At 35.8% G+C, this 72,089-nt stretch overlaps 2 protein-coding genes and 1 pseudogene across 3 annotated transcripts in view; all 3 read right to left on the reverse strand.

The window, feature by feature from the left end:
• LOC110659523 (mini zinc finger protein 2-like) overlaps positions 1 to 228 on the reverse strand; it is a 1,496-nt gene extending 1,268 nt beyond the window's left edge. The window contains exon 1 of one of the 2 annotated variants that reach the window (XM_021817487.2): positions 1 to 228. This exon is cut by the window's left edge and continues 237 nt beyond it. In XM_021817487.2, the coding sequence (XP_021673179.1) occupies positions 1 to 72 (72 nt within the window). In that variant the 5' untranslated portion in view covers positions 73 to 228. The other variant, XM_021817486.2, reaches the window with a different exon arrangement.
• A 29,751-nt stretch (positions 229 to 29,979) lies between these two features.
• On the reverse strand, positions 29,980 to 31,909 carry LOC110659522 (myb-related protein 306). Its single transcript, XM_021817485.2, has 3 exons — positions 31,498 to 31,909; positions 31,149 to 31,278; positions 29,980 to 30,933 (listed from the first exon to the last, which is right to left on the reverse strand). The coding sequence occupies exons 1-3, from the start codon at positions 31,628 to 31,630 to the stop codon at positions 30,195 to 30,197; spliced, it is 1,002 nt and encodes a 333-aa protein (XP_021673177.2). The 5' UTR covers positions 31,631 to 31,909; the 3' UTR covers positions 29,980 to 30,194.
• Positions 31,910 to 66,595: 34,686 nt separating this feature from the next.
• On the reverse strand, positions 66,596 to 71,801 carry LOC110659537 (polyadenylate-binding protein-interacting protein 12-like; annotated as a pseudogene).
• Between the last annotated feature and the right edge of the window lie 288 nt (positions 71,802 to 72,089).

Genomic DNA, 72,089 nt, shown 5'->3' on the forward strand with positions numbered 1-72,089 from the left:
CCGCTTCCTCATTTTGCGAGTCGCTATTCTTCTATACCCTCTTCTTTTTTCTTTGAATCCTTGAAAGGGCATGCAACAATTGCGGAATTTGTTGGCCGAGCTCAAACAAAACTTAGCAAAAAAGAGAAGAGGAGAGGAGAGGTTGAGGGCCGGGGAAGGCTGAGGGAGGGAGAGCTAGCTTTTAGGTTCTTATTGCAAGCCCTAACCCTAAAGGGTATATATATAGCTTGTAAAGTAGTGTAAAAATAACTCTCCTCTCCAATGAATGACTCAATTAGTCTTGGGCCACTGTTAAGGCATATAGGGCACTATTAGCTTTTAATTAGTGTATTACTGAGATAATAAATATGCTAATTTCTACCAGTAACCCTAGAATAGTAATTGCGAAGTGATGAACCAACTGCAATAACAACCATTAATAATATGGAATATAAAAGAAAAACGATTCTTTTTTACAATTAATAAGATTCAACCCAAAACCAAATTGATGAGAAAGCTTTACTTTTCATCTGAGACTGTGATTGGTTTGAAATGGAATAAACCGCTAATTAACCTCCTTTCAAACCTAATGTATATATACTCACTTTTCAACTTAAAATGAATAGTGGATGGATTAATTACTTTACAATTATTTGAGAAAATTGATGAATAATGACCGTCTAAATTATTTTAATCAATTGAATAATTAAGACTCTACTATGCTGCTGATGCTAAAGGCAGTTTGTGGGGTGCATTGATACGATGCCAACAACATTTGTCCAACTTGACCTAATTACATGAGTTGGTTCTGTCTTGTGTGCCAGAAATTCAGTAAGCGTTTCCTCATCTACGTTTCCTTGACATTGCATTTTGTTGGGTAAATTTTGGAGTTTTTGGCAAAATAATCAACCTAACAACCTATTAAATTACTTGCTTGCTAATTAATTAATTTCCCCTTCTTTTCCCCCCTTATTATATATGAGATTTACATCTTCCTCTTTAAGAATATGGGTATGACTGTTGAATGCAATTACTTGCAACTGTATCAATAAGGTTTAGTTACACCATGAAAACCTAAACATGAAAAAAGTTCAAAAATAATCATGATCAGTAAAATCTAATTTTGGCCAGGTTTATTATAATGGGAATAAGGTGAATCTCTAGAAACATTACATTTGATCCCTTTTGGAATAGGTGCAAATTATTTGATCTGAAGAGTGCATCAACAAGGTACACGTGTTTAGTTTGAGATTATCTCTACCAAAAAATTTTGAGCCAATTTAGCTTGACTCTCTCTTGCTATATGGTATCTTACAATTGTTTGTTAATTGTCAATGTGGAATTCCAACATCTTTTGCATGGCTTCTAATTATTTCAATATCTCAATATCATTTTAATAGAGCTCTCCATTATATTTGTTATAGGTTTTTGAGAGATCACGATTTTTTAGAAAAATTGATGTATTTAATAATCCAAAACCAACATATACCTTCTCAAAGAAATTATAAAAATAAAATTAAAATAACCACATGGGAAAATTAATTCCACTTAGAAGGAGAAAAGAAAAAAAAAACTCCATGAAATTGGAGAAATAAAAGAAAAATAGTAAATCTGTTATGAAAAACATATCTGAATTTATTAAATGAAAACTAAAAAAAAAAAAAATAGCGGCAGCCCTAAACTTAATTTCAAGTTAAAAATTTTTTGAGAGAAAATGAAAGGGAAGGAGAAATTGCGATAATGGAATCCTTATTTATCCTCAATTATTCAATTTAATTCAACACACTGTCATTCAAATTGAATTTAGGATAGATTTCCAAAAGCAAAAGGCAAATAAAAATTAATAAATAACCCTTAGAAATTAGTTTTGTTGGATTTAATTATTTATGTTAGAGATTAAAATTCCACATTTAAAAAATATAAAAGGGATTAAGACTTAATAAATTCTTAAGATCTTCAACTTTTAGCATTTAAATTTTAAGGTTAGATTTCAGTTTTTAATATGATATCACAATTAATCTTATGTTGCTCATTAATAAAATCTTGTGTGTGCTAGTAGTTAGTTCGAGAGGATGATCAAGGATAGACATGGCTCAAACTCCTATAAAAGGTAGCAGTAAGAAATTTTTCACAATAGACGAAAGCCTGATGAAGTAATTACGTGTGAAAGTAGAAGATCTACAGGTCATGAACGTGAACTTCTTTTCACGGAAAAGAAGTAATGATAGTATTTGGAAAATTAGTATCGGCGAACTCTATACTAACAATCTCGATAATACAAATGCAAGCCTTAAAGGTGATGTTATATTCATTATATACATTCATGTTAGAACCTGTGTATATTTTAATAAAAAATTGTGCCACATACCTGCGAGAGATTAAAATTTTACATTTGAAACATATAAAAGAGATTAAAACTTAATAATATATTAAGACCTCTAATCTTAGGAGGTTGGGTTTAACTTTCTAGTAGTTTCAAGGTGTGGCTTGTTGTTAAATGGGATTAGCGTTATGTTACTTGAATGGACTGCTACCATGAATTTCAAGCTTTAATTTGTGATTTCATTTATATAGAAAAAGTAATTTTAAAAAAATATATAATCCTTTGTAAATAAAATATTTCATTAATTAATAAATTTCATTTAAAACTTTGAGATTATACGCATTCAAATCTTCAGATTATAAGTATAAGTTCTCATTAATTAAGTTTAATTAAAAATGGTTAATATGCTGAAATCAGTAAGCATACAACAGCTCACATGTCAATGTGCTTTAAAATCTTCCCAACTATAATTAAGACATTCAACAACGAATATAATACTCAATCTTATCTATTAGATTTATCATTTAATATTTATTTTTAAATTGAGCAGGATAATTATGTATAAAAAAAGATAATATAGTAACATATTAAATACAATTAAACTTTGATTTTTTTTTTTCTGAGAACATATTGCTCTAAAGTTCAATATGAACTTGTTAAAAGGAAATTAGGAATTACGGCAATGAATGAATCATTGGATTCTGAGCTATCAATGAGGTTTTGAATAGATGTAAGATTTGACTGTGCAACTATATATAAACTAACAAGCACAACTAAACACATTCTGAAACCTTATGTTCCTTTGTATATTTTATATATATGTTTCGTTTTGTATCAATTCTCTTTTGGCTCATTTGTACCCAACATGTTTAGTCCCAATAAAATGCAATTATTTAGGGCTGTTTAGCAGCTGCTTTGCCCTTGTAAGACCAGGAGATGCTTTTGATGCCACACTTATCCAAAATGCCCCTCAATTTATTTATTTATTTCTTATACTTTATAGACATTTGATTAGGTAAATGCTGGTGGGCGACACTGATGGGAGACTACAACGGGTATGTGGGTCAACCCTTTTGCTGGTTTTTGGTGATCGAGTATAGGCCCATACTTTGCTGAAAATAACAACTAGCTAGCCTGGCTAACACAGCGTACAGCTGCTAATGTCCCAGAATCATCTGTAGAGCATCAAGATTCAAGATTGTGCCCAAAATCATCCTCTTTAGTGCCTATGGTATGAATGCTAAAGATTTTTAAATAATTGAACCCAATTCTTTTAACTTTTTGGCAATGTTGGCTAAAGCTTATATATAGCCAAAACATTTGTAATAATTCCTCTAAAATTTTCTGTGGATCGGAAGGATTCTAGTCCTACGAAGGATCGATCGAGTTCTGTTGGAGATACTACTCTTTGGCAGTGGGTATTGAATTTGGTGCCAATTAAAAAGGCTAACACAGCTAAAGTAGTAGACAATTAGGTATAATCTGATTCAGCAGAAACCCACTTAGTGACCTTTTCATGTTGTGCACATCCATATTTGTATCAGATTTTTGAAAACAACATTAATTGCTTGTCAAATCATGTTTAATTATGATCAATTACAAATAATAATGCTGGTCAATGCATGCAAAATGGGATTTTTTTTCTCCTTGAATGAGCAATGAAGATCATTGTATATATCATAGCTTTTGAGTTGATGAGATTCCTTACCAAAAAATGGGTTTTGTGAAATGTAACTCTAGAAATATACATGTATGATAGAGAGAGATTCTTAAAAAGATAGAAAGAAGGAAAGAAAGACTGTTATGATGGTGTTTTTTAGAAGACAGTGAATGATAAAGCCATTTGCAACTCACCAACCCAACCCATCCAGTGATGTCCACAGTAAAAAGGCTAGTGGCTTTGGCTTTTGAGTCATTGGATAAAGCATCTTAGCTTAGGCTCGTAAATCACACATTTTTCCTTTTCAAAAATTGTGAATTAATTGACATAAAAAAAATATAATGAACCAAAACAAGTCACAAATCAAGATGAACAATGATTTAGATTACATAGATATGCTAATTTATAAAAGGAAAGTTGGTGTTGATTGATGCAACAAGACCTAAAGAAGGACTCTCATCCCACCAATTACACTCTTATTAATTGCAAGGTTTTGCTGGAAAATTATTGCAAGATTCCGATGTACTATGTTTCAAGAATGATCTATGCACGTAACTAATAAAATCACAACGCGTTAATCTATAAATAAGAAAATAGAAAAAACAGTCCGCAATTCTACGAGTTGCAATAAATTCTCATATCATGCCAACTCCATATGCCAAATTGTAAACCCTTTTTCAAAATTCTGCTACATCATGTCCTTCTCAGTTAATTTGCACCACAAAATGTGTACATATTTGTAGACACCATATTTTGGCCGACCTTCGAAGGCAAGGTTCTTTTAAAATTGAAACTTTATTATTCGTTCTCGACCGATGTCCCGATCACAGGTAGCTTTTCCGAACTTACTGATGGCTCGTCCCTGGAACAAATCGATCTTACGCTCAAGTTAGATTGCTTTCCGATCCCTTGGTCTTTATTAGATGAGTTTGAGTCAATATTGGATCTCCAGACCATCCAATCTTGCCTGCTGTTGTACTCTGATCTCTCTATGTACAAATATCACAAAATTTCATTTGACTAATGTTATGATCGGGCTTCTCGCTTGAATTGCCCAGATATTCCTCAAAATGAAGTTAAGGTTTTTATCCGGTCTAATAATGGTTCCGACCTTGACAGTTCAAGTCAGTGTCAAATCTTTGCAATTCTGATATTCTAAAGTTTCATTCGGTATTTGGTCATGGCTCCATCCGATCTCATGTTTGCATGGAGTAATTTGATATCTTTTGATTAATAGTCGCTCTCAGGTTTAATGTTCAACTGCATTCGATCAATTAAGTACTCAGACAATTTGATTTGGATGCTTTCCGATCTTATCAAGAAATTAAACATAAAACACTTCAATTCATTTCAAAATAAAAATGTACAAGTCATTCAACAGGAGGGTTTCCCCTAACCTGCTCTCTGGGTACAGTATTAGTTCTATCATCCTCTCTCTCTCTCTCAGGCTCCTCCTGGCTCTCCTCTTCACCTCTAGGGATAAGATCCACCATCCAAGAGAAGTCTTTCTCAGGATAGCGCCTTACAAGCTCGGCCCGAAGATTGCTATGAGCATTCACATAAGCACCAACTTCCCTTGCCACGGCCTTTTCTTCTTTCACTTTGAACTCCTCGGTAAGGCGAGTGACATTGGCAGTTCGGCAGGTCCGAGCTTCTTTGAGTTCCCGCTCTAGTTCAGCTATCCTATCCTCATAAGATTTCGTCCGACCCTTAATCTCGGAGATGTAATCCTGAGCAAACGAAAGTTGGGTTTTGGCAGAAGCAGCATCTTGGACCGCCTTCAAAATTTCTTGTCTTAAGAGATGAGCATTTTCTCTGATTATATATTGATTCACAAGGCTCTTTATGCTCAAGCTCATCGTTTGAGCCGAGAGGTCATCAATGCTATCCAGAGTCAGCCTATTCCGGTCGTCCTGAAAGCAAATAGTGGCACCCAAAACCTTAGCTAGGCCAGGATTCCCCTGAACCGAGCGATTCTTCTCTAGCGAGTGGATGAGGACCTGGGCACCACGAGAAAGGGTCCTCACAGCAGGTTGGGAAGACCCCCCTTCCTCACTTGAAGAAACCGGCGAAGGTGGCAGTTCATCTTGTGGAGGAGGGGAAGGAGCGATCTCTATCTCTAGAGTCGGTTGTCCCGAAGGACGGGACAAAGAGCCCGGTACTTCTACCGAGTCTCGCCCTGGCGTCTGAGATACAACAACAATCTTCATTTCTCGCACTTTCCGGGCGACCTCCCTTTTTCACTTATGGCTCTCCATCGCGCCCTCGCCTCTAGCCATACCTGCACAGAAAATATGTTAGTGAGATCACCTAAGTCAGGAGGCTAAAGATTTAGGTTATACCGATCCTGGATCCAAGGTCAGAGAGCTGCAGCTCATAATCCTCATGGGCGATCATCTGCATTAGCCACCACTTCAGCTCAGCTATAACTACATCTAAACATGAATACTTATGAGTAGCCACCTGACCTTTCAGTTCCTTTACCATGACGTCCTCATCTCTATTTAGGGTGATCTTCTTTGGAACTGAAGGGACCAGGTACTGCCAACTGTGCGGGATACCCTCAAAGCCATTCGGGATCTTACTCCTCAATGTGAAGAACCGATTCTTCCAATTCTTCAACGAAGAAGGGAGATCGGTAAAAAGCCCACAGTGCGACTTGGCTTGGAAAAGTCAATACTCATCATCCTTTCGCCGAGCGAGCCTGTGCAACTCAGCTAAAACCTTTAATGTAGGCTCGAGCTTCTTAGCTCGGCATAAGCCTCTGAAAGCCGCCAGAGTTCGCTAAGAGTTCGGGTGCACTTGGGCTACACAGACATGATGGAACTTCAGAACGGCTCTAAAGAATTCGTCCAGGGGGAACCGAAGCCCGGCCTTCAATTGTTCTTCATATACGATGATCATATCATTTTCTTCAAAGAAATGGTCAGCTCAGAGATCGCCATGACATCTAATGAGCTCAAAGGAGTTAGTCCGAAGGTTGTATTCTTGACTAATGGACTACAGATCGATTTCCTTGAGGATCGACGGCTACTCATCCATGGGTAAGTTTTCTTTCCCTGAAGAAGATGCTTGTTTTGACTTAGCTGCCCGACCGTGGGCTGAGACAGAGGTTGTAGAAGGTTCGGGTCTCTAGCTCAGCTTGACCACCTCAACTTTGTTTGATGTCCATGAGATATGAACGGAGGGAGGACTAATAGCTCTCTGACCATCGGTACCACTCATTTTCAGAAAACAAAAGTGAGAACCAACCAAGAAAAGATCAAAACCCTTACCGGAGTATGAATTAGTGCCTGAAAACTTTAGAAAGTGAGAGGGAGTGTTGAAATCGCTAGGGGAAGGTTTGAAAATGACATAAGGAAACAAATGACTAACCTTTCCCCTATTTATACCCATCTGAGCATTAAATGCTTACGAAGTCCCAAGTGACACATCGGTTAGCGGGACTGGGCCGCTTCCATGACACGTCACAAGAAGATTCCAAAAGCATAGTAAAAAGGTTGGATAAATGAGATTGGTCAACAAAGGTCATTGGATTGAATAAATTTCCAAACCCATGGATCGACAAATGGTGATTCATCTAGGGATCAAATCGGGTACATTTATCAGATATCGAAAAATAAATAATGCAATAATAAAATAAAAACATTCAAGTAAAATTTCATTTCATCATTTGGGTGATCTTAAAATATCAGATTACATCATTTGGATGATCTCAAAAGATCGGATTACATCATTTGGGCGATCTCTCAAAATCAGCACTACATTCTACCTAGCTTAAGACTACTCCAAAGCCCAGAATGCTGGCCTATGTCAAAGCCTTGTCTTGTGGCTGAATCAAAAGATGTGTTTGATCAGAAAGCCAATAATAAATACTGGGCAGATGTACAACTCAAGTGGGGTGACTATGACTCTCATGATATTGAGTGGCGTCATTGTTGATGTCATCGACTAGAACCGAGTTGCAATCAGGACCCTCAAGATAGTAAGGAACCAAGTGAACTTCAAGAGGCGGTCACCGATATTAAGATTGAAATTAGTGGTCCTCTTGTCAGAGATCGGTCTATGAGCCATGCCGATGGGCCAACCCGAGATCGGTGCGGTAGTTAGTTTTGACCTTGATCGGTTAATTAGTCCAGTTCCCTCACCATCATCGATTGACACCCTCATGAACATCTAATCACTGGAGTTGCTCATTTTTAGGAAATGAACAAAGAAGCATTCAAAAAAATATTAAAGTGGCTGTCATGCGAAAGATTCTTACCGGAGAAGCCAAGAACTGAAGAATGAAACATTGAAGATTCACGAGAGAAAGTTGTGAATATGCAAAGGAAAATCCTTCTACATATATATAGGGCCCCGACATTTATTGCATACAGAACTTGTAACATCCTCCCTGTACGTATTCTATATGTTCTGTTGCTCCAGTGGCCTAATATCAGTCCAGGCAAGTCAAGATGTCTGGAACTACACTTCGGTGATAATGAACAGACATATAATGATGAAATAAATAAAAAGAAAATACAAGAAAAATCAAAGAAAAAAAAATGAAAGAGAAAAAATGAAACAAAGTTAAACAAGCTGGCACCGTAGCGATGGGTAACTGCACCGGGAAGGCCATTGCCGACCTTAGGACCGCAGGAAACCCTCGGAATTAAATTTCAGGACATAAGAAAAGGTTTATTGAAATGTAATTGACACTAGAAATATCAAAGAAAAATTAATAAATTAGTACAAAGGAAAACGAAAAATTGAGAAACAGACAAAAATTAGTGTTACTGAAAAATAGGGAATACAATCCGAAGAGGGGTATTTTGGTCATTTGACACATAGGATTGCCTTTTGACCTCAATGTTCATTAAAAATAAATGATATTACACTTTAGAAATATCATGAAAAATTAAAATGAAATACATTATGTAAATAGTGAAAGAATTGAGATAAGTGAGCAAATAAGGAAACTTGGAATAATTAAACATTAAAAATAGGATTAGTGCTCCACTAACTCCTAACTTGGGAGACATGTTGGACCTTGGGACAGCAGATTCCATTCATTGTCATCTTCATCTTCAACCTCACTCTCACTTGCCAAAATGGAACCTCCATGAAAGCTCCATTGCCGCCCCACATGCAAAGCACTATTGGTGCATGATCAAGCCATCATTTCCACTTGGATCCTTTATTAAAACTTGCCTACTCACCTTGGGGAAGATATTGGCAATAAGAAAAATAAGATTTGGTGAAGTTTAAAGGAAGCTCTCAAGAGGTAAGTGTCCAAATCCTAAATTAGGTCATAAGTGCAAAACTGTGAACCAAATTGGTATGAGGCCAATGGGGGGTGAAACTAAACACCAAATAGGCCAACTTTCATGTAGAAATGTTATCAAAATTCTGCTTAGAAACTGACCTTAAAAATGACCAAATCCGGAATGGCAACCTTACAAACCCAGATTTTTGACCATATGAACAGTAGTCATTAGGATGACCATAACTCACTCAAAACAGGTCCAATTGACCTGAAAGTTTTACCATGGATAGCTTAGACATAGAGCTACAATTCTTATGAAGACACCAAAGCTCAGAAATGGCCAGAACTAAGTCAAATAGCTTGCACAAGTTCGGATACCAAAACTACCAGAACTAAAAGTGACCTAAAATTGATCAAATTTTGCACTAAAGGTGCAATCTGTCCAGCTTTAATAAATTGACCATATCTTGGTTTATACAACTCAGAATGACATGAAATTTTGCCAAGAGTTTAATAAAACATAGAGCTGCAATTTTTTTTCTTTGACCAGAAGCTAAAAACCAAGAGAAATAGGACTTTAAGCTAGACCAATCTAGCACACTAAAACTGAAAAATTTGACATTTACATACAATGATGCTTGAAGTAATTTGGCAATGAATGCCAACTTATGAAAAGAGTAAATTGCACTATATTGGCAGTATATTGAATTACAATTTGTGACATGTTAATGCTAGAATCAACTTATCCATATTACCTAAAAAGGTCAACATATGCATTGACTTATGAATTACATAATAGCTAGTAAACTCTAAAAATTAAAGAATTAAATAATTAATTTATAATGTGCCCTGGTTTGCCTAGTTGACTAGTTTGGATAGGTTGGCATGCCAATAGGATTTTGACAGCTGTTCTATAAATGGCTTTATGTCATATTGTGTTTTTACGGCATATTATGTCACACTGTGACTTTAATAGCCTACGGCTATACGTATTGTGTTATTATACTTGGCTTATCTCCAGATTGACTATATCGCTTTTTAGCCACACTAGTTGCACACCGGGAGACACTTTGTGACCGATGGTATGATGGCCTGAGGTACTAGGTACCCAGTGCCAGTATATCCGTTCATCCAGTCTGGTCAGTGTATAGGCTACGGGCAGTTAATTTAAACACTATTAAATTCAAATAGCTAAATCCAGTCTTCTGACATACAGCACCACCAAAATTAGTAAAAATGAAAGGTTGGCAAATAAAAGTAGAATCAACAACTGTAAAGAATATTGATGTCATAAATACATAAATAATTCATTTACTTTATTTTAGTGTATATTTCTTTATATTTGGCACCACTAAGCAAAATTGCTTAGCGCGTTGCTTTTGTAACGCGTAGGTATTGGAGACACAGCTGGAGAGCCCAGCAGACCTACGACCGGGTGAGACATCAGATCTGCACAGGAGTCCAGAGTCATCTGCACTACACTGCATACATGGTAGGACTTAGGATCTTGTGTAATGACTATCAGATGTATTTTGACATTTTGTTATGTAATATGTATAGATATCATAAAACTTTAAAGTTTGCAATAAATTGTATATATTAAACTCTTATGGATAGTGTTTTGATGAATGTAAAATATGATGGACTGTATTTTGAAATTATGAAATTGTGAGACTGAAAAATTAGTTGAAATAGTTGAGATTTTGATATTATCATATTGAACTATTTTTAACAGGTTTGGAAGGACAGTTTGTCCGAAATACAGATGACACCTTGCTAAATTTTTATTACCATTTTTGGAAACACTGATTTTATTAAAGTATGAAAATAGTATCAGCATGATATGAATATTATATAAAAGACTTCTTAAAATCAAATTGAGTTCAAAAAATGAGTTAATTACAGACTAGGTGCTCCGGCATGCCGTGTAGCACGCCTTTCTCGGCTGTGCTGTAGACGGGTGTGGGGTTTTACAAAACTCGAAGCGGACGCATTGGTAATTGAAGAATTTATTGCTTTGACCAATACAAGTCAGATAGAGAGGAAAGATCAGGAAAATAGTGAGATCGGGAAATAAAAAGACTGGATGCAAAAGAAGATAGAGATCGGAATAACAATCTTAAGATGGGTCAGTCACAACAAGATCAGAAGAAACAGGGGATGACATATAGAGATTGGAGAACGTAGAGGGGTTAAATAACTTCCAGTCAGAATTTTCAATTAACTCCCTTCACCGCTAGATCCGAGTTAGTTAAAGCAGTGCAGGCATGATCATATCCTCACCACACATCTCATTTGCAAGGACGCCCTCCTAGCTGCCAGACGCCAAATGGTTAAAGCAGCCCTATGCATCTCGAGCTGAACCGTTGATTATAATTGTAAGGATGGATCTGGAGCCCTCAAATCAAAAGTAGATGATAGATTCGGCGCCTTTTGTTCCCAGCCTTTAGATCCATTTCGTAAGGCGAGACCCTTGACCGTTGGATTAAGGGATGAAAGGACAAATATTCTAAACAGAATCCCGATCCTCCATTTTGATTCTCTTTAATTTTCAGACATCAGATTATGTTCTTTTGAATCCAAGCCTTCCGTCTCTTCCTGATAAGATCCTAACCCTTCATTTTGAACACCCATTCCCTATAAATACCTGCATGCAATACTGTAGAAAGGAGAAGGTGGTGATTATCGTGGAAAGACTCTGGACTTTGATTCAGTCTTGTTGCTTGTCATTCGGAGCTTTCAAAGTATTGAGAAACTTTAGAAATTAGTTTTCTGAAGTATTTCATTTCAAAGAGCTCCAAATCCTGTGATTTTCATTTTCAATACCTGTGCACTACCCTGTGAACCCATCTTTACTCTGCCTCATTCCCATCACTTTAGTATTTGTGCATTGCCTTCTGAGCTCAACCTCATTCCGCCTTATTCTTATTGCCTTGGGCAAGCTCAAGCTCTTCAGCCGTTTACTCTCAGCTCTCCAAGATTTGTGGATACCGAAATTGGCTCGCCTGCCTCCCCAACTTTCTACAGGTAAGCGTCTAAACTGTCATTTTGTTGAATATTCTTAGTTTGTTTTCTCAAGTTTTCCTTTAAAGTTTTTTTATCCAGTCACACGAAATCTCAAAATAGGTTATCTTAGCCCATAGTTATTTCCTTTGTATTTTTTTTTATTCATTCATAAATTCCATTTATCGTCACCTCGTTTTCATTCCTTTTGAGAGTAGATGTTGGAGTCATTGGCGACTCGTAAATACTCTAAAAGAATATAGGTAGGAGTACTTTAACATGAGAGTTTTTGATTTAAATAAATGAAAAATGATAAAGGAAAATAGGTGTAGCAAAGGTCGAATAAGTCGAAAACAAGATTAGGTCAAATAAATAAGTTATGAGATCGAGCCTTGGAACGAGCCAGACTATAAGACAACAGCTCGGGAATCAAGATGAGTTTGGATCTCGGATGAGCGACTAAAAAGAGATTGGATGTCGCAAACCAAAGAGTTCTGACAAAGCGATCATGCAGAAGATCGGCAAGGAGTTCGGCCTATCGTCCGCCATCTAGTTATAAAGTCCCGTAGGCTAGGAAAAGCTTTACACAGGGGTTTCTTTTGTCTTCGGTATTTTATTCCCATATAAAAGGGATCAAGAAAGACCCTTTGCCTGAATCCCCGATTCGAAGTTCTTATAAAATGTCGTTCTTATCAATATATTAAGAGATCGGGGGAAAGTTTTTACCTGAACTCAACCTAATTTTTTAACACAATATATTAAGAGATCGGGGGAGAGTTCTTACCCGAACTCAGCATAATTTTCAACACAATATATTAAGAGATTGGGGGAGAGTTCTTACCTGAACTCAGCCTAATTTTTTTCAACGCAATATATTAAGAGATCGGGGAAGAGTTTTTACCCGAACTCAGCCTAATTTTTTAACGTAATATATTAAGGGATCAGGGGAGAGTTCTTAAACGAACTCAGCCTAATTTTTTTAACACAATGTATTAAGAGATCGGGAGAGAGTTCTTACCCGAACTCAGCCTAATTTTTAACGCAATATATTAAGAGATCGAGGGAGAGTCCTTACCCGAATTCTCAGCCAAAATCTTAATAAAATATATAGAGGTCGGAGGAGAGTTCTTACTCAAAATCCTCCGCTAAAATTTTAACGGAATACATTAAGAGATTGGGAGAGAGTTCTTACCCGAATTCTCTTAGCTTAAATTCAAATTAAAATATACTAAGAGATTGAGGGAGAGTTCTCACCCGAGCTCTCAAATTAAATGCTTAATACACCAAGAGATCGGCGGGAGAGTTCTTCCCTTAATACACCTAGAATTTCTGTTTTCAAAGTGGTTTTTTTAATTTTTACAAATAGTTTTCTTTAATTTTCCTCAAAATTAAAGTGACGACTCTTCACTTTTTCTACTTCGGTGAGAATCATCCAGCGACCGCAAAACCCTTGCAACAATATTATCTTTGCCTGTCCACTGTTATTTGCTTTTTTCATCTACATTTACTTTTATCATATCAACTTCGCCTTTGCAACTTCTTCATTTCACTTTTTAATTTTATTTAGCATTAATTAATTATTAATAGTGAAGTTTGAATATCACCAGGTACATATAAGAGGAATACCAAAATTAATTTTTTTTGGATAATTTTAAATAGTTCATTTTTTCATATTAATTTAATAAATTTAAAATTATTCAATAATTTTAACACAAACCAATCGATGCATCAAACTTTAATAATACACAAAGAGGGCCTAGACTTCTGATCTTGAGATTGGATCATCATATATAGAATACCTTTTATTAATTATTATTTCCTTACTTTACATGTATGATAAGGATGATTCCACGTAGCAAAATCCACAAATCGTTATGATGACTTGGTGCATGTGGCATTAAAAAAACATATTAACATTGTAAGAAAAATAAAATATTTTTTTAAAATTGATATATGTGGATTTTTTTTTTAAATATATTGCTAGATCATATATTGCTCAATTATTTTTTTAAATATATATTAAATATTTTTAAAATTAATAAGCTAAATTTGACTTATGATTTATTTCTTTTTTACATTCAGAATATTCGAAGAAACTATTCCATATATTTTATACCATCTCTTTGTCTTTGTTCATTTATGTGGCCGAAGGAAAGTATATAATATATGTGGAAATTATAAAAATGGCATATAAGAAGATTTTCTGCTCAATTGCAAGTATTCATAATGCTAATTTCAAATTAATTATGCATATATTCAACGAGACATAATTATTATTATGCTTTGTTGAAAATGGCCATGACTCAAATTACTCAAAAGAGACTAATTGACAAGATAATAAAATAAGGACATCGTCCCCTTTTCAAACCCATGCCGCGAAAAATTTTCTAATTCTCTGTTAGTCATAAATTTGTTGCTTTCCTACAAATTTTTTTAAAAGGACAGCTTTCTTGTTAGAAATCTTCGAAGGTGGAAGTTTTTTATCATTTTTTTTTAATTTCTTTATCATTTTCATTTGCTCATAACTCCAGACCTAATTAAAATAATAGATATAATATTTTAATATTTTACTCTTTTTCATTTTAATTAATTTTTTTTTTACTTCATGATGTTATATATTATTTAATGTATGTAATATTTTTGTAATGAAAAAAATATATAATTGAGAATGATAAATAGGAGAGGGGTGGGCCAAGCCATGCACCGATTCTCGTTCCCTCGAAAATAAGGAATAAATGTTTTAGTAAAAGATTTTATTATTTTTTTAAGCATTTTATCTCAAAACCCTATATGAAATAATAATTTGAAGAGACATTGCATCCAACCATTGAAATCAAAGGGGAGAAAAAAAAAATAGTGGAGTTGAATGAATTGGAAATGTGTAAAGAAACCCACATGGTGGTCTCAAATGCAAAATGAGGCGTGCTGCTGGGCTTAGAAGATCGACCTCAAGGTGGCACATGATTTTGTCTTTGTGACGTTTGTTGAATGCTGCGATTGACAAAGAATAAGAAATGCAAATTTTGAAATTATAAGAATTCCATTTATATATATATATATATATATATATATATATATACACAGCTCTCCAAATTAATATCTGCTTCACACATCTAAATCACATACCGATTTCAAATGGACCCTCTTTCTTAATTAAAGTCTGAACAATTTGTCAGCATGCATGCCTGTTCAATGCCCACTTTTCTCTCCTTTTCCCCCTCCATATTTATTACTACTCCACACGTCTCTCTCTCTCTCTCTCTCTCTCTCTCTCTCTCTCTTAAGTAGCTTTTCTTTTTAACTATCTTTCTAAAAAGAAAGACAGAGAAATGGATTACACTATATGATATTACATTGTGAAGTATTTTATAAATTCTATTATATTCTCTGAAATTTAAGATTTTATAAAGATTTAATTTAATTTTTTTATTAATTTTTATATTTAAAATAAAAAATTAATTTTTTAATTTAAAAAAATTATTTAAAAAATAAATATTATTAAAAAAAATAAAATATCAGCGACAGATTGACATATCTATTGTTAATCCATCGCAAAAATATACGTCAACGATAGATTTGTCATTGACCCATCATTGAAGCTTATTGGCAATAAGGTTTTCAGCGATGATATAATCCATCACTAGTACATAGCTAATTAAAAATTTGACTTTTAGTGATGGATTTTAGTTCATCGCTGAAACCCTCATCTCTAAAGTATCAACAATGAATTAGTGAGTATCAATGACGACTTTGTCACTAAATCTGTCTCTGATACTTATTTTCTTGTAGTGTATAATTATATGAGAATTTATTTTATCACGACCCAAATTCTGGGTGACACTAGAACTTGGATCAGCATAAGGTTCCTAAAATCCGTAGTAAGCCTAATTATTTATAGCCCAATTATAAGGCCCATAATTATAGTCCAATTTTAAGAAAATAAATGGACAGAGTCTGGCCATAAATTGAACTATTCAACAGAGAGTTTTTAGCTCACCCAACTTGTAAGCACGATATATCCAAATCTGAGGAGCTCAGCTCACCTTCACAATCCTCAAACAAATAAATATAATCCAATGGGAGCTTAGCTCCCCCATAAAAGCACAATCACATAATAAATCTTACAACTCCCAGCTAAATAAGTTATTACAATTTCATAAAAGTTTAATACATTAATGGTATATACGGAGTTCTAGAATATAAAATAAGGGAATAAAAACACAATGAAACTGCTTCTAATAAACCTTTGAGAAAGAAAGCAGGTTAATCTCAAAGAGCTCTCTTATCACTTGAGAAAAAAAAGTTAAACAAGAGTAAGCGTTCAACTCATAGAGTAAGATATTAATTTTACACATAATAAAATATTATAATTACACATAAAATAATTATTTAAAATTTCGGGAATGTTACATGCTTCCCCCCTTATAAAAAATTCGTCATCAAATTTTTACACAAGGCAGATTAATAAATCAGAATTACATATTAAATAGATAGAGGTACTTATTACATAGATCCTGCTTTAACTCCCAGGTGCACCACTTCACTGATTAACTCCTCCACAGAGCTTTAACCATAGGGATCTACTTTGACTGAAGCTATCTCATCTGATAGTCTAATATGGCTACTGGCTGCTCTTCAAAGGTCAAGTCCTCATTTAGCTCTACTGTATCTAGTTGCAGCACATGAGAAGGGTTGAGAACATACTTTCTAAGCATGAAAATGTGGAACACTGGGTGACATGAAAAAGGTTTGGTAGCAACTTCAATCGGTTGGCAACTGCTCCCACTCTATCCGTGATCTCAAAAGGCCCTATGTACCGGGGTGTCAACTTGCCTTTCTTCTCAAATCTCATAACCCTTTTCATGGGAGAAACCTTCAATAACACAAAATCATCCATTGCAAACTCTATATCCTTTCATCTAGGATCTGCATAACTCTTCTGCCTGCTGAAAGCTATCTTCAACCATTCCCTAATCAAAGGAATCATCTCTGAAGTATATTGCACCAGATCTATATCATGTACTCTTATCTCTCTAACTTTTATCCAACACAGAGTGGGACCCACACTTCTTACCGTATAGTGCCTCATAAAGTGCCATCCCAATACTGGAATAATAGCTGTTATTATAAGCAAACCCCACCAATGGCAGCTGCTCATCCTATTGACCTCCAAGATCTAGGATACATATGCGAAGCATATCCTCTAATGTCTAAATTATTCTTTTAGATTGCTCATTTGTCTAAGGGTGAAATATTGTACTAAAGTTCAACTATGTGCTAGTGCCTCTTGAAGTTTTCTCCAAAATCAAAAAGTGAACTAGGGTCCTCTATCAGATATTATGGAAGCAGAAACTCCATGCAATCTGATTTTCTCATGGATGTACACCCTTGTATACTAGACAACAAAATAGGTGGTCCGTATTAGCAAGAAGTGAGTCGACTTAGTTAGACAATTCACTATCACCCAAATAAAATCATACCCATGGGTAGTACGAGACAACCCAATCACGAAGTCCATGGTCATTATTTCCCACTTCCACTATGGGATGAGAATCTCCTGCAACTTTCCTGATGGCCTCTGATGTTCAAACTTTACCTTCTGATAGGTTAAGCACTTGGACACAAAATCTGTTATGTCTCTCTTCATGCCATTTTACCAGTACCTGTCCTTCATATCATGATACATATTTATAGATCCTAGGTGAATACTGTAAAGCATTTAGTGTTCCTCCTGGATAATCTCATTTCTTAGGTTGTCCACATCTGGCACAAACACCCTAGAGCCTTGCATAAGGGTGCCATCTCCATCAAACCCAAATTTACAATCTTTCCCCTACTGTACTATTTTCATAATTTGCATTAATTGCGGGTTTCTATGTTGAGAAACCTTAATCTTGTCCTGCAGATCTAGCTTCACTCTAAAATGTGCCAAAAGTGCACACAAATCTGTTATGTCCAATATCAAACCCTGATCCATTAACTCATGCAACTCTCGAAGCAATGGTCTCTTCTCCATTGATATATGTGCCAAGCTGCCAGATGATTTCTTGCTCAAGGTATCTGCCACCACATTTGCTTTACTTGGGTGGTACTGGATAGTACAATCATAGTCCTTTAGAAGCTCAATCCATCTCTTTTGCCTCAAATTTAGATCCTTCTATTGAAAAATGTACTTTAAACTTTTATGATTGGTGTAGATCTCGCACGCCTCACAATATAGATAATGCCTCCAAATTTTTACTGTAAAGACTACAACCGCCATTTCCAGATCATGAATGGGGTAATTCTACTTGTGCTTCTTGAATCGTCTTAAAGCATAAGCTACCACTTTACCATGCTACATCAAAATACATCCTAACCCAACTCTAAAAGAATCATAGTACATGGTATATCCTTTTCCACTCACAGGAAAAGTCAACACAAGGGACACAAGGGATATAGTTAGACATTACTTAAGCTTTTAAAAACTTTCCTCACACTCTTCTAACTAGAAGAATGGGACATTCTTTTTAGTTAACCATGTCACAGGAGCTGCTATTATGGATAAATTTTGCATAAAACGCCTGCAATAACCTGCTAGGCTTAGAAAACTTTGTACCTCAGTGACTGTGATAGGCTTAAGCCAATCAGTTACTGCTTTAATTTTCTTGGGATCTACCTAAATATCCTTACTAAAGATCACATATCCCAAAAATGAAATACTCTCCAGCCAGAACTTACATTTTGGGAACTTAGCGTATAGCTGGTTCTCCCTCAAGGTCTGCAACACCATCCTTAGGTGCTAAACATGTTCTTCCTCAGTTCAAGAATACACCAAAATATTATCTATAAATATAATAACAAAGTAATTCAGGAATGGCCTAAACACCTTTTTCATTAACACCATAAAGGAAGCTAGTGCATTAGTGAGTCCAAAAGACATCACCAGGAACTCATAATGACCGATCCTTGTCTGAATGCTGTTATTGGTACATCCTCACTTCTGATCCTCAGCTGGTGATAGCCTGACCATAGGTCTATTTTTGAAACTTATCTGGCCCTTTGCAACTGATCAAACAAGTCATCAATTCGAGAAAGAGGATATTTATTCTTAATTGTCACCTTGTTCAGCTGTCTGTAATCAATACATAGCCTCAATGATCCATCTTTCTTTCTCACAAATAAAATGGGAGCACCCCAAGGTGAAGTACTTAGCGAGATAAATCTCTTGTCCAAAAGCTTTTGTAATTGCTCCTTCAGTTCCTTTAGCTCTGCTGGTGCCATCCTATAGGGTGGCATAGATATAGGGTTTATACCTAGTGCAATATCTATGCAAAACTCTATCTCTTTATCTGGTGGTAATCCAAAAAGCTTCTCAGGAAATACATCCATGAATTCCCTGACAAAAGGTACATTTTCCACATCGGTACCTTTAACAGATGTGTCCCTTAATTGTGCTAAATAACCTGACATCCACGCCTCAACATCTTTCTAGCGCTAATGGTTGACACTAGGTTGTACGAAGCCACACTTTTATCGCCATTAAAACTAAATTCTTCTACCCCTAGAATGTAAAAATAAACCTTTTTTATTTTTGCAATCTAAAGTGGCAAAATGAGTTGACAACCAATCCATGCCCAAGATCACATCAAAATCCATCACTAGTAAGGGAACTAAATCTATTGAGAGGATCTTTCTATCTACTACTATTAGACTGCCCGAAAAAATCACATCCACATTTATATTATCATTAAGAGGGGTAGCTAAAGATAAGGGACACTTTAAAGTAGTAGGATTTCTACCCAATCTCAGAGTGAAAATAGAGGAAATAAATGAGTGCGTAGCACTCGAGTTTATCAAAACACGAGCCTCAAAAAAACTGACTAGAAGAATACCTACTACCACAGCATTCGAAGCCTAGGCATTCTGGTGTGTCAGGGTGAAAACCAGAGCCTGACCTCTGCCATGGGATGCAGACCCACCCTTGAACCTAACTCCTACCACTAAATCTACCTCCAAAGCTACGTCCCCCCTGACCATGGCCCTACTAGCCACTAAATTGGCTACCTGCCATGCTAAAAGTACCAAAGTGTAACTGGCGGGGTATATTAGCAACAGAACCTTGAGACCCTATCTGATGCTCATTGAATATGGGGCATTCCCTGGCAAAGTGACTCGGCTGGCCACATCTGAAATATCCACCTGAACTCATCAAACAAGGCCCTGGATGTACTCTCCCACATTGTGTATAAGGTGCAAAAGAAAATCCTGATCCTGATCCAGAACTGCTATAGCCCAAGCTCTGCCCACTGCTGGAACCATAACCTGATCTGAAACCCCTAGATCTGTGTCTGAAACTACTCTTCTTATTTCCTATAATTTTGCCACTATGGTGACTCTAGCTACCACCACCCATGGTACTCATATAGGGCATTCATGATGGCCCTTCAGCTTTATTCTTCTTTAATATGCTTCCCTCATCACTCGTATAACTGATTTCTATCTGTCAAGCCTTATCTACTACCACATCAAATGGCTAGTCTGATAACATAGCCAAATTCGCATATCTTTTGTCCAGCCTCTTCAAAAATCTCTTCACCTTTAAATTTTCAGTGGCCACGGCAGTTGGAGCATACCTACTCAATTCCAGAAACTCAGAAGCGTGCTCATTTACTGATCTCCCATTCTATCTTAAAGCTTTAAAGGCCCATTATTTCTAATCCCTGAAGCTCTCTAGTACAAACCTATTTATAAACAGCTCTACAGATTGTGCTCAAGATAGCCCCTCAATCCAAGGAAGCACATGATCAGTCATCTATTACCTCAACACAGGTCCCAATGCATTCTGTACACATTTTATCAATCTCTTATCTGTCAGCTGCAGTTCCACTCCTGTTTATTTGTAAGTGTCCAAAAATCGATATGCATCATCTGCAGTGTCATAAATTCTAGGCATCAGCTTCTTAAAATTAATTATTTACTTACATGGTTTGGCTCTTTGAACTGTGGGCTGTTGTTGTGGAGAGTGAACTATACACTAGGCCATCATATTTATGGTCCTCTTCAGACCTGCCAAAGTGGCTGCCATCAGATCCATAGGACCCTAGGCCATATATAACTGTTCTTGAGGTTGTGGTTGTTTTTCTCCTGAGCAACCCTAGATCTCCTATCATGCCTTCTTGGGGCGAGTGCCTCACTTTGTGCTGATATCTCATTTGGCACTTCCGATTCTGGTGTCGTAACAGCTCTCCTACCTTTATGCATTTTTTCTTAAATTCAGCAATATTAGCTCACAAAACCAAAACAAAATACTATACATATCTACAAATTTATAAACACACACACATAGGTGCACAAGGCACAAAGTAGATTTAAGGATAACAAAACAAGAACAAACATAGATCCTATTCTTCGCATGTAACCTCCTAACAAGACTCTTCTTCAAATCCTAGATGCACCATTTCCCATGAATCTGGAGCCTAAGCTTTGATACTAACTTTGTCACGACCCAAATTCTGGGTTGGACCGACACTAGGACTTGGGTCAGTATAAGGCTCCCAAAGCTTATAGTAAGCTTAACTATTCGTAGTCCAACTATAAGCCCATAATTATAGTTCAATCTCAAAAAAATAAATAGATAGAGTCCGACCATAAATTGGATTGTCCAATAGGGAGTTTTTAGCTCATCCGACTTGTAAACATAATATATCCAAATCTGAGGAGCTCAGCCCACCCTCACAGCCCTCAAACAAATAAATATAATCCAATGGAAGTTCAGCTCCCCATTCAAGTACAATCACATAATAAATCTTGCAACACCAAGCTGAATAAGTTATTTCAATTCCAGAAAAGTCTAATACACTACTTGTCACACCTTACCCCTCTGTAATGCATCACATGATCCCGTAGAATACCTAATGAACTACCGCACTTCACCTACCGATAACTCATTAAGTACCCTACAAGGGATTTTAAAACTATTTTCCTATTTTTGATAAGTGGTGAGCATTTCTAATAAGTGTTTAAAACATTTAGTTGAAATTAAAACTAATTAATATTTTTGGCCATTTTAGTTTTCCGCAAATTTTATAAAAATTTTGACAGAGTTTCCTCTGTATTTTGAGAAAACCGTTCTTCGAATACCTGTAAAAAGCACTTCTAAAAGTTTTTCTCAACCACTACTTCAGTTTCACAATCAAACTCAATCAATTTCTCAAGATTCACAAGTTCAATAATTCTCAAAAATCACAATCAATATCATTCATATTTCATTAAAAACAAAACAATTTGTACACAACCTTACAAATTTATATCAAAAGAAACACAAACTAAACTTTATTACAAACTTCATACAAATTTGTGTACAAGCGCTCAAGACCCATTTTTACATGTCCATACATTTATGTGCAATATATACATCAAAAGAAGTATTTACTGCTATGGTATAAATTATACCCAAGGCTTCAAGTGATGACTTCACACACCTCAAGACTCGACGCTGCTTCTCTAGTCTCAGATTCATGACAAGAATAAAAGCTATCACGAGTACTAGGACTCAGTGGTGCACAATATACTAAAATAATCTTTATGCAAAACTTAAAGCACATTCATTCAAAAATTTGGCTAAACATGAAAATTAAATACAATCATGCATTGTGAGATTTTACATGTAAACCAAGTTCATTTCAAAGTATCAAAACACATTTCATAAAACCCACAGTTAGATCACGCCATTCGAAACAAATAGAATCTCAATAGCCAGAGGCTAAAGAGAAATCACATGAATCTCAATAGCCAGAGGCTAAAGAGAAATCATATCACAAGGCTAGCTAGCTCAAATATATGGATATCCATTCACATCCTCTTCTACTGGCACACCTCAACACTTCTCCAGAGAAGGAATCAAAATTCGAAACTAATTACCCCCACTAGTCGTGCTAGTGAGGTGTTCAAATATATGGTCATGACACTGTGGTTTCAAAACTTATCTTAACAATTTGCTAAACATTGTCATTTCAAATATACACAATAACTTTCACAATTTAAATCAAACATCATAAAATGCTATAATCCAATATTTCACATTATTCAAAACATTATGCAAAAGATGATTATAAAAGTATATGTTGTGCACAAACCTCAAACGAGTCGCCTGTTGGCCTTGACTCGACTCCTCGGGTTCTGTCCCGGTATTCTTTTCCACTGAAACACGAAATTTTCCAATGTTTCAGTACTAAAACTTAAAATAAATCCAAAATAAACTTAACTTCACATTTACCTAGCTCTAACGTGTTAAATTCGACGTTCTCGAAATTTTGTGTTTCGGGTTACTATTCACTGCACTATTCAAGTCAAATTATTGACTTTCTAAGGCTTAATGGGTATGGGAACTCCAACTTCACCCACATACCACATTTTGGTCACCAAACTTGTTGGTTTTGGTCATTTGTTTAAAGCTTAGGTCATTTTGGCAAAATTGCCAATTTTCGGTTTTTGTTCTCCGAAGTTGCACTGTTTCATTGGTCGGTCTACTGTTGGAATTTGACAAAACTTCCTTCATAGAAAATGTTCCTTATTGTCTTAAGTGTATTCTCATTTTCAGATCACCTCAATCGGAGTTTTTTAGCTCAAGTTATGGCCAAAATAAGTTTACTGTTCACGTGTACTGTTCATACTGAGATTTTGGTGCTAGCAGATTTTTGGTCCAACTTTGGTTAATAATTTGATCAAGTTAAGTTCATAATTTGGTCTCACTTTCTTCATATGAAATGTTGTACTATGTCTTAGGTTTCCATCGGTTCAAGAATCGCCTAAATCCGAGTTTTCTAGAGAGAGTTATAGCCATCCAAACATTGCTGCTCAATGAAAATTCTGCAGAATCTCAGTACAGTAATTTAATTTTGCTCAATGATTTTGAAAGGGTTAATGGCCTAATTTGAGTTGGTGTTCTTCATGAAAGTTTTAGGTCTATATCATATCTAATTTCTGGTAAAATTTCAGGTCAATTTGACCTACCTAGCTCGAGTTATGACCAAATGAACAGTTACTGTTCATTTGGTCAGTTTAGTGCAGTGGCAGCCTGCTATCAACTCACTTTGGTCAATTGTTTCACCAAGTTTTGGTCAGTTTTTGGCCATGGTTCCTTAATGAAAATTGTGCTCTTTTATGTCTATTTTCATCTCCAATTGGTGGCATATCAATTGGACTTGTAAAATTTGAGTTTTGGTCCTTCAAAGTGGGTTTGGTCATGCTGCATTGACCTACGAATTTGATTTTTATTCCAACAATTCCCACACAACTTATTTGGTCATAATTGACCATTATTTCACTTCACAATAAGTCCAACATGCCATTTATGCATTTTTCCCAAAATTTGGTTCACAACCCTAGCATTTAAAACCCTAACTCATCAATTTCACTACTTTGTTGCAATTAATAACACTTAATGGTTTTAATACTAATCATTCAACCAAGAAAGGTTTCTAAACTCATTCAAATGTATCATATCCATGCAAATCATATTCCTCTCAAGCTGCCCAAAATTTCAGTTTAATTCTTCCCCCATATTTGTTTCATTTAAATCAAGTTCTAAGCTCACTTTCAACCATCACATGTGCATTTGAATGGATAAATGAAGAGTTTAGCATACTAACCTTAGGTGAACCTTAAATCTTCACTTTTTGTTCTTCTTCTTCCTTCTTCTTCTTGCTTTCTTCTTCTTCTTCTATACTCTTCAAGATGCAATAATGAAATTCATGTGGAGAATTTTAGGGAAAGCATGTTTAATTTAGGGTTTCAAAAGCTTGGTTAGACTTATCCATGGTGGAAGATGAAATAAGTGAGAGGGAAGAGTGAGTCACGTTTTTCCTTTTGAAGATGATGAATTTAATTTTTTTTTTCTTTTGTTTCTTTTATTTATTTTGCTATGGAAGACCATAAATATCAAATTTAATAAATATTTAATAAATTTGTTTATGACATCATTAATGATGTCATCAACTTTGACTTTTCCAACCTCTTTCCTTTTTTTTTTCTATTTATTTCTCTATTAGTTCTTTAATTTTATTCTCGATTCCGAAATTTTCTTTTCTCCGATTTTATTTGACAGTTAGGTCAGGAGTCAGCTCTCGGGGTCAATTGACCAAATTGCCCCTCGCCGGTTCATCCCGGTTTGCAAATAATCCAATATTTCTTCCGGCTCCCTGACCTTATTATTTGACTGGCTTAACAGTTTTTTTTCGTGGTTTTCTCTTTTCCACTGTGTTCATAAGGGTCCTAAGGACCGCAGCGTCACTTTTTACGGTTCGAAATTTGAGTTTAGAATGACTTCGCAGTCATTCCCGAGGAGGTCACTCATCGCTGTGACTCTCGGCTCGTTTAACCTCTTATGTTCTGTTTTTCTTATTTATAGTTAACTAATTAAACATTACTAATTATTTATGTTTATGGCTTCTCAAATTGTCTTAAGTGTGGCCCTAATCCCATTAATTGTCCGGACCGACACCGGTCACTGGAACAGTGAAATATACCAGGCTATACAACGGGGGTGTTACACTACTAGTACATGCGGAGTTCTAAAATATAAAATAAGGAAATAAAAACACAATAAAACTGCTATTGGTAAACTTGCGAGAAAGAAAACAGGTTAATCTCAAAAAGCCCTCCTGTCACCTGGGGAAAAATAGTTGAACAGAAATAAGCATTCGACTCATAGAATAAGATATTGATTTTAAATATAATAAAATATTATAAGTTACACAAAAAATAATTATTTAAAATTTCAGGGTGTTACATATTTGAATTCTTTTCATGCAAATTATTTAAGAACAAATTAATAAATTCATATTTGTTAGGAGATTTTAAACTTCAACAAAGTGTTTAGTATTTTATGAAACTTAATTTTTGAAGCACTTGTATCAAATAATTTATTGTTGTTGCTTATAAAAATAAAGTATATGTACATTAAAAACTAAATTATTGTGCAATTTTCTGTTTTTAATTCAAGAATTTCAATTTTGATGGTTTATATTAAATTTCAGAAAGTGAGTGAGATTTTATCTAATTAATTAAATTGATTAAAATTTAAATTAAAAAAAATATTTTATTCATTAAAATAAAAGTTATTAAAAATTATAAATTTATTTAGATTAAAGAATATATTTTATTTAAATCAGGTAGGCCAAAAAATAAATATTAAATATAGCTATTCAATTTAAAATGCTAATTTTAATATTTGTTTAGTTAATTCTATAACCAAGAATATTTATCGATTTACGAATTATTATATTATAGATTACATTTTGTGAATAGTTATACGTTAATTATACAATTAAATATTGCTAGCTGAAAATTTAATTAATTTTTAATAAAATAAAAATTATAATAGTTATGAATGCAGTAGACAATAGTATAAGAAATTAATATTTGTCAAATCTATTATTTTAAAAGAAATAAAAAAATTAAATTAAATTATTGTCTAAATCTTTATGATGGTAGGTTATTTCAATAAAATATTAATAAACTAATTTGCTATGGAAATAAAAAAATAATACTAATTTTTAAATAAATTATAAAGTTACTGTTGATAACATATTTATATAGTAAAATTAGTTTAAATGAGTGTAGAAAATGTTTCAACTTGCATAGATTGAAGGCTGATTTTATTCGGATTAAGTTTGATAAAATATTGTCCTCTTTGTTATCTAATATAACTTTTTATTAGTATTTAAATATTTTCCCAATTATATTTCAAAAAAAAAATCCTAATTAGATTAAAAACTACTTATAATATACCTATTAAATTAAAAGGAAAAAACTTGAATTACTTTAAATACACAATTTATAAGGATTTCTTTAGTCTCTTTAAATATTGTGTAAAAATTAGCATGTCTTGAAACTTAAATTGACATATAAGTATAAGAATTTTATAATATTATAATTTTGATTGTATATGAATTATATAAAGATAATTAATTAGAGATAAAATTTTTATGTAAGTACATTAACTTTTTTTTTTATAATTTAATAATTATAATAAGATTTCTCATACATGTGAAATTATTTTTAGAATAGAATTTCTTATACGATTAAAATTTTATTTTATATTATTGATATTAATTAATATTTATAAAGATATTAGTATATTAATTTTAAAATATTAAAACTTATATAAATTTATTTTCATTCAGCAATATTTGACATAAAATGATCAAATTATATTTCTCGATTTCAATTTTAATCACTCTAAGTTATTTCATTATGCATTTAAGATTCATCTTATATAAATTAAAATAATATTTATTTCTGTTATATTTCATCACGTTTAATGCATGCTTGAATCTAAATGGTTTTTTTTTTCTATTTCTAAAATTGAAAATATGTTTTTATATACATTTATAGCATCTAAATTAAAAGAGAAAAATAATAAAATAATATATATGAAATATTATAAAATTAATTATTAAAAGTACAAATAAATAACCAACTAATTAATTTGGTGAAGTTGAAGGCTTAAGGTAATAAGAACACAAGAGATTTAAGATTTTATTTAATTTAGAATATTTTTCCAGTTAAATTAGGATTAAATTGTGTTTTTAGTTTTTTTTTTTAAAGCCTTGATTGAAGATTATTTATAGAATTTTTGAATTCATATTTTAACGTTGGTATTTTAAAATTTGTGGCTTAGTTAAATTAATTTATAAATCTATATTTATACCTATCTATAATTGCAGTGTCAATAATGCTCTTCAAGATTTATATTGTTTATAGAAATATCAATAAAAACGTATCTAATTAAGGCTTGTCGGGTTTCCAAGAGCAAGCCCTTTATTTATATCCCCTACATCGAGAGGAATGTTGATAGGGTTTCGGCTTCTACTCTGGCACTGTCACTTTAGTTTTGTGGTCATTGACGTTGATAATTACCTGCAAGGGCGAGAAGGCATTAGAGATTTGACAAAAAGGAGAAGCGATGGTGGTAAGTTGGCGATTGAAGGGAGTGCCAACAAAACAATGATGATTGGAGAGTTTGTTAGAGTCCATATAAAAATTTTATGTGCATTAAATTGAAGTTAGGTGAGTTTTATATTATAAATTAAAATTTAAAAATAATATTATTATAATACTTTAAATTTAGAGGCGATGGGTGATATATTATTTAAAATATTTTTATAATATAAGCTATTAATAAGAATTTTGTAATTATATTTTTTTATTGAATCAAACTCGACCTGAATTATAATTACCATGAGCTGAAGTAGAACTTCTAGAATGAAAAATAGCATTAATTACAGTATGAAGGGGTGATGATCTGATATGCCCCATTAAACTGCAATAAACCACAAAGCCAGCTTTGAAACAATTATATATGCACTTCTCCGCGCGTAATTGCACTTAAATGATGTGTGGTGAGAAGAGGTTTCCTTTGAAAAGGGATGGATCTTGACTTTCTTGGCTGCCATTTTGCACAGATCCAAAGCCACTGTTATATGCATCAGATGCAAATTTAATAGAGTCTCTTGTATACTCTGAATTGGAGACAGGGGCTGCTTTTTCCTTTTCAGTTGCTATTTGATAATGGTATTCATGAGGGGCTTATGCTCCTTCCCATGCCTTTACAGTATGGATTTCTTATTTGCATGGCCATTATCAAATTAGGCCTGGCTACTTTTTCATATAATAAAAAAAAAGGGCATATCAGCAAATCCCTTCACATGTGCATTAAATACGAAGTCTGCAGGTTTTCAAGGTAATATTCCCCCCTCTGAAATTCTTCCATCAACTGTTTACAAAGGAAAAAAAAAAAACTATGAGAGCGATTGGTCACGGAGTTGATTCCTTTGGTTGATTAATTTCTATTTGGTTGGTGTACATTGTAGTATTTTACAATACCACAAAGTTACACAAAATAAATTACGATTGAGTTGGCTAAGAGAAGATTTTCTTTTTTGAAATTAATATATATATATATATATATATTTTCATGTAAATTTATCATACAAGATAACTTATTTTAATTTCTTTCAATTAAATCATTTATAATTTATTTCAATTAAATCATTTATAATTTATTTCGTACTACTTATTGCCTAACAGAATTAGTAGTATTTTTTTTAAAAAAAAAAAAAATAGTTTTGTTGAGTACTTATGTCTCATTAACTTGAAATTGAAAAGCCTCTCCGCCCAAATTATTGTAGCACCACTGTAAGCTCTACTTCGATTAGTTTTGCAATTATGTAAGGATTTATGGTGGTTGACTTTCTTCCTTTTCTTGGCAAGTTGGCATGCGCAAGTTCACAAGAAAGCAGGTCATCCTTTAATTCTTCATCACATCCAATAAATAAAAGCTAGTGCATGTCCTCTAATAATAATAATAATAATAATAATAATAATAATAATAATAATAATAATAATAATTATTATTATTATTATTATTATTATTATTATTATTATTATTATTATTTATTAAGGTGTTTGTCTCTGCACTTTTTTTCCATGAAAAAATCTTGGAGCTGCACAGGCTATTAGCGAAACCAACCTAAATGATCCAGTTTTGCAAAATTCTCAGATAATTAACATAGGAGACAAATGGTTGAGTAGAAACAGTACTTGTTAATTATTAGGTTGATAATAGGCTTATTTTATGATTAATTCCATTTCAAGAACGTACAAATAAAATGGACCATTTGTTTTACCCGAAGGAATTTATTCTTAGTAGAAAAACATATTGATCACATAATAAATTGAGATTTACACCTTCTGTATTCTAGCACTAAAGAGATGACAACCTTTCACTGCTAACAAGGCCACTGAAATTGTATCACTTGAAGGTTGAAAGACCTAGAGCACAATAAAAGTCACTACTACAAGGTTTTCAAAATATGCGCAAAAACAAATTAAGAATCCCTTTAGGAAAAAAAAAAATAGTGGCATAATTAGTCTAATTAAATCAAATTAAAGAGTCCCCATAAGCTAACTAGCCCCAAACACAAGATTCCATATATCTAGAAAAGATTATTTTCATCTAGTGTGACTTCACCAAGATAATTCTTCCCTTGAAGAGCTCCTTCATCCAATAGCCATTTCTCAAGCAATGAGAGTGGAGGCATTTGGTCACTAGAATATGGTTTGCTTTCATCTTGGAAAAGACTAGCCTCATCAGTTGACATGGTATGAGAAAAATCTGAATTTGAAGAATCAAGAGACTCAAAACCAAAGAGCGATTCAAACGCTTGTGCTAATTCAATCCCATTTTTGTCACCTTTACTTGGACCAGTCCCTTCACTACAAATAGAATCAGTCGTTCCAGCAATGTTGTTGAAAGAATTCTGAGTAGCTGCTGATGAGTTTGTTTGGGCTTGCTTCTTAGGTCCATTTCTCATCCACCCTTTAAGCAACTTTGCGATATTTTCAGTGCTTGATGCATAATTTGATGCTGGTCTTGCAAAAAAATGGCCTCCACTAGAGTGTTTCAACTCAGTGAATAAGCTGCTTTTCTTCTCTGGGGAAAGTGCCTCATATAGAGCTTGTCTGGCTGTGTGGATATCAGTTTGAAGCCTTCTCTCCCATTGACCTCTAGAGATTGGCTTTGATACTGTTGATGATGATGATAATTCATTCTTAGAGTCACCTTCATGTCCTGTAGTTCGGAGCTTTTTGAGCTTCTTCTTCAAACGGGTATTCCAATAGTTTTTAATATCATTATCTGTTCTCTCTGGAAGGTATGAAGCTATGGCTGCCCATCTGCAACACAATTAATTAAATGCTTCCCCATTAATTACTTTTCAGAAACCAAATCAATCCAACCCAAAATAGATTATAGTACTTAAGTCATTTCAAGATCACCAAAATAATAGTTCAATTACATAATCTACGGTTAGGATTGGATAATAAAGGCAGTAAAGATATGATTAAAGCAACTAAAATAGATAAAGGTACATTGATACATTGACATTTACCTGTTTCCTAAAAGGGCTTGGAGGTGTATTATCATCTTCTCCTCATGATCAGTAAAATTACCACGTTTGATTCCCGGCCTGAGGTAATTAGTCCATCTAAGCCTGCAACTCTTACTGCATCTAAGCAACCCTGTAAAGCCCCACAGAGAAACACAAAATTAATTAGAGATCATCAAAACCTAGCTAGCTAATAGGCCATTTCAAGAGCAACAATATATACTAACAAAATAGAACCATGATTCTCTAATTGCGTTTCCTAATGATCAAGAAACCAAATCAGCATAAAGAAAAAGGGAAGACGGTTGACAGTTGTTAGCCACAAAAAAGAAGAGGCAGATTTAAAATTAACCTGTGTTAGTGGGCACAGCTCTCCAATTCCCAGGACCATGTTCTTGAATGTATGATACCAACATGATATCTTCTTCAGGAGTCCATGGACCTTTCTTCACTCCAAGCTTATCGCAGCAAGGTAGTCTACCCATAATCACTCTCTTTTTCCCTCTACTGATGAGCTAGATTTCTTTCAAAGCCTTTCAAATTAGAGTCTTTTCTCTTCTTTAATTTTTTTTTTTTCTCCTCTCTCTTAAACTGCTTTATCTTTTTCTAAAGATAGGAGAGTCATCTAAGGCCGAGGTCGCTAGAAGCTGCCGGACCTGGCCTGCATATATAGAAAAAAAGTCCCTAAAGAGAGAGAGAGGAGCTGACCTAAAAGATGCAATAAGGGATACCCAAGTGTGTCAAAAGATAACAGTAAATGCATTTATTCATGGGGCAACCTAAAGTCAGCTGTGCCAATACCTCTTCTGCCTCACAAAACCGCAGGGCATTCAATGTGGGTTTGCACAGGAAATTAAAAAACCTCCCAAAAAAATCCAAAAATTATTTGCATTCGATTTTTTTCCTAACTTTTATGTAAAAAATGTAAATATAAGGGAAGGTTCTGAGTTGAGCTGCTGTGTCAAAAAGCAAATAAAACCGCCTTCCATTGATCACTATTACTCGAAGTAGTCTCTTTCTGATGAAAGAAAGAGACTCATGGCTTGCCTTGACCAAAGAGATTCCTGCTGGACACGTAAATGAATGATAGATTTATGGGTAGATTTTCTCTTGTGGTTTTTCTGTTAACGCATTAATGTTTGTATGTGATCATGGTTTTATGCTGAGCAGAAAGGGGAAAAAAAATCTATGGGTAGATTAGTGATCTGCAATAACACTTTTGTTGACCCTTCTTGCTTTTCCAATAATCCTCTTTATTGATCATTCAAACAAAAGCAAGAATTAATTTCTTAATTAATGTGTGTAGGTTTGGGCTATTTCACAATATTAGTGGTTAGCTATTTGCCGTCAACGGTAATTAGCTATTTATATAACAGTTTAAATTTTAAGCATTTAATAAAAAATAATTATTATATTAATCTATTAAATATAAAATAGTAATATCTGTTGAACTTAATTAAAATGTTCATTCAATGTAGAAGTAATTTTTTATGAACCACCTTCTTAACCTTTAAAACTATGTTACCAAACAGTATAAATACGAAAGGCAGTATTTTGACTAAAACCATCCTTAATAATATTAAAAGCATCCTAAAAATTATAAATACATTAATTCTACTTTTAAATATTAGATTAATACATTTTATTTTTGATATTTTTAATTACAATGCAGGGATGACAACAACAAGATTATTTTTTTTTTTCGGATTTGATGGAGTCATATTAATATAGATTCAAATGGTATAAAATCAAAATTTAAAATTTAGTAAATAATACTTTTGTTGGATTCAGATTATGTATCTAAATCTGTTTATATAAATAAAAATTAAATATAATATATATTTTATAATAATATTTATAATTTTTTAATATTATATTTAAATAAATAAATTTAAATATTTTATAAGATTATTATTTATTAAAATTTAATTGATTAATAAAAATATTTTTATATAATTTATTAATTAAAAATATATAAAACTGAACAAATTTGATAATATTAAATTTGAGAGGCATAGATAGTTCATTGGAATTATTAATCAAATTCAAATTCTGTGATTTTTTGTGGATGTTTTATTGTTGCCATTCCTCATTAAGGATATTCCCAAATCAATTTATGTACATTAAAAATTAAATATTCTTTTGAAACGATATGCAGATATTTTTCATATTAATTTCATTTATGTAAAATATTTAAATAATTCTAAAATATCAAGAACTCTTGGAATATATATTGATAATACACGAACAACTTATTTTTTTTAGTTGGGGATGTGTTTAGTAGAAGGTTAAAAGTTTAAGAGTTAAATATTACTTTGGTAAGTTTTAATTTTTAAAAACAGTAATTATTAATTTAAATCTCTCAAGATTAATATTTAATTCCTCAAAAAAAGCATAAATATTAATGAGGTGAAAAGTTAATCTCTTTAAATATTCAAATAATATTAATGAAAAATTAAAATTTACAAGAGTAATAATTACTTCTTATTAATTTTATACCAAACATCACCTAATAAATAAGTAATATACTTTTTAATCACTGAATCAAATCAAGTTAAATAACTTATTAATTAGGTTGAATAGAGGTACATAACTATGCAATCAAAAGAATTAATGACCATGTGTTAGATTATAGTCCTACTCGAATGCAAGTGTTGTATAATTGCTTGGATGAATAAATTATATCATGAATTTATTATATTGTTGGTACAAATTAAGACTATTCGTAGTGTAACATTAATTGGGTGATGGTCATAGTCATGCTGGTCCAAGATGCTGATTTTGATTTGAGATCATTTTTAACAATATTAGAAAGAAAAATAAAATTAATTAAACTAAAAGATAAGACATTTCAACATGTTACTTCAATGAGCTTTCAATTTTCCATTAAAACGAAAGAGAGTTTTCAGTCATTGGAGTATACAATACTTGAATGCATTATATATATATAGATGTAATTATAATAATAATTTAAACATTTATATGTTTGCTCTATCTGATTTTGAATTGTTTTTGGTATAATAGGTCAAATTTCAAAAAATTAAGAAAAATTTATTTAAATTTTAAAATCAATTTGAACATGATGTTTCTTAGTTGACAGATACTTTTAGGCGGAGCTAGCTAGAGGCCAAGGGGGGGCATTGGGCCCCCTGAAATTTAAAAATTTTTTGAGGACTTAATAGTAATTTAAAAAAAAATTATTCTTACATTAAATTTTGATCAGTATAAGAATTTGAAAGTTTTAAAAATTTTAAGTGAGTTTAATAGTAATTTTATATAAAAAAATTCTAAATTTTCTATTAAAAGAATTATATAATAAAATACAAATCTTCAAACTAAAAAAAAATCTAAATCATTATTGTCACTTGGTCCTATACTTTTCATCAATTTCATTTCATTATTTTCTCATCTAATAAATTCACAATTACTAATTTTTATTCTTTAAAATTTAAATTATTGTATAATATCATTAAAAAAAAATCTAACATAATTTTCTCATATTTTTTCATCGATTTAAAACATTAGTAGCTTTTTTCTTATAATCTCATTACTATTTTAAATTTTTTCCTTGCTAAAATGTCTTCATACTCAAGTTAGAAAAAAGAAATTTCTTTCATAATATTAGAAGTTAAACCATGTTATTTATTTTATTTGATCTATAATTTTAATTGAATTTACTTTTTATAATTAAAAAATAAATAAATTTGAGATAAATTAGACAAATTTTTTAATATTAGGCCATCAATATATTTTAGTTTTAGCAATTCACAATATTAATTATTCATTACATTTTTAAATTAATAGTAATTTCATTTAATTTTTAATAAATTAATTTTTTTAAAAAAATTAAAGCGTTTATTTTTATTATTATATCTGTTAAATGTTTTTGTTTTATAGTTAAGAGATGGTTATCATTATTAATTAATCAATCTTTTTAATCAATACCTAAGTAAGTAATTTATTAATAAATCATGTATTTTAATTGAGCCTTCTAAGCCAAAAATGCTGGATCTGCATATACTTATATATATATATATATATATATATATATATATATATATATATATATATATATATATATATATATATATATACATATATCTTTTTTCTTTCCTTGTGCAGACCCTTCATTTTGTCTTTCCTTAACCTTTGAAACCCTAATCAGCTCATCTTTTTTCCTTCTACTACAGCAATCAATCACACATATAACAACTTGGGAAAAAAAATAATATTGTGCGCCAAAGAGATCGGAAGTGGGGAATTAGAGGGGTTGTGTAATTTGTGGATTACGAGTTCATTTGTAGATTATTTATGGAAGTGTTAAGATAGAGTTTGGTGAAAGGATAAAAAAAGGAAAAATTATGGTTTTAAGTATGCAATGACATTGCTCTTGATATCGTCCAAAATAAGTCCATAGCTGAGATATATATATTCACATGTGTTGTCCCTTGTCAGTCTAAACAAATACTAAAATGTTCGATTTGAGGTTTTATAGAATGACTATGACGCACAAAAGATCATAGGAACACCCAATCAATACAATTCATACGGTATCTCAATCTCTTGTAACCATAAGGAGATCAGCCACCCACCAATATTCAAGGCTAGTACTGAAAATCCTAGAGATAATCCTTCAATGGCTAACCCAAAAGAGCCACCCTCTCCACAGAGCCAAAATCAACACTTCGCACATAGGTCAAACACCTTAGCTCATATCATCATTAATAATCTCTCTCATTTAGCATCGTAGATCTATAAAAAAAAAATGCATTTAATAGAAATTATATACACTCCAACCTAGAGATGGAGAAGAAGCACTCTCTAAATTAAGGAAGGACCTTTCCTACTCGAAAGACAATAAAAAATAATAAAATCAATAAAATTTGAAAACTCCAAGTAAAAGAACCGAAAAGAAAATTCTCTCTTTAGAAACTAGAGAGACCTTTCTCTATATCATAAATTTCCCTTTGAAATTGTTGTTTGCATATATATGAATATTTGTCCATAGTGAGCAAAACAGAGTGTGAATACTAGCAAGATTTCTTCATTCTACAAAGTTTGTAAAGAAAATATGTTATTATCTCATCAATTTTATTAATGAAAATGATATTTTATCATATAGATATGTGTTATAGAAGACAAAGAAATGCCACAAAAAAACAAAGTGGAAACAAAGTGGCATTTATTAGCATTGGTAGACGTATTTACGGAAGAAGTAGAAAAACGAAGCGTGCGAAGTGCATGAAAGAGGAATAGAAATACACGGCAATGAATATGACTAGACATTTGCATGTGTACAAGGAGAGAATGAGAGGGGCCTCCTTAACGGGCTTGGACCCAACGTTGTTCTCATCCTTCAAATTTTCATGCGATTAAGGATGACATTTTAACCGTTGGATTATTATTATCATTATTTTCATTTAATTGTAATTACACTCGCCGTGCTCTCATATATGGGCTTTTGAGATTTCATAAATGCATCAATACAATCTAAAAATGCCTGGGCTGCCCTTTTTGTTTATAGTGGTCCATGCTATCTTTATTAGATGCCTTTATAAACAATTTGTTATGATTAAAACTAACTACCCACCCCCATTTTGTTAAGGTGTAGCTATGGCATCAAAAGCAATATATAGGTGATTTTTTATTACACATAATTTGTTGCCTCTCTCTCTCTCTCTCTCTCTCTCTCTCTCTCTCTATATATATATATATATATATATATATATATATATAAGTAAGGGGATGAGTAAAGAAAATTAAAAAGAAAAATCATTAATTCCTAATAAAAATTCAATAATTGGTACGCTAAGACTAGAGATGACAACGAGTAGGGTACCCGCGAAAATCACCATACCCGATCCCGAACCCGATTAATATTATCAAAACCCGAACTCGTTTTAAATCCGTTTAAAATTTATTCTCAACTACCCGAACCCGTCCCAAACCTGATTATTATTACCCGAAAAAAACTCGAACTCGTTTAATTTTCTATATTTTAATTAATATTTTGTATAAAAAATTATTTTATTTAATAATTAATATTTTAAAATTTTAATAATTTCATAAAATATTTAAATTCTATTTTATATAAAATAAAATGTATAAAAATTTATAAATATTATTATAAAAATATATATTTTATATTTTATTCAGTATTTATGTTAATAGGTTCAGGTAACGGATACCCAATATATAAAATCTAAACCCGCCATGGGTAATATTTTGTAAATCCGAACTCATCCCGAACTCGATTATATAATATACAAACCCGTTTTATTATAATTCGTTCAGATTGGGTACCCGTAAAAACCCAACCCATTGTCATCCCTAACCAAGACACATCATCATTCAGCTTTATGCGTAATGGCTGAATTTTTACCTTTGCATAGTAAAACTCATAACATTTTAACAATGTTATTTTGACGTATCAAATTTTTATTGTTTTTATCTGAAAACAAATAATAAATTAATGTTCAAATTAACTCCAGTTTAACCTTGAATTTTAGTGAGACTATGTTCTGTTTTAGTAATAACTTTTAAGGTAATGTTTAATATTTTGATCCTAATTAAAGCATACACTCACTCTCTTATATATGTTGTTTGATAGTATAATATTTATATTAATATTTAAAGATTGAGTAAATGGTTTATAAAAAGTTACCTTCCTAATTTTTAGAGGTTAAGGCAGTTTTTGACTAGTGTCAACGAGATGATATCACAATTTTTATATTTAACAACTAATCAAATAACTATTTTTATCAAATACTTCTGCTTTTAAGTCACTGTCGCAAGGGATTTTGCGGTCGCCTGAACGAACCCTCACCGAAGTGGGAAAGAATGAGGAGTCGCCACTTTAATTTTGAGGGAAATTAAAGAAAACCGTTTATGAAGATAAATTGAGATGAAACCACTTCTTGGCAGAGATTCTAGGTTCGGGGTCCGTAAACGGGTGGGAAAGGTGTTAGGCACCCCACCTCGTCCCTTAATTAGGGTAAGTAGATTTAATTTTGCATTAGTTAGGAGGGCTTGAATGGACATGTTAATCCTTTTGACTAAAGGAACATTTGATTTTTCACTAAATTTGGATCACCCAGATACATAAGTAAATGAGACAATCTTAGTGAGTTACTGTTGTATGTTAATTTTATTTGAAAGGAATATTTTATTAAAATTTAGTTTAAGAATCGGATAAGAACTCTTCTCCGAACTCTTTAATATTTGTTAAAATTCTGAGTTGAGACCGGATAAGAACTCTCCTCCGATCTCTATTTAATATTTATTAAAATTTTGAGTTGAGACCGGATAAGAACTCTCCTCCGATCTCTATTTAATATTTGTTAAAATTTTGAGTTGAGACCGGATAAGAACTCTCCTCCGATCTCTATTTAATATTTATTTTAAATTTTAGATTGAGAACCGGATAAGAGCTCTCTTCCGATCTCTATTCAATATTTATTAAAATTTTGAGTTGAGACCGGATAAGAACTCTCCTCCGATCTCTATTTAATATTTATTAAAATTTTGAGTTGAGACCGGATGAGAACTCTCTTTCGATCTCTATTAAGTATTTATTTTAAATTTTGTTTGAGGAACGGATAAAGACTCTCTTCCGACCTCTTCGAAATTTGGACACAGCCATATATCATAGGAGTCTAAGTTTAAGAGTTCTAGTATTTAAAGGTGCCAAAGGTCGAAATAAGACTTCTTTTAACTCGTTGGTACTTTGAGACTAAATAAGGGACGCTGGACTGAATTTTGCTGACCTCCCCTAAGATCACTTTACCAGTATCGTATCTGTACCCCTTTACTTATCTGAGTTTTGATTTTTTTATTCCGCCTTATGGCATTATGCCGGATCGCCTTCCATGTCAGCCTAGTGATTCAATTTTGCTATTTCCCTGACGTGTTATTTAGACCCTCTTTTTAAAGAGACACTTTAAACACAGTTACCTACATTTTGCCTAGCTACTTCTACGTAACTCGGGACTAGATGACTTGCGTTCAGAAATAATAAAGATTAACAAAAGTGTGGGTTAGCCAGCACGGGAGTAAACTAGAGCATATCTTTCCTTTGTATTTTTTTTAGCGTGACATGAACTTAAAGAAAACAACAGGCATAAGAAAAAGAACAAAGGAAATATGTGAAATGAGAACTAGACTTAATAAAATGACAATATTAACACTGACCTGTAGGGAGTTGAGTCTATTGAACTAACTACAGAATCACAAAAGTAGCAAGATTGCAGGTTGGCAGCCGGAGGACTATGGTTTGCCTCGAGATGAAGTATTCTTTGTTAAAATGTAAACAGGTCAAAATAACCAAGCTTGAGTGAAGTTGAGCTTAGCCAATATGAATGGAAATAGAGGATAACAAAGACAGAAAGTGAGAGTGCCACAGGATAATGAACGAACTGAAAATGAAAATTTTCAGTATTCAAGAATCCCTTTTGCAAGAAAACACTTCAGAAAACTAGTTTCAAAAGTTTTTTCTACGAAAACTCCAAAAATAGCAGAGTAACAAACTGAATTAAGTTTCAGAGTTATCCCACTATAGTTACTGCCTCTTCTCTGTATATTTTTTTTCGTCCCTTTGAACAGTTTTGAGCGGTATTTATAGGAATCGTGCTCCCCATGAAGGGTCGATTTATTTTGAGGGAGATGGAGGGTCTGGATTTTGAAGGACATGATCGGATGCTTGAGAATTAAAGAGAACCAAAATGAACGGCTGAGATTATTCTTCAGAATATTTGTCCTTTTCTTCTTTCAATCTGACGGTCGCAAATCCTCTTGTCCGGAGTGATCTGAGGGCTAAGAGAGAAAGGCGCTGGTCTTGTCGTCTCCTCTCTTGATCCAAGGGCTCCGGGTTCGTCCTTACAAGTGAAATCAACGGTGGAGATTAGGATGTACAGGACTGTCATGACATACCACGGCACTGTCGGCGTGCGAGCGATTCTTAGGCGTGCGGTGGAGATCTCGTCTGCCACGCTTTAACTACCTCGGCTCTGATTCTGACGACGGTTATTTGGGATTTGTCTTATTCTTTTTGCCTTCTGATCCCTCCCACGCTCCTATTTCGATCTCTCATGCTGACCTCCCATCTTCCAATCTCTATTATTCCGATCCCTAGAGATCTCCCAAATGATGTAATCCGATCTTTTGGAAATAAAAGTCAATTATCATCTTATTATTATTGCATTTATTATTTTCCGATCTCTGATGTGTTTATCCGATCTGGTTCCCAACTGAACAACCCTTAACTGATCCGCAATTCGAAACATTTATCTTAATATGCCGATCTCTAATTAGCCGTTCTCTTTATGGAATTTGAGAGACGTGTCAGAACAACTGGCGAATCCCATTAACCGATGCATTGCCTGGGACATCGTGAGCATTAAATGCTCGGACGAGTATAAATAGGGGTAGGGGTTAGCCAGTTTCTTACTTATGCTATTTTCTGTCTTTCGCAAGCAATTCCAAAACTCTCCCGATTTTCAAGCTCTTCCGACTCCGTTCAAGCTCCGGTAAGGGTTTTAATCCTTCTTTTAGCTTTAAGTTCTTTGTTTTCCTTAAAAATGAGCGGCGCCGAAGGTCAGAGAGCGGCAAGCCCACCTTCCGTCCATGTTTCATGGTCGTCTGATGAAGAAGAGGTGGTCGGGCCGAGAGCACAACCAGAACCTCCTAGGGTCTCCGTTCCAGCTCGGGGGCGAATCGCACCATCAAGGCATGCACCTTCTTCGGGGAGGGAGAATCTTCCTATGGACGAGCTGCCGTCGATCTTGCAAGAATCCGATCTGCAATCGTTTAGCCAGGAGTACAACATTGAGCCCGATTCATATGAACTTATCCGGTGTCACGGCGATCACCGAGCCGATCACTTCTTTGAAGAGAATGACATGGTGATGGTATACGAGGAACAGTTAAAGGCCGGTCTTCGGTTCCCTCTGGACGACTTCTTCAAGGAGGTCCTAAAATTTCACCGAGTGTGCATTGCCCAAATTCACCCTAACTCGTGGCGGATCTTGGTAGCCTTCCGAGGCCTGTGCCGAGCTAAGGGAATCAGACCTACGGCTAAGGTGTTCGCCGAACTGCACAGGCTAACTCGCCGAAAGGACGACGAGCACTGGTTCTTTCAGGCGAAGCCTCATTGTGGGCTCTTCACCGACCTGCCCTCCTCCCTTAAGAATTGGAAGAACCGCTTCTTCATTCTGAGGAGCAAAAATCCGACCTGCTTCGAGGACTTCCCCCGTAGCTGGTGGCACCAGGGGCCCTTGATTCCGAAGCGTATTACCCTGAACAAGGAGGAAAGCCTAATAGTGATGGAACTGAAGAATCAAGCTGCCACTCAAAAGTACTCCTGTTTAGATGCGGTGGCCGAAATTTGCATCATTGGACGATGGAGTTGAGCACGGGCGAAAGTCGCGGGCTTCCGCTCTCTGATCTTGGCATCGGTATTTTCTATTTCTCAGATCTTTGGACCTTAGCGATCTCACTGACCTCTTTTTTGTGCAGGTATGGCGGGTGGTGAAGGTTCTAGGAAGCGGAAGAAAGAAAGAGAGATTTCCCAGAAAATAAAGGAAATGAAGTGTTCGGCATTACTTCAAACACCCGACCATGAACCTGGGAGATACAAGGGGACCCGCCTCGACCTTCGGGACCGCCGATCGCAGAAGCTGTCCGATCTCCTCCTCGACGAGAAGAGCCGCCTCCACCTCCTCCAGTTGCTCCAAGCACAGAAGGGGGTCGTTCTCGACCTCCTGCGAGGCCCCCTTCTCGTGGCGCTCAAGTGCTGATTGCTTCCCTGGAGAACAACCGGACTGTTCGGGAGAACCCCAATTTTGCCAAAGTCTTGGGGTCCTCCATCTGCCTTTGGGAGGATCGGGACAGACTGTCTCCGGACAATCTTGACGACATCCTAACCCGATCCATGAGTCTGAACGTAGAGTGCTTGGTGAACCAAAGACATAGTCAGGAAAAGGCGCCGCACAGGTAAGGAGGTCGAGAAGAAGAGTCAAGAAGTGGCATCCCTCCGATCCCAACTCTCATCCGCTCAGGATTACATATCTCAAATTGAGGGGCGGATGAAGTACTATGAGGATAAGCTGGCCGAACAGACTCATGTTCTGGCTGAAAGGGATCATGCTCTTAGAGAATTCCAGGCGCTCCGGGCCAACGAAGCTGCTCAGGTCGCTCATCTTGCTGAGGAGCTTAAGGCAAAAGATGAAGAGATGGTGACAGGAATAGCCGGTGCTTATGTGAACGCTCACAAGGATCTCTTGGCCGAGCTCCAGAAGCGTTACCCAGATGAGGACTTCTCTTGGATGGCCGACCTGGCTCCCGAAGGCGAGGAGGAAAGCGAAGAGGAGGCCAAGGGTGAGAGAGAAAATAAGCAAAATGTAGATTAGGCTGGGGGTGATCCCCCAGCCGAATGACTTGTACAAATTTCTGAAATGAAATGAAGTGGAATGCCCTTTTTTGTTCGATGAATGGTTATGATCGGAAAATTTCTAAATTATTAAACACTTGATTGTCTGAGTATGTTGAAATAACTGAAGATGATTATTAACGTAAGTGTGAGAGATCGGAAAACACAATGAGCATGAGATCGGTAGGGAAGAAATGCTGAACGGGACTTGATTAAAATTGGAAATTTGACTTGAACACTTAAGATCGAAATCCTCATTAAACTGGACCAAAACCTTAGCTCTTAAACTTTTGAAAGGGAGGTCGGCAATAAAACTGGTAAGAAAAGATCTAGTGTCAGTTCACTTCGTTTATACTACAACGGGTCGGAGAGATCGGTGAGCGATTTAATAGATTGGTAAGGATTTGACTGATGTGAGGACTATTGATTCAATTCTTTGAGGAGAGATCGGAAATGTGACTGTCTATCAAAGAGGGATCGGAAATGAGATTAGCTGTCAAAAGGAGACTTAGTACTGGGGTCAGTTTCAAAGTTTTACTGATTTTGGGGATCGGCCGAAATATGGTGTCGACAGCTGCCCCTCTTTACATAATTTCTATTAAAGGGAAAATTTCCCTTGTAGGAATTATGTAAAGATTCAGACTCATATTTTGGACGATTAGGTGTTCGAAGTTAGGGAGCTAAAGCACACTTAAGTTGGTGACCTAAAAATTGGCAAGAGAAGTTGAACTAAAATCAACTTGGATCAATGAACCGGAGGTTGATAGCAGGAAATGTGAATTGCAGGTAATTAAAATCAACTTAGATCAAGGAACCAGAGGTTGATAACAGGAAATTTAAATTGCGGGAAATTAAAATCAACTTAGATCAAGGAACCCGAGGTTGATAGCGAGAAATTAAAATCAACTTAGATCAAGGAACCAGAGGTTGATAACAGGAAATTTAAATTGCGGGAAATTAAAATTAACTTAGATCAAGGAACCAGAGGTTGATAACAGGAAATTTAAATTGCAGGAAATTAAAATCAACTTAGATCAAGGAACCAGAGGTTGATAGCAGGAAATGTAAATTGCAGGAAATTAAAATCAACTTAGATCGATGAACCAGAGGTTGATAGCAGGAAATTTAAATTGCAGGAAATTAAAATCAACTTAGATCGAGGAACCAGAGGTTGATAACAGGAAACTTAAATTGCAGGAAATTAAAATCAACTTAGATCAAGGAACCAGAGGTTGATAACAGGAAATTTAAATTGCGGGAAATTAAAATCAACTTAGATCAAGGAACCAGAGGTTGATAACAGGAAATTTAAATTGCGGGAAATTAAAATCAAATTAGATCAAGGAACCAGAGGTTGATAACAGGAAATGTAAATTGCTGGAAACTAAAATCAACTTAGATCAAGGAACCAGAGGTTGATAACAGGAAATTTAAATTGCAGGAAATTAAAATCAACTTAGATCAAGGAACCAGAGGTTGATAACAGGAAATTTAAATTGCAGGAAATTAAAATCAACTTAGATCAAGGAACCAGAGGTTGATAACAGGAAATGTAAATTGCTGGAAATTAAAATCAACTTAGATCAAGGAACCAGAGGTTGATAGCAGGAAATTTAAATTGCAGGAAATTAAAATCAACTTGGATCAAGGAACCAGAGGTTGATAACAGGAAATGTAAATTGTTGGAAATTAAAATCAACTTAGATCAAGGAACCAGAGGTTGATAGCAGGAAATTTAAATTGCAGGAAATTAAAATCAACTTGGATCAAGGAACCAGAGGTTGATAACAGGAAATGTAAATTGTTGGAAATTAAAATCAACTTAGATCAAGGAACCAGAGGTTGATAGCCGGAAATTTAAATTGCAGGAAATTAAAATCAACTTAGATCAAGGAACCAGAGGTTGATAACAGGAAATTTAAATTGCAGGAAATTAAAATCAACTTAGATCAAGGAACCAGAGGTTGATAACAGGAAATTTAAATTGCACTTACAAAGCAAGCCTAATCTGGACACAAGAAGTTCTTCCCCAATGAAGTGTACTTAACAGAATCCCGAAGGCCGATGATGAATGGAGGACGAGTCGCAATACTTGACCTATGGCCTCATTTCTTCAAATGCCCCATTTCTGTTTTTTGACTTTCTCCCGAAAAGCACCCTTGCGGGTTTTCACTTCCCCTTCGTCTATATGACTAGAAGCGCCCTTCCAGGTTTTCACCTCTATTTTTTTTTTTTTTTAGGTTATTCCCTGCAAATCTCATAGTAAAGTACGTGAGGTTATCAATTGTCAAATCTTAATCTTATGGCAAAAATTTTAACTGATTTAAATAGCGCATTAAATAACGAGATTGCAGAGAGATAAATATAAGGGAAAGATAGAAACATGGGGAATGAAGTGTGATTTTATTACGGTTTTAATAAAAACAAAGAAGAAGTTTCAAAGAAGAAGGGTACAAGGATAGCTCTCACATATTCCCTGTGGCTAATTTTTGAAATCCCTTAACTGCCATTATTTCAAGTTCTCTGAAGCCTCATGCCGTGACAGTTTCCTCTTCATCCTGGTTTCATGCCCCCCATTCCTTATTTCTCCCTTTTTGTTCTCGGGATGCCCTTTCGGGTTTTCACCCCTAGATTTTTTTTTTTTTTTTTTTTTTGGATAACTCACTTTTTCAGGATGCCCTTTCGGTTTTCATCCTTCACTCGTTTTACAGAAAGCGCCCCTTCGGGGTTTTCTCCTTCTTTCACACATTTTGCTAGGAGCGCCCTTTCGGGTTTTCACTTCTACTTTTTTTTTTTTTTTTTTTTTTGGCATAGTATCTCTTGACGGTGTCAGCGTTCACAGGTCTCGGAAACTCTTCACCGTCCATGTGGGTCAAGATCAAGGCTCCTCCAGAAAATGCCTTTTTAACCACATAGGGTCCCTCGTAGGTTGGTGACCATTTGCCCCGGGGATCGTTTTGATTCTGCAGCACTTTCTTCAGAACTAGGTCCCCGGGTTAGAATTTGCGTGGGCGAACGCTTTTATCAAATGCTCTAGCCATCCTCATCTGGTATAACTGCCCATGACATGCCGCTGCTAACCTTTTCTCATCTAGCAAGTTTAACTGATCCAACCTTGACTGGATCCATTCTGACTCATCAATCCTTGATTCCTTCAGAATCCTTAGGGAAGGAATTTCAACTTCAATAGGTGATACCACTTCCATCCTGAAAACCAGTGAGTATGGAGTTGCCCCGGTTGAGGTTCTTACAGAAGTCCGGTATTCGTGGAGAGCGTAAGCAAGCATATCATGCCAATCCCTATACATGACCGTCATTTTCCGGATTATCCTCTTTAGATTTTTATTTGCGGCTTCCACCGCTCCATTCATCTGGGGACGGTATGGGGAGGAATTGAGATGTCAGATTTTGTATTGATCACACAATTTTTGAATCTTTGGACCATTGAGATTCGTGTCGTTGTCAGTGACGATTTTATTGGGGAGACCATGCCGGCAGATGATATTGCTTCTGAGAAATTTGAGAAACGTATTCTGTGTGATGTGCGCATAGGATGTCGCCTCGACCCACTTGGAGAAATAGTCGATGGCCACAAGGATGTATCTGTGCCCATTGGATGCCTTGGGATTGATGGGACCAATCACATCGATGCCCCACATTGCGAAAGGCCATGGTGAGACGAGGTTGAACAACTTGTGAGGTGGCACATTTATCGGATCGGCATAGATCTGACACTTATGGCACTTCCAGAAATACTCGATGCAATCTTTTTCCATTGTGATCCAAAAATACCCCCGTCGCATGATTTGCTTAGCCATCATGTGCCCATTGGCATGGGTTGCACAATTTCCTTCATGAGTCTCAAAAAGGATTTTCTTCGCCTCTTTTGCATCCACACATCTCAACAGTTCACCGTTGGACCCTCTCTTGTATAGGGTTTCACCACTGGGGAAGTATCCCAATGCTAATCTCTGAAGCAGCCTCTTTTCGTTTCGGTTTGCCCTCGAGGAATTCTGCAGTTGCGATGAGCCGAGGATGTCATGATACCAAGGTTTACCGTCGGGTTCTTCCTCAATCATGAAGCAATAAGCTGGCTCATTCCTTGCCTTAATCTTCAATATCTGAGCCATCTGCCCTTCTTCAATTTGAGCCATAAAGGCTAGAGTAGCTAAAGCATCAGCAAATTGATTCTTGTCTCTACTAAGGTGAGTGAAAGAGATCTCTTCGAATTTCTTAATCAGCTCCAGTAAGTACTTCTGATATGGGATTAGCTTGGGATCCTTGGTTTGCCATTCTCCCTTGACTTGGTATATAATCAGGGCTGAGTCTCCATATACCTCCAACTTCCTGATTTTCATTTTGATTGCAGCCTGTAGACCCCTCACACAAGCTTCATATTCTGCGACGTTGTTGGTGCAGTCAAATCTCAACTTAATGGCTATCGGGAAGTGCTTTCCATCTGGGGATATCAATACAGCTCCAATTCCATTATCGGACAAATTGACAGCTCCGTCGAAATACATTTCCCATACATCGGTTGGCCCCTCTTCCTCACAGTCTACTTCATTAATATGCTCATCAGGGAACTCAAAATCCAGAGCTTCATAATCCTGGATAGGATTTTCTGCTAGGAGGTCAGCGATCACGCTACCTTTTACTGCCTTCCGGGTCATATAGACTATGTCATATTGGGAGAGTATGACCTGCCACTTGGCTATCCTACCTGGCACGAATGGGCTTTCGAATACATATTTGATAGGATCCATCCTGGAGATGAGCCATGTCTTGTGATTCAGCATGTAGTGCTTGAGGCGATTCGCTGTCCAGGCTAATGCGCAGCAAGTCTTTTCTAAGAAAGAGTATCTTGACTCACAATCATTGAACTTCTTACTCAAGTAATAAATAGCCCTCTCCTTTCGGCCGGTATCATCATGTTGTCCCAAAACGCACCCCATCGAGTTCTGTTGGACCGCCATATACAGGATAAGAGGCCTTCCTGCCACGGGTGGAACCAATACTGGTGGGCTGGTCAAGTATTGCTTAATTTTCTCAAAAGCCTCCTGGCAAACTGAATCCCACTGGGTGGAATTATTCTTCCGGAGTAGTCTGAAAATAGGCTCAGCTTTAGCAGTGAGATTAGAAATAAATCTCGATATGTAGTTCAATTTTCCCAGGAAACTGCGCACCTCCCTTTCTGTTTTTAGGGATGGCATTTCTTGAATAGCTCGAACCTTGTCTGGGTCTACTTCTATTCCCTTCTCACTTACTATGAATCCCAACAATTTCCCAGATCTAGCTCCGAATATGCATTTGGCAGGGTTCAGTTTCAGCTGATATCTTCTGAGTCTCTCGAATACCCTCCTCATCACCTGTACGTGGCTTTCTTTTCCTCTGGATTTAATGATCATATCATCCACATACACTTCCACCTCTTTATGCATCATATCGTGGAATAATGTGACCATTGCGTGCTGGTAGGTAGCACCAGCATTCTTCAACCCGAAAGGCATGACCCGATAGCAAAACACTCCCCATTGAGTGATGAAAGCAGTCTTATCCTTGTCTTCCTCGTCCATCGGGATCTGATTGTACCCTGATGCCCCATCAATACATGAACACCTGCCTAATCCCGCAGCATTGTCAACTAACACATCAATGTGGGGGAGAGGAAAATCGTCTTTCAAGCTTGCTTTTATTAAGATCCCTGTAGTCAACGCACACCCTAACTCTCCCGTCCTTCTTCATTACCGGGACGACGTTAGCTACCCATTGAGGGTATTTACCACTTCTAGGAACCCAGCGTCATACTGTTTCTTGACTTCATCCCGAACTTTGAGCAGTGTGTCGGGATTCATTCTCCTTAACTTCTGGGTGTCCCCGGAATTAGGGGAATTTTGTGTGTCACTATCTGAGGGTCCAAACCCGCCATATCATCATAGCTCCAGGAAAATACGTCGAGGAATTCTTTAAGCAGACTGATCATATCTCCCAATTCTTCACTCTCCACTACCTTAAGTTCCCTTTTTACTTCTTCTGTGCCTAAATTTATGGTGTGCGTTTCGTCTCCACAAGGCACTAGGGAGGGTTCATCCTTTTCATTTCTTTCTTCTGTAAGGTCTTCCTCAGAATCACTTGAAGTAATGGCAGTTATGGGGATTTCAAAATTAACCAGAGGAATTTCTGAGTCTATTGGATTATTAGGTGTTAATTGATGAATGGTCCTGAATAAATAAAAATGGAACATATTATAAGGATGAAATTCAAAAGGAAAGAATTGGATTTAAAATGCGCTATTAATTCATTAATATTTATGCCATAAGAAAAAGGTCCATTTACAGTATTACACTTGTCACCATGGAAAAAATGATCAAGTGTAGATAACCAAAGGTACTTTACTCGAAATTGAGTACAGGGATGTCTTCTGCCGTCCAGTTGTCTAGTTCCTGCCCCTCAGCTATTGGTGAGACCAGAGCCTCATATAGGGAATCCAGGTAGATGACATCGATGGATGGTTCATCAGGTGATTCTTCCACCTCTGCCAGATTTTCAATAACCGGTTTAGTGAAGACTTCTGTGATTCTCGGGACTACTTTCATCTTTCCCATTTTCTGATCGAATCTCTGATCCCGAAGTGTTTTCCTCATCCAGAACCGTCCATCCATAAGGGCATCTTCCTCATAACCCAAACCACAGCGACCTATCTTCTGAATAGCCAGTATAGGTTCAACGATCCCTTGCAATGCGGTGCCCAAGCCTTTGCCCTCTTGATATCCATTCTTTGACATCACTTTGACCACCATAGCCATAGCCCCTCCACTTCCAGTTTCTTGTAACTCAAGGGTCTGGAAGGAGCTTTCCAACGACTCCTCAGCCGCTTCCACATAAGGGAGCGATTGTGGCTTGGTGACTAGCAAGGCCTCCTCTCCTTTCACTGTGATGATTTTGCCGTCCATAATAAATTTGATCTTTTGGTGCAAAGTTGAAGGAACGACGTTCGCAGAATGGATCCAAGGCCTCCCCAACAACATAGTGTAGGCCGGCTCAATGTTCATCACTTGAAACGTGACGTTGAAAGTACATGCACCGACTTGGATTGGCAAGTCAATGTCTCCCAGCACTTCTCTTCTTGTACCGTCGAAGGCTCTCACCACCATAGCACTCTGACGTATATCAGATTGGTCAACCGGCAGCCTGGCCAAGGTGGTATTAGGCAGTACATTAAGAGCTGACCCGTTATCAATAAGTGCATGCAGAGCTTTAGTGTGCCTTAAACCCGCAGGGTCTATCTCTTCCTCCGAGAAAGTAACAAAACTGGATGCCTGGATTTGTCCCACTATCTTCTCAAACTGCCCCGGAGTAATGTCGGGGTTTACAAAGGCCTGATCCAGGATTCTCTGCAAGGCTTGTCGGTGCACTTCCGAACTCAAGATCAGCGATAACAGCGAAATTCGGGCAGGTGTCTTTCTCAACTGCTCCACCACATCATACTCGCTCTGTTTCATTATTTGGAGCAGCAGTTCCTCCTCTTCTTTATGCTCAGCAGGCTCTACTTCCTCCGTCTTCTCAACCTCCTCTTCTGCATTCTTTAATGAGTCTCCCATCTTTACTTTCCCTTTTTTCTTTTCTTTTCCTTCGTTCACGTAACACCTCCCACTTCGAGTTATGAACTCAACTTCTTGCTCATGCGAGGAGGATTTTGTGGTAGTGAAAGGTTGAGGATTATCCTAGGGAGTAGCACTGGTGGTAGGTCCGGCATAAGTCATCTGAAAGTGTTCATGAGGAGTGAAACATGGCTTAGGAGGTGCCGGGGGTGAAGCAAGGCTAGGAGCTGGTGTACTGCTTGACGCTCCTTGGGTGAAAACTTGGAAATTGTAGTTCCAAGGTATGGCATGGGTGTTGGTAACAGGGAGCTGAGGTGGGGCTCGGATAACCGTTACTGGCGGCGAGGCTACTGGAGGTGAGAAGGTGATTCTGGGTTTAGAGGTAGAAGCATTCTGGCTGTATCTAGTTGTGTTCACTCCTTCTTCCCTCTTCAACCTCGTCTGGCATCTCAGAACCTTGAGAGACAACAAGTTCTGAACCTCTTGCCTGAATCCCTCACAGCCCCGCAGCTCATGATCAGCTGCCCCTCCATGATAAGGACACCCCGTACCTTCTTCTAATCCCGTTACCTGAGGGCAAAGGTAGCCTTCCCTCATTGCCACAGCAAAAATTTCTTTAAAGTAAGGAACCAGCTCGTCTACTTCCGGTGTTGATCCTTCTCCATCAGACTCTATCATATTTACACCACTGCCTGCATTTTGGTTAGGCAGTGGGTTTGAGGTAACATTGGGGAGGGAACCATTTCCCTCAATTTTCAACCACCCGTTTCGGATTAAAGCGTGCACTCTCCCCCTGAGTGCACGCAGATTGTCGATTGAATGCCCTTGTGCCCCTCCATGGTACTCACAACGGGCAGTGGCATCATACCACCTGGGGTATGGCGGCTGGATCGGGTCTAGAGGAACTGGTACAATTTGGTTTATACCGACAAGGTATCGGTATATTTCACTGAGAGGGAGGGGAAGAGGTGGATCAGGGTTTCTTGGGGGTCTTGGGTTGTTTTGTGTTGGTCTTGGTTGAGCAGGAGGAGGAGGTGGTCTCGGTTGGTAATTTGTAGGTGGGGAATATTGTGGGCGCGGGTGTGGATAATTAGGGAAAGGAGGTGGAATGTTTGCGACTGTTTGGCCATGAGGGGGAGGATATGGCCGATAATTGTTTTGAGGGAAGGGGAATAATAGTTTTGTGGTGTGAGAATGGACATCACCCTCCTTCTTCTTGCCAAAGTGGCGTCTTTTCGCAGGTTCTCACCAACTCCTGCAACCGTCCCATTCTTAGATTGGCCTCTATTCTTTCACCGGCCTGTATGATGTCAGATAAGCTGTTGGAAGTGTTCCCAATCATCAAATTGAAATAGGGGGCTTTCAAAGTCTCAATGAACAAAGAGCACAGCTCATTGTCAGTCACCGGAGGGTGTACTTCTGCCGCCTTTTCTCTCCATCTCTGGGCATACTCCTTGAAGCTTTCCCTGTCCCTCTGCACCAGGTTTTGAAGATCCCTCCTTGTGGGGGCCACATCGCAGTTAAATTTGTACTGCTTTAAGAAGGCATCAGCTAAATCCTTCCAGGAGCGCAGTTTGCTCCGATCCAACTGAATACACCACCTCAAAGCTGCCCCGGAGAGGCTCTCATGAAAGAAGTGAACCAGCAGTCTGTCGTCCTCTGTCAGAGCAGACATCTTGGCGATATAGGTGACCAAGTGAATACGAGGGTCTGAATTCCCAGTGTACTTGTCGAAATCAGGGACCTTGAACTTGGGTGGCACCACCACATCCGGCACTAATCTTAGTGATGCCACGTCAACCAAACCATACATGTTCAGCCCCTCTATTGCTCTCAGTCTCTCTTCTAGAGCAGATAGTTTCTCGTTTTCTTTCATCTTATTTTCCCCTCCCACCGCATGATATGCTACCCCGGCCGGGAGCTGAGGGGTGGAGTAAACTGGAGGGATTAGGATTGAAGGGTGAGGCTCGGCATTTGAGACAACCGGGTAATAAGAGAAAGGCAGGTCATTGTTCATGGCGACCGGATTGACAGTGACTGTCGGGTCCGGGATAGGTGATTGAAAGGTGAAAGAAGTTGTAGCTTGATGGGGATCCATCGTTGTAGGTGGTGGAGGAGGTAGTGGTAAGCTAGGTTCTGCTGTGGGTTTATTCTGGGACATTTCCCTCATTAACCTCATAAGTTACGAGACACGGTCTTTAAGTTCGGATACTTGCCCTTGTAGGTTACGTACTTGTTCTGGTCTTCCATTATCTTCTTTGTCCGGATCTTGTTAAGTACACTCGCTTGGGTTGAGCAGTGCTTGGTCGACTTGCCTTGTTTGAAGCAATGTTGATTTTCGTAGGGAAAAAAGTTTTTTAATGAATTTCGAATTTTGTAAAAACTAAAAGTCTGATGCGGGCCGAAGTATCTGATGGCATTTGGGAGCCAGAATGAAATCTGCGAAAGGATAATTGCATCAATTTTATCATGGCATCGTTCGATAGTCTGACTGTGAATGACTGGATTGAATGCGCGTTTATGATACCTGTCCATATAGCGCATTCAATTTTTCATATAACCCTAGCGAGGGAGTTCCTACGGGAGTCATATTATTCATTCACAAATTTGCTAATCAATGGTCCAAAAATCATTTCATTAACTGAATAATTTGTACACCGTATTCTTTACATCGGCCTAGGCTCTGGGAGGTTTTTTATAATGAGATGACATTTTCTGAGATACTCATATAACCTTTCTTCTTGTTTGGCAGGGTTGAATGTTTTTAGAGCATACTCGGATTCAGGTAGGAGTTCTTGCTTTCCCTGTTCTATCGTTCTCTCCAGCTGGTCAACATTCTCTTTCAGCTCTTGATAGAGAGCAGCTTGTCTTTCTTTCTCCTTCCTTTCCTTAGCACATTCTTTCAAGATATCGTTGATGAGTAGTGCCTGTTCTTTTAATTTGAGCTTCTTCTTTTTGTTTTCCTGTTTATACTCTTCAATGAGTATCTCTTGGTATTTCGTTTTTTCCTGAAGCTTATTATTCTGTGCTTCTACTTCTTTCATTACAGCGTGGAGAGAGTTTTTTTCCTTTTCCCATCGTATCTCTTGCTCTTCAAAACCCATCTTTTCGGCCCTTGCCTCTTCCCTGAGCCTTCTTACTTTCCTCTTGAGAATCTGCTGTTTGTCCTCCAACTGTTTTATTTGTTCTTGCATTTGCGAGTTTTCGGTGTTTGCCTTTTATAGTGAGTTTATCAAATGGCTATCAGCTTCTTCTAATAGGACGTTCCGGCGAGGGTCGCTGTCTTCGAATTCTACAGTTGAGTGTTCTCGGTCCCTGCCAGCCCTCCATTCAAGATAATCGCGTGTGGCACTTGGACCTTTAGGCGACCTTTCTATCAGAGAGATGTTTTCCCAGGATCTGCGAGCCATTTTCAACCCTTCCTCTTCCTTGAGCTCATGGTAGAAATGACCTTTGTGATATTCTTCAATGTCGATTCTGGACTGTGTTGAGTCAAACTGCCTCATTACCAATGCCGGAGTGTAACTTGTGTATCTGGTTACTCCGATTAGGGACACCGACTGATTTCCTCCCGTGTTGATCAAAACGGATTGGCCTGACGCCCACAGCTTCCTCCAACAATAATCATGGCTATTGAAACTCAAAATCTGTTCCCACCACTACTGTTCATTCTTCGGATTGATTATTAACCGGGTCATCTTCTCGATGGGAGGCTGGTCAAGGTACCAAGTCAATCCCTTTGTCTCCACAGGGCATATGTGACTAATAATCCAGAGATATAACAATTGAGAACAACACTTGATGGACCCTTTACCCTGTTGTCTGCAGTAGGTAAGGGTTAATAAGGTCTCCGCAAGAATTGCCGGTATCGGATTGACCTCCTGCCTTTCTACCACCCAGAATACTTCCATCGTGCTGCAGGTTATGATTCCTAATGGTCCTGGGAACAAAATCAGACCATAGATTCCCAATGCGAGTGCTACTGAAGCTTGATCCCACTGTTTCTCTTGGAGGTATTGATCTAACCGCTTCTCGAGGTAGGTCCAATACCATCCATGCGTGTTTCCTTTGACCGTTTCTTTTGACTTTGCCTCCTCCAAAGGAATACCCAACAAATGTGTTAATCGCTTCCAGGTCTGCCTATGCTCAAGGTGTAGGTAGATCCGATTCTGTGTTGAGTAAGGAATCTCTAGTAATGCCTGATATTCTTCCATAGTGGGAACTGTATCAATGTCATTGAAAGAGAATACCCTGTACTTAGGATTCCAAGCGCGACATGGCCTTTAATGCCGGGATTTGGACCTTGACTCGCATTAGGGTTGCAATTTTCCCGTATTTCCTTTCAAATCGTGCCTTGACCTGATCGGGAAGCGACCTCCATCCATTAGACAGACCCTCGAGGCTGTTCATTCTGACCTCAATTTTATTCAGATCCCATGAGGGTAGTAAGCTAGCATGTGCCTTGGAAACATTATTTTGCGAGGGTACTGGAGTATGAGTTGATTTGGACCAAAGTTTAGCATTCTGAACTTCTTCTGCCGACTGACTCGAGGATGCCATGATAAAAAATGGTGCCTTATCCTTTTCACAGACTCTTGGTTTGATGATTGCCTGCGGAAAAACTCGTTAGCAAGATAAATTTGGGTAATTTTGAATCATACTGTTGGCAGGGTGACACATACACATTTATCAAAGTAGGAAAATGTGTAGGTGTTTCAGTAGAATTCAAGATTACCCTCACAAAAACGAACAAAAGGAAATTAAAGCAGAACAGGGTAAGAGTGAGTATGCCCCTTTTTGTCCTAGCATAGGGAGACTCCTGATACCGGATGAGTGCTACCTAATTGGATAGTTCTATCTTATAAGGTAGCTTACTACGGCTTTCAGCTATTGTGATAGTTTAGCTCAAGGTCTAATTTTCTAAAAGCCACAGGTTCCCAAATTGCCCCTACTGTAACAGTAGAGCCCCGTTCTATAACCATGATATTATCGGGAAAATTCCACGAGTATCACAGTGGATAGAACGAGTTTCAATCTGAGCAGAAGCCTTCACAGATACTAATGGGGTAAAACCCATGGGTACCGCTACATGACCCCCTCCTACTTTCCTAAAAGGGTAAGAAAGCCCGGGTATAGGACCGAAGTGTGTGAGGACATCGTGTGAGTGTTCAGTGTGTGAAAGGACACCTTTACCTCTTCCCAATTCAGGGGGATTTTATTCTTTCCATTTTTTTCCTTTTTCCTTTTTTTTCGAAACGAAGAGCACTGTAGGGGGATAAAACAAGCAAAACAAGCGGAACAGTTAGTAAGAATAAACAAAAATTAACACGTAAACTATTGCCGGGTGAGCCCACCTAACTATAATTTGATTGGAAAATTAAATCTACTTTTTAGACCTCTAGACCGGGGTTAAATTCGGTTAAATATTCCCCAGTGGAGTCGCCAAGCTATCGCAAGGGATTTTGCGGTCGCCTGAACGAACCCTCACCGAAGTGGGAAAGAATGAGGAGTCGCCACTTTAATTTTGAGGGAAATTAAAGAAAATCGTTTATGAATATAAATTGAGATGAAACCACTTCTTGGCAGAGATTCTAGGTTCGGGGTCAGTAAACGGGTGGGAAAGGTATTAGGCACCCCACCTCGTCCCTTAATTAGGGTAAGTAGATTTAATTTTGCATTAGTTAGGAGGGCTTGAATGGACATGTTAATCCTTTTGACTAAAGGAACATTTGATTTTTCACTAAATTTGGATCACCCAGATACATAAGTAAATGAGACAATCTTAGTGAGTTACTGTTGTATGTTAATTTTATTTGAAAGGAATATTTTATTAAAATTTAGTTTAAGAATCGGATAAGAACTCTTCTCCGAACTCTTTAATATTTGTTAAAATTCTGAGTTGAGACCGGATAAGAACTCTCCTCCGATCTCTATTTAATATTTATTAAAATTTTGAGTTGAGACCGGATAAGAACTCTCCTCCGATCTCTATTTAATATTTGTTAAAATTTTGAGTTGAGACCGGATAAGAACTCTCCTCCGATCTCTATTTAATATTTATTTTAAATTTTAGATTGAGAACCGGATAAGAACTCTCTTCCGATCTCTATTCAATATTTATTAAAATTTTGAGTTGAGACCGGATAAGAACTCTCCTCCGATCTCTATTTAATATTTATTAAAATTTTGAGTTGAGACCGGATAAGAACTCTCTTCCGATCTCTATTAAGTATTTATTTTAAATTTTGTTTGAGGAACGGATAAAGACTCTCTTCCGACCTCTTCGAAATTTGGACACAGCCATATATCATAGGAGTCTAAGTTTAAGAGTTCTAGTATTTAAAGGTGCCAAAGGTCGAAATAAGACTTCTTTTAACTCGTTGGTACTTTAAGACTAAATAAGGGACGCCGGACTGAATTTTGCTGACCTCCCCTAAGATCACTTTACCAGTATCGTATCTGTACCCCTTTACTTATCTGAGTTTTGATTTTTTTATTCCGCCTTATGGCATTATGCCGGATCGCCTTCCATGTCAGCCTAGTGATTCAATTTTGCTATTTCCCTGACGTGTTATTTAGACCCTCTTTTTAAAGAGACACTTTAAACACAGTTACCTACATTTTGCCTAGCTACTTCTACGTAACTCGGGACTAGATGACTTGCGTTCAGAAATAATAAAGATTAACAAAAGTGTGGGTTAGCCAGCACGGGAGTAAACTAGAGCATATCTTTCCTTTGTATTTTTTTTAGCGTGATATGAACTTAAAGAAAACAACAGGAATAAGAAAAAGAACAAAGGAAATACGTGAAATGAGAACTAGACTTAATAAAATGACAATATTAACACTGACCTGTAGGGAGTTGAGTCTATTGAACTAACTACAGAATCACAAAAGTAGCAAGATTGCAGGTTGGCAGCCGGAGGACTATGGTTTGCCTCGAGATGAAGTATTCTTTGTTAAAATGTAAACAGGTCAAAATAACCAAGCTTGAGTGGAGTTGAGCTTAGCCAATATGAATGGAAATAGAGGATAACAAAGACAGAAAGTGAGAGTGCCACAGGATAATGAACGAACTGAAAATGAAAAATTTCAGTATTCAAGAATCCCTTTTGCAAGAAAACACTTCAGAAAACTAGTTTCAAAAGTTTTTTCTACGAAAACTCCAAAAATAGCAGAGTAACAAACTGAATTAAGTTTCAGAGTTATCCCACTATAGTTACTGCCTCTTCTCTGTATATTTTTTTTCGTCCCTTTGAACAGTTTTCAGGCAGGTATTTATAGGAATCGGGTGCTCCCCATGAAGGGTCAGGATTTATTTTGAGGGAGATGGAGGGTCTGGATTTTGAAGGACATGATCGGATGCTTGAGAATTAAAGAGAACCAAAATGAACGGCTGAGATTATTCTTCAGAATATTTGTCCTTTTCTTCTTTCAATCTGACGGTCTCAAATCCTCTTGTCCGGAGCGATCTGAGGGCTAAGAGCGAAAGGCGCTGGTCTTGTCGTCTCCTCTCTTGATCCAAGGGCTCCGGGTTCGTCCTTACAAGTGAAATCAACGGTGGAGATTGGGATGTACAGGATCACATGACATACCACAGCACTGTCGGCGTGCGGGCGATTCTTAGGCGTGCAGTGGAGATCTCGTTTGCTACGCTTTAACTACCTCGGCTCTGATTCTGACGACGGTTATTTAGGATTTGTCTTATTCTTTTTGCCTTCCGATCCCTCCCACGCTCCTATTCCGATCTCTCATGCTGACCTCCCATCTTCCGATCTCTATTATTCCGATCCCTAGAGATCTCCCAAATGATGTAATCCGATCTTTTAGAAATAAAAGTCAATTATCATCTTATTATTATTGCATTGATTATTTTTCGATCTATGATGTGTTTATCCGATCTGGTTCCCAACTGAACAACCCTTAACTAATCCGCAATTCGAAACATTTATCTTAATATGACGATCTCTAATTAGCCGTTCTCTTTATGGAATTTGAGAGACGTGTCAGAACAGCTGGCGAATCCCATTAACCGATGCATTGCCTGGGACATCGTGAGCATTAAATGCTCGGACGAGTATAAATAGGGGTAGGGGTTAGCCAGTTTCTTACTTATGCCATTTTCTGTCTTTCGCAAGCAATTCCAAAACTCTCCCGATTTTCAAGCTCTTCCGACTCCGTTCAAGCTCCGGTAAGGGTTTTAATCCTTCTTTTAGCTTTAAGTTCTTTGTTTTCCTTAAAAATGAGCGGCGCCGAAGGTCAGAGAGTGGCAAGCCCACCTTCCATCCATGTTTCATGGTCGTCTGATGAAGAAGAGGTGGTCGGGCCGAGCGCACAACCAGAACCTCCTAGGGTCTCCATTCCAGCTCGGGGGCGGATCGCACCATCAAGGCATGCACCTTCTTCGGGGAGGGAGAATCTTCCTATGGACGAGCTGCCATCGATCTTGCAAGAATCCGATCTGCAATCATTTAGCCAAAAGTACAACATTGAGCCCGATTCATATGAACTTATCCGGTGTCACGGCGATCACCGAGCCGATCACTTCTTTGAAGAGAATGACATGGTGATGGTATACGAGGAACAGTTAAAGGCCGGTCTTCAGTTCCCTCTGGACGACTTCTTCAAGGAGGTCCTAAAATTTCACCGAGTGTGCATTGCCCAAATTCACCCTAACTCGTGGCGGATCTTGGTAGCCTTCCGAGGCCTATGCCGAGCTAAGGGAATCAGACCTACGGCTCAGGTGTTCGCCGAACTGCACAGGCTAACTCACCGAAAGGACGACGAGCACTGGTTCTTTCAGGCGAAGCCTCATTGTGGGCTTTTCACTGACCTGCCCTCCTCCCTTAAGAATTGGAAGAACCGCTTCTTCATTCTGAGGAGCAAAAATCTGACCTGCTTCGAGGACTTCCCCCATAGCTGGTGGCACCAGGGGCCCTTGATTCCGAAGCGTATTACCTTGAACAAGGAGGAAAGCCTAATAGTGATGGAACTGAAGAATCAAGCTGCCACTCAAAAGTACTCCTGTTTAGATGCGGTGACTGCCGAGCTGCATCATTGGACGATGGAGTTGATCACGGGCGAAAGTCGCGGGCTTCCGCTCTCTGATCTTGGCATCGGTATTTTCTATTTCTTAGATCTTTGGACCTTAGCGATCTCACTGACCTCTTTTTTGTGCAGGTATGGTGGGTGGTGAAGGTTCTAGGAAGCGGAAGAAAGAAAGAGAGATTTCCCGGAAAATAAAGGAAATGAAGCGTTCGACATTACTTCAAACACCCGGCCATGAACCTGGGGAGATACAAGGGGACCCGCCTCGACCTTTGGGACCGCCGATCGCAGAAGCTGTCCGATCTCCTCCTCGACGAGAAGAGCCGCCTCCACCTCCTCCAATTGCTCCAAGCACAGAAGGGGGTCATTCTCGACCTCCTGCGAGGCCCCCTTCTCGTGGCGCTCAAGTGCTGATTGCTTCCCTGGAGAACAACCGGACTGTTCGGGAGAACCCCGATTTTGCCAAAGTCTTGGGGTCCTCCATCTGCCTTCGGGAGGATCGGGACAGACTGTCTCCGGACAATCTTGACGACATCCTAACCCGATCCATGAGTCTGAACGTAGAGTGCTTGGTGAACCAGCACATAGTCCGGGAAAAGGCGCACCGCCTGGGTAAGGAGGTCGAGAAGAAGAGTCAAGAAGTGGCATCCCTCCGATCCCAACTCTCATCCGCTCAGGATTACATATCTCAAATTGAGGGGCGGATGAAGTACTATGAGGATAAGCTGGCCGAACAGACTCATGTTCTGGCTGAAAGGGATCATGCTCTTAGAGAAGTCCAGGCGCTCCGGGCCAACGAAGCTGCTCAGGTCGCTCATCTTGCTGAGGAGCTTAAGGCAAAAGATGAAGAGATGGTGACAGGAATAGCCGGTGCTTATGTGAACGCTCACAAGGATCTCTTGGCCGAGCTCCAGAAGCGTTACCCAGATGAGGACTTCTCTTGGATGGCCGACCTAGCTCCCGAAGGCGACGAGGAAAGCGAAGAGGAGGTCGAGGGTGAGAGAGAAAATGAGCAAAATGTAGATCAGGCTGGGGGTGATCCCCCAGCCGAATGACTTGTACAAATTTCTGAAATGAAATGAAGTGGAATGCCCTTTTTTGTTCGATGAATGGTTATGATCGGAAAATTTCTAAATTATTAAACACTTGATTGTCTGAGTATGTTGAAATAACTGAAGATGATTATTAACCTAAGTGTGAGAGATCGGAAAACACAATGAGCATGAGATCGGTAGGGAAGAAATGCTGAACGGGACTTGATTAAAATTGGAAATTTGACTTGAACACTTAAGATCGGAATCCTCATTAAACCGGACCAAAACCTTAGCTCTTAAACTTTTGAAAGGGAGATCGGCAATAAAACTGGTAAGAAAAGATCTAGTGTCAGTTCACTTCGTTTATACTACAACGGGTCGGAGAGATCGGTGAGCGATTTAATAGATTGGTAAGGATTTGACTGATGTGAGGACTATTGATTCAATTCTTTGAGGAGAGATCGGAAATGTGACTGTCTATCAAAGAGGGATCGGAAATGAGATTAGCTGTCAAAAGGAGACTTAGTACTGGGGTCAGTTTCAAAGTTTTACTGATTTTGGGAATCGGCCGAAATATGGTGTCGACAGTCACTATATAAATAATTAATTATTAATAGCTAACAACTAGTGAAACAGCTAATAATTACTAAAATTGCTAATAACTATTAAAGCTGCTAATATTATTGAATATGACCTATATAAAAATCCTCCTCAGTAATAGAGGTAGCATTTAGTGTTTTTACCATAATCAAAATACTATTTTTCTTATTTATATTATTTGGTGGCATAAATATTTATATTAGTATTTAAAAGTTACGAAAATATTTGGATTATAGTAAAAAAGATGATATCACTATTTATATATTTAATAGCTAATCTAACAAGTATTTTTATGAACACTTATCCTTTAAAATAAATGGCTAACCACTAACCGTTAATTGCCTGATAGACTCGGAAGCTAATACTATTTCAGAACCATTTTCAAACTGCTGGAGTCTTGATTATTTGACAATGGACCAGCATCATGAAATAAAACTGTAACACTCTCACTGTAGTAATTCCGTACATTCTACTGTTCCGGTGACCGGTGTCAGTCTGGACAGCTAAAACGTCTGGAAAAATATTTAAACTAAAGTGAGGAGTCATAAATAACTCAAATATTAACAAAAAAAAAATGTAGGAAAAATTTTAGAAATAAAATACAACCAAGTTAAATGAGTCGGTGCCCTAGCGATGGGTAACCCAGTGAGAAGTTGCGGTCTTCGCAGTTAGGAGCCTTAAACCAGGGAGAAAATTTATGAAATAAATTTTGGGACTCCAGAGAAGAGTCATTGAGGTTTCGATAGTAGTAGAATGCCAAGAAAATGCTTAGAAAAATTTTTCGATCAGTACAGACGATTTTGACTCAATAAGCCAAATGGATGGCATTTTGGTCATTTCGTCTTTGGAGATGATTTTTGACTGACTTGTCCAGTTAAGTAAATAATTATTATGAAATAAAATGTGAATAAATATTGCTAAAAATTGAATTGAAAATGAGTAAAAAAGAAAAGAAAAAGAAAATAAATTAAGTGGGAAATATGACATCACATGATGTCATTAGATAGGTCTCCACCAATCACAACTCACCCTCACTAAGCCAATTAAAAAGAGGTAAATGAGGGAAAATTGGAAAGCAAAATTCTGGTTTCTTCTTCTTCTTCAGCCGAATCAAGAGAGAGAGAGAGAGAGAAAAGGAAAAGAAAGAAAGAAAGGAAGAAGGAGAAGGAGATGAACAGTTACAGAAATAGGGGTTCAGCAAGGGCAGCATGTTTCTCTTCTGTCCAGGTGAGTTTGGCTCAACTTAGACCGTTGATTTTTGGATATGTTTGAGGTATGTATGTGTAGAAGTTATAGTTAAAATTTGGTGATTGTTCAACAGTTGGATTTGGAGAAATATATTGTTGAACACAGGTTGTCTGCAGATTGAATTCTAAATTTTGGCTACTGAAATTTGAGAAAAATAAATAGTTAGGATGCTTATAAAATTATGAAATTTGGCATAAATGATATTTGGGATGTTGAGGCTGTTGTGTTAAAATTTGGTGAATTTTAGACTTTTGGTTTATGAGATATAAATTATTTTGCATGAGCTATCTGAGTAAGACTGATTTCTGCAAAAATTCAGATTTTGAAGGGTTGAATGAATATTTTGATATCTCATGATATAGAGATGATTTGATGCTAAAATTTTTATTGATATTGTATAGGGATTTCTTGAATAAATGGTTAAAATTTGGGATTTATCTGACAGTTAGATCATTATATATAAATTTAAATGCACAAGCTGCCAGATTAGATATTAATAGTTTGTGAATTTGAGATTTATGATAGGAGTTTAGTCCAATTTAAGGGGAAATACTGTTGAATTTTTATTGGATATTTAATTTGGGAAAGTGAAGTTATAATTGATTATGATTATTATGGTTATAGTAGAAATCTTGAAGAATAACAAGCTCAAGTTTAGTTTCAAAAAGGTTAGTGCTAATTCTTACATCTCTTTTTTTATTCCATATTAGGAAGTTAAAGTGAATGAGAAATTGTTAAGAAATTAAATAAAACACTTATGTAGGAGTATGTATGAATTGTGGCAGCCAAGAAAGGGTTAGGGTTTGGATGGTTTAGTTGCAATTAAGTTCGTATATTAATGTCAATTAATGTATATATATGAATTGGAGTTGAAAGGAGTTGAATCTTTTTTTGAGTTTGCATGAGAATGAGATTTGATCAATTAGAGTTAGTATGAAAATTGGAGATATTGTGTTAGAATGGTTAATTGGAGTTCTAATGGTCAATTAGTGACCATTTGATGAAGTTTGACCCTAAATTGGAAGTAATTGTGGCCTTAAAATTGAAAGTAGTGTGCTGCCTTGAGTGTCCTGCAGGTCTGGATGTGAGTCCAACATATTTGGGCAGCTATAACTTGAGTTGTGTAGGTTCAATTGGAGCAAAGCCAATTGAACATAAAATTAGACACATGATGTCACAACTTTGATGAAGGAAACCTGTCCAGAGCCAACGACTCGCTATCCAGTTTAGTCAGCTTGTCATAAGTTACTTGGGCAATGAAATTTGTTAAGAATAATGTGAATTAAATGAATGAATAAAAAAGAAACTAGAATTAGTTTTAAGATTTTATTTACTATGAAATGATCCAAACACCTAGGAAATGTTGAGTGAAAGGATAAAAAGATTAGCAAAATAGATATTATTTAAATAAATAATTACAACTGCATCTTCTGAAATAACATGAATAGAAATGTAATATATTAATATATTTCGTATTTTGTATATCATTACAGTAAATTTAGGAAACAAGCGATTCCAAAAAACAATATAATATGACAAAAGAAAATTAATATTAGGAATTCCATATGAAATGAAAATAATTTTTAATTATGCAAATTAAGTTTTATTTCCATCTGTATTTTGTATATATTATTTTCTTGTTATATTATTGCACCACTAAGCAGAAATGTTTAGCGCGATGGATTTATTTCCTCGCGCAGATACTGAAGGTAAAGCCCACAAAAAAAAAAAATAAAAAAATAAAATATATATATATATATATATATATATATATTAAACAGAGATCTTGAAGTTCTGATCTGCAGAAGTGTCTGAAGTATTCAAAGTTATCACCTCCTCAGCAATGCATGTAAATAGGGCCTATATAAGTTATTTTATGTATTTTGTACATTATGTAAATTATGAACTTGTGTAATTAGTTTATAAATCATGTAAATTTATGTAATTTGAACATTTTTACATATGAACTGAGTATGAATGGAAATGTATGAAAATGATTATGAAATTGAAATGTATGGATGAGATTTGAAATATGAAAAAATTATGAGAATGATTAATAAGATATTTATGATTAGTATGGATAAGATTTTATTTTGAAAATATTATTGAATTTTAAACATGTGAATATTGAAATACGCCAAAAGTAAATAAAATAGAGGAAACTCCGTTGATTTCTCCATAGAAAGATAATTTATATTAAAAGATAATAATTTGAAAATGATTTAAGGAATAAAGTAAGATAAGTTAGGGTGCTCCGACACCGAATGTAGCACGCCTTGCTCGGCTACACTGTAGTCGGGTGAGGGGTGTCACAAAAATATAAAACAATCTTTACTTAATTTTAAGTAAAATATTTAAATATTTATAATTAACTGGCGATCAGATTAATTTTACAGCAATTTGATTAATTTATTTGTAGAAACGTACGAGACATATAATTTTAAAATTTTTTTTCATATGTATTTCATCAAGAAATTTGTGAAAATTAAACCTAAAATGACCAATTATTTAGTAAATAAATTCAACCATAATTCTAACTAATACTCATGATTCAAAAACGAAAAACTACTTTCTTCATTTAAGTTTAACAACAATGATTACAGGGAAGTGGTGTATACGTTATCCTGCAAAGCAGGCACAAAAAGGCTCAAGTCCAAGTCAACTGTGCATGGAAGATATTGAAGTGGGGTTTTCTTTTCATAAACTTTTGCTCAAAAGCTGAGTCATTCTTACTTATTTTTGTGGAAATGTACAAGAATTGAGGCGGTTTGTTCTGTTTCTGCGAAGGTCACAATTGATGGGTTGGTGGGTCAGCCAGATTTCCCCTTCTTCCACTAAAAAACATAACCATAAAGTGGCTATTGCCTAATCAACGTGTTGCGCCCTCTCAATCTCAGGCAATTATATATATATATATATATATATATATATATATACACTCTCAGAGTCTCAGGTGAGAACACAAGACTTCTTAAGAGAGATTTTTTTTTTGTTAATTTAATTAACAAAATTAGCATATTAGCCTAAATTATTGTAATCAGTTGTTTTCAATTAAAAAATAATGTATATTTCAACAATTGCTAGCTGGAACAGCTCTCCTCTTATGCCCAAACCGGATAAGGATGCTCATCTTCAATGAGATAAAAATCCTATTTAGTAATATTTACAATTATATTTATATAATAATTTAAAGTAAAAATATTCAGTAAAAAAAGTTATAATATTACCTATTAAATATAAAAATAAAAATATAAAAATAGTAATATGATTGATCTAGTTATAACGCTCCTTTAATATCGTTTAGGAGGAATCACTTCTTCAATATCTGCCACTAAATAATATAAATAAGAGATATAATATTTTAATTAGGGTGAAAACATTAAACTATATCTTAAAAACTGTTATCAAACAGAGTCAAAAGTTTTGTAATTATTCGGTATCCATTATAATCTCTCTCTTTTTATTCTGTAGGGTTAGATTAGCTCAAGGGTTTACTCAGAATATTGGTGACTGTCAGTTTTCTTTCTATAAAACAAATTTGAGCACAATCAATCGAATAATTTCATGATTAAATATTTCATTTGTGATGTTATTTATAAAAAAAAAAAAAAAAAAAGGGGCGCTTGAGCAAATGCGTTTCAGAAAGCGGCTATTGTGCGCTCAGTTTCGTGGTATGAACATGATCCAGACAAGTGTTAAAAGAAAATAATACACATGAATTGAAGACGTTTCACTTTCAGCTGCTATCTTATATAAAAAAAAATTGACATGGTGCAGTTTCTGCGGCTGTAAGATGTTGTATTGCTTTTCAAGGTATTCAAATCATGGAGCTTTAAGCTTCATTAATATAATATGAAAATTTTGAATTTTTTTTTTTGCCATTCATCCTAATTAAAATGTCTCTTTATTGTAAGATATTTTGGAAATTTAGATGATTACTTAAATATATTGGATCTTAGTTAGCCTGCAAATTGATTTTTCTTTGTGTCATTATCGATTGTCTGGTTGTAGAGTGCCTCCCATGTTTTCAAATGGAGATAATGATGTGGACATAGAAAAATATAACATGATTTCTTGAGCTATAAGGTTTTCAAATCCAATGTCTTTATCATAATCTAAATGATTTCTTTCTTCAATCTCTTTTTCCTGTTTTATCGCTGCAAATAAATGATAAAATTCGAGTTCAAAATCTTCTATAATAAGTTTAATAATATTATATTTAATCAGTCGAATTAATTTTTTCTCCATTTTTTTAAAGAAAAGTTTTGATTGAAAATGACATAATCTTTTTTTTGATTTTCAATACTTTGAAAGTTTCAAGCATTGCATGAATTCTATCAATTTTGAGTCAAAAAGCAAATATATATTTTTATTGATATTTCAGGAATCTCCCAAGGGGAAAAATCGAAAATGCATTAGGAATTGAACTTGATCTCTTTGGCTTCTGTTTAATTAACAAATTAAAATTAGATAAGGTAATGGGAGAAAAATTAATTAAGCAATGAGAGGCCGAGGAAGTGTCTTTGATGGGTTCACCCTTATTGGCAAAGATCCCAGAACTGTACCACTGAACTTTAGAGCAGCAATTGCACTCTCAGCCTCTGTGAACTCGACGAAAGCAATACTAGTCCAAGGATGATAGTCTTGGAGGACCCTCATGCGTTGAACCTCTCCACAGCAAGTTTCAAAGAACAATCTCACATTCGCCTCATTAACCTTTTTGTCAATGTTTGCACAATAAACTATCCTCATACACATATCGTATTCATCTTCAGACCTTGGCAAGAATGTTGGGTTGACAGGCACAATTCCAGTTTTTGAAGGCACTACTCTTAGAGGGTAAGAGCCATGCATTATCCCTGACAGGTTCACAGCTGCATTCGCCGCTTCTTCGTCAGAAAACTCCACGAAGGCAAAGTGGTGACCGGAGATATTAGGATCACTACACATGCTACAATCCACAACGTTTCCAACATGAACAAAGAGATCTGCAAGCTGCAACACAGTCCTCCTGATTTTCTCCTCTCTTTGAGCCATTTTTGTCCTCCTTGTGTTCCTTCTTTGCTTTCCTTGGTCACATTAGCTGTTGTTGTTTGTCTTTCTTATACGAGCGGGCACAAACTCCTGAGCCATGGGATTCAACTTGGAAACAATCTCTACCATTGGATTCTGCTGCATATTAGCCCTATTGGACTCAACATTGCTTAAAGAGGCAGCTGCTTCAGTTGCTCCCTCTTCGTGATCATCACACTTGCCATCGATGAAACTTTGGTCATTAATTGGTTTGGGTTTCGAATTTTGATTCCCCATAACTTTTGATGGCTGATTCATTTTTTGGTTCTGATATTTTCTTGAGAATCTTGACCTTTCTGCTCCAACATCAATCGCCATGATCAAACACATGATTCTGTATCAAACGTAGAAAGAAAAAAGTTAAAGAAAGAGGAAGTATTTTTCTTGGCCAAGAGTGATAGACTCAAGAAAATCGAAATGATGCTTCTTTAAAGCACCAGGCAATCACAAAACAGGAAGAAAAACATAATGTCCTAAAAAAGAATTAATAAAATCCTAGTTTTCCTGCATAAGAAAAATTGAATAAGAAACGGATTAATAATAGAGAAATTAACATTAATTCTTCAAATTTATATTTGGAAATTTCATTGTAAATTTATAAAAACAATTCTTTTTGTAAATTTATAAAAACAATTCTTTTTGCAAATTTATAAAAACAATTCTTTCGCACATAACTTGCCATGTTGGCTTCCCAACCCAAATCTGCCACAAAATTACTGTTTAGTAATTGCTAGGCCAAAGTGGTAATCTTCTCAAACAAATTATTATTATTATTATTATTATTATTATTATTATTATTATTATTATTATTATTATTTTACGTTAAATGAAATGTGTGCTACACACGCACAGACGAAATTTGTTATTTTACAATTTGGTCCCAAGCTTATATAACAGCTAAAATTTAGTCTTTCTCTTTATGCTTTTTAAATTGTTCTCATTTTCCTTATCCATTTCTATGTTTCCCTAAAAAAATTAAACACAAAAAAAAAATTGAATTAAAATTTAAAATTAAGATATCATCAATTCATTTTTTAATCTCTCAATTTCACTACAAAATTGAAAATTAAAATCAATAAATTCAATGAATGTTCAACAATTTTCAATACCACAAATATTCTAAATATTTTCTTCAAAAAAATATATTTTTTTAAATTCTTTAAAAAATTAAGTCTTAAATTATTAGTTTTATAAAATATGAAGGACTAAAATGTAATTTATCATTTTAATTTATCACTCTCACTTGCTTCTATGTAAAACGTGTCTCAATTTTCAAATTTGTGTTAAATTGATCCAATTTACCAGAATTTAATATCAATTTAGCCATAATAATTTTTTTATATCTAATTATTAAGTCTTAGAATGCATTTAGTAGGAGGTTAAAAAATCAAGAATTAAATGTTATCTTTATAAGTTTTAATTTTTAAAGAGGGTAATTATTAACTTAAGCTCCCTAAGATTAACGTTTAACCCTCCAAAAAAGGTATAAATATTAATGAAGTGAAAAATTAACCTAATTTCTTTAAGAATTCAAACAATATTAATGAGTGATTAAAAATTATAAGAGTAATAATTACTCTTATTAATCTTATACTAAACACTCCTTTAATGTGAAACATTTTTAAAAAAACTACCAATTTTTAGATAGAATCAAATAAGGCATCACACACAACAATATAAATATAATAAAGCAACCTTTCAGTTCCCTTAAAAGCGTAGAACTCCAAAATCAATATGATGATATCTAGGCATCAAAGGTTAAACTGGCAAAAAATTGCAATGTGCCTCTGAATGTGCTTGGAAAGTTAATCTGACTTAATTATTTTTTTTTTCTTTCTTTTTATAATTTAAAAGTTTTAAAATGAATAGTTATTACCAGTGTATAAATATTTGACTTCATGCGTTAAGACAAAAACATTCAGTCACTGAGCTACAATTCAATAGTGTTCATCCTTTTTTTTCTTTCTAGCTACTGTAATTTTATCAAATATTTAATAAGCAAAAATTTAAATTCAAAAAGATGTTAATTAAAAACCTATCTTTTTATCTCATTCTTATGCACCTTTCGGTCACCTTGCATTTTTCAACTTTTAAACTTTGTTTTTGATATCTTTAGCTGTAGGAATCACTTCTCATTGGCAAAATTTCTTTTTAATCTCTCAAAAACATCATTTTTCCTATAAAACAAAGAAAAATTACAAATTAACCTAAAAATTGATAATTATAGAAAATTATCTAAATAACTAATAAAATTGGCTAAAAGTAACTAACAAGTGAATGAAATGGCCATGAAATTTAACTTAAATGACTATGCAAAATGCATGTATCAAATACCCCCAAACTCAAATCTTGTCTTGTCCTCAAGCAAACTTTAAAATATAATATAGGTTTTTTTTTTTAGGGGTGCCTTGTCCAAAGAGCTATAAAAATCACCAATTAAAGTAACTTAACATATCTTTAGCTATACCAACAATCCATATACCCATCCTTCAAGATACAAAGAATCTAATGCTTATCCAATCTTTCACCGCTTAGCCATCAAGTCAATTATCATCCAAAATTCTCAAACTAACCAATCAAAAGAGAAAGTCATACACAAGAGGAATTCTAGAACAATCAATAGCCAAAGTGTCTTTATATAGAATGATGGAATTTAATAAGTGAATGAATGAATTTTCAATCCCATAGGCAAACCCACTACTCCTATCTCCATTAATGTAGCAAGTACTATCAAGAGATCAAAGGTCTTTTAGGGATGTAATGGGGCTATGGGGTTCAAAATGAGGTTAAGAAGAAATAGGGTAAAAGGGATTCAAAGCATGAGAATATTTTCAATCTTGAAGACATAAGGTACACTTTTTCTTTTTTTTTAGATAAAGAGGAGAGAGATACACAATGAGAATTTTCAAGTGCTGGCCTTTTTTGCAAAATACATAAAATAGAGTGACACTTTGATACTTTAAACTTGTATCTTGTATCTTCTCTTGATGATTGTCCCTAAAAATGCCACCCCAAACTTATTTCCTTTAATCACTTTGGGTGGATTTCTTTCAATTTAAATGACAATAGTGAAAAGCATATATACTAGCACTTTTATAAGATGATAAGCATTTCTTCTCCCTTTCATTATTATATATTTTTCTCTTTTTTTTTATATAGTGTACCTAATATTATAAATAATTATTCTCATGAAAAGGGTTGGAGTGTTTGGTTCATTGGCTAGGTAGCAATAAGGGTTTCAAGAAAAATTTGGAATACAAAGGCTCAAAGGGGTTTACAAGAGTTAGTTGTAATAAAAGGGGAGGTTAAAAGTTTAAAATAAGAGGGTTTCAATCAAGGAATGCCTAATCATCTCCCTTTTCAAGTACAAGCTAGTATTTCACCTCAAAAGGTTTGAAAATTTTGTTCTAGGATTGGTGAGACATCACTTGACTACCTTTTATCCCATAACTCCCTCTAAACACTCCAATATCTAAAGGACTAGTTGGGTGGCTTTTTGGCTAAGAAGATATAGGCAAAGGATAAACACATCAAAACTTTGCACCTGTTAGGAAACTTTTAATTCACAAACCCAACTTAAGGTAAGTCAAATCACTCTTCATAAGCAACTTCTCATTACTCAAGGGATTTGGCAAAAGATTTTATTTCATGAATGCATGATTCCTAAAAATGAGCAATGCATTAACTAAATGGAAGAAATCTATTTGTATGCAATGTGTACAATTTCCAAGTGATGTATAATGTGTATGTGAATGTGAATGTGTTATGTATATGTATGTATGGATGTGTATGTAAAATATTTACAATATATATATACAAATGGAATGGGATGAGATGTTCCTATACTCAAAATGTGAAAAATGTAGCAAAAATCAAAATGCACACCCCCAAACTCAAAATTAGACATTGTCCTCAATGTCTAAGGCAGTGCAGCATGAAAATTCAAAGCAAAGAGGAATAACCAGGAATAGTTAAATTTAAAAGCAAAAGGAAAGGGTTACTTGGCATAGAGCAGTATTTTAGCATCTAAAATGTAAATTTAAAAGATGATGGTGATACATAAGGAAGCTACACAGGTTATGTAGAATAAATGCTTTGCAAAACATATGCATAAGGAGACTGCACAAGCTATGCAGTATCGCATGAGTTGCATGAGGAATTGCACAGGCTATGCAGAACATTTGCAAAGAGGAATAACCAGGAATAGTTAAATTTAAAAGCAAAAGGAAAGGGTTACCTGGCATAGAGTAGTATTTTAGCATCTAAAATGTAAATTTAAAAGATAATGGTGATACATAAGGAAGCTGCACAGGTTATGTAGAATAAATGCTTTGCAGAACATGTGCATAAGGAGACTACACAAGCTATGCAGTATAGCATGAGTTGCGTCAGGAACTGCACAGGCTATGCAGAACATTTGCATAAGGAGAAATATAAGTTGAGAAGTAGCTGCATAAGCAGTTTCATAGCCTGTGCAGTATATTGAATAGCTGCAGCATAATGATATGTCAAGGAAAAACTGGAAGACACCTGCATAGGTATGTAAATATATACAATGTATTGACAAGTATGCATAAAGGAGCAACAAAGGCAAAGAGAAGCAATAACAAACCAATGGAACAGCCATCCAAATGTATTTTAAGAAAATAGAATTCAAAACAAACTAAAATTGTTCCAACACATCTAAAAATAAAAGCTCCTAAAAGTTGAATAAGAGCAAAATAAAAATTAATCTATTTCTATGGTTTTGTCCCTGTCCAAAGGTGCTGCTAGTGGACTAGATGGGGCTGACTGCTGCTAAAGGGGTTGCTCTGGAGGAGGTGATGGAGGTGGAGGTGGCATACCCAGAAAAGCCATGAGCTGCTTCATCATCTCTTTCAACTCTTTCTGCTTGTCTCTGGTCTCCATAACAAGA

This window comes from Hevea brasiliensis, chromosome 9, assembly GCF_030052815.1.
Source record: "Hevea brasiliensis isolate MT/VB/25A 57/8 chromosome 9, ASM3005281v1, whole genome shotgun sequence".
Taxonomy (NCBI): domain Eukaryota; kingdom Viridiplantae; phylum Streptophyta; class Magnoliopsida; order Malpighiales; family Euphorbiaceae; genus Hevea; species Hevea brasiliensis.

Bases quoted from the DNA above. Each gene is read 5' to 3' on its own strand.
- LOC110659522 (XM_021817485.2), bottom strand. From the start codon at position 31,630: ATGGGTAGACTACCTTGCTGCGATAAGCTTGGAGTGAAGAAAGGTCCA. The intron at 31,279-31,497 runs GTTAATTTTAAA...GGGGCTTTACAG, and splicing joins AGCTGTGCCCACTAACACAG to GGTTGCTTAGATGCAGTAAG. The intron at 30,934-31,148 runs GTAAATGTCAAT...ATTGTGTTGCAG, and splicing joins CAAGCCCTTTTAGGAAACAG to ATGGGCAGCCATAGCTTCAT.